General features: G+C 44.1%; 1 protein-coding gene across 1 annotated transcript; it reads left to right on the forward strand.

Annotated features, from left to right (window-relative positions):
• Nucleotides 1-30,604: 30,604 nt before the first annotated feature.
• SLC30A8 (solute carrier family 30 member 8) lies at nucleotides 30,605-58,898 on the forward strand. The gene is made up of 8 exons (XM_084847982.1): nucleotides 30,605-30,687; nucleotides 34,738-34,922; nucleotides 39,852-39,998; nucleotides 46,178-46,331; nucleotides 50,671-50,863; nucleotides 57,110-57,220; nucleotides 58,084-58,207; nucleotides 58,753-58,898. The coding sequence occupies exons 1-8, from the start codon at nucleotides 30,608-30,610 to the stop codon at nucleotides 58,896-58,898; spliced, it is 1,140 nt and encodes a 379-aa protein (XP_084704108.1). The 5' UTR covers nucleotides 30,605-30,607.
• The last annotated feature ends 9,535 nt before the right edge of the window (nucleotides 58,899-68,433 follow it).

The raw sequence follows: 68,433 nt of genomic DNA on the forward strand, positions 1-68,433 counted from the left end.
AACTAGAGACCAAATTGCCAATATCCGCTGGATAATGGAGAAAGCCAGGGAGTTTCAGAAAAACATCTATTTCTGTTTTATTGACTATTCTAAAGCCTTTGACTATGTGGATCATCACAAATTGTGGCAAGTTCTTGGTGGGATGGGGATACCAAGTCATCTTGTCTGCCTCCTAAGGAATCTGTATAACGACCAAGTAGCAACGGTAAGAACAGACCACGGAACAACGGACTGGTTTAAGATTGGGAAAGGAGTTCGGCAGGGTTGTATACTCTCACCCTACCTATTCAACCTGTACGCAGAACACATCATGCAACGTGCTGGGCTTGATGAAGCCAAGGCTGGAGTTAAAATCACTGGAAGAAACATTAACTATCTCAGATATGCAGATGATACCACTTTGATGGCTGAAAACGAGGAGGAGCTGAGGAACCTCACGACGAAGGTGAAAGAAGAAAGTGCAAAAGCTGGGTTGCAGTTCAACCTCAAAAAAACCAAGATTATGGCAACCAGCTTGATTGATAACTGGCAAATAGAGGGAGAAAACATGGAGGCAGTGACAGACTTTGTCTTTCTAGGCGCAAAGATTACTGCAGACGCTGACTGCAGCCAGGAAATCAGAAGACGTTTACTTCTTGGGAGGACAGCAATGACAAATCTTGATAAAATAGTGAAGAGCAGAGACATCACACTGACAACAAAGGTCCGCATAGTGAAAGCAATGGTATTCCCCGTAGTAACCTATGGCTGTGAGAGCTGGACCATAAGGAAGGCTGAGTGAAGGAAGATAGATGCTTTTGAACTATGGTGCTGGAGGAAAATTCTGAGAGTGCCTCGGACTGCAAGAAGATCAAACCAGTCCATACTCCAGGAAATAAAGCCAGACTGCTCACTTGAGGGAATGATATTAAAGGCAAAACTGAAGTACTTTGGCCACATCATGAGAAGACAGGAGACCCTGGAGAAGATGCTGATGCTAGGGAAAGTGGAAGGCAAAAGGAAGAGAGGCCGACCAAGGGCAAGATGGATGGATGATATTCTGGAGGTGACAGACTCGACCTTGGGGGAGCTGGGGGTGGCGACGGCTGACAGGAAGCTCTGGAGTGGGCTGGTCCATGAAGTCACGAAGAGCCAGAAACGACTGACCAAATAAACAACAACAACAATAACATATGGTCTCATGAGTCATGAATGAAAAGTTGCTACTTTAATTCTGAAATTACATTTTCTACATTTCCCAGGGAAGTGGGGAGTTAGCCATGGGACTGTGTTTCCTTGGAGAGAGGTGGGAGCCACTGCTGCTGTCAACTAAACAGAAATCTAACCAAAAAGATATAAAATAGACATCAAGTTTTGCAGGGCTCTTCTTCAAGCTGGATGTTATGTAAATAAAAATAGCAAAAAGGGGAAGGGTGTTTGGGAGCATAGTAAAAAAGTTCCTGTGTGGGCCATGGTGTAAATAAAGAAATAAGAAGAGCCATGTTGCATCGGAACAAAGGCCTAACTAGTCCAGCATTCTGTTCACATAGTGGCCAACCAGATGCCTGTTGGAAGGCCACAAGTAGGATATGAGTGCAATGGCACCATCCCACTCATGTTCCCCAGCAACTGGTATACTGCTGATCCTGGAGGTAATATATAGCCTTCATGACTAGTAGCCACTGATAGCCTTATCCTCCATGAATTTGTTTAATCTCATTTTAAAGCTGTCCAGGTTGGTGGACATCACCACATCTGGTGGTAGAAACATTCCATAGTTTAACTATGTGCTGTGTAAAGAAGTACTTTTTAAAACCTGTCTTGAATCTCCCACCATTCAACTTCATTCAGTGTTCCAATCCACAGATTAGTCTGGCGGGGGGTGGGGTGGTTGCAGATTAGGTCAGTTGGCTTTGAAATGCAGACCAAACAAATATCTCAAGCATCCCTATTTGGAAATAAATCCCATTAAGTTCAGTTGGGCTTGGGTTCAATGGGGTCAGTGTGTATAGGATTGCAGCCTCAGATAATCATTTTGATTGACTGAGGAGCAAACAGAAGAGTGGACCAAATAAGACAGTAAATCTTGGGACAAGCCCCTGAAAGGGTACATTGTTATGAAGCGGGGGAAGAATCTGTCTGACAGCCAAAATGTGCTTGAATCATCTTGCAAAGGAAATGTTTGACATTTCAGAACTACGCATTTCTCAAGAGTCGTCTTGGTAGATTTCACCTGCTGAGAAAAAGGAAATGGCTGATCCATTCTCAAAAATAATTATATAAGCTTGTCAGGTCTAGGTGTAAGAGCCATGGAAGATTTCTTTGTTGTTGTTTTTGTTTTTTAAAATCCTCTTTAAAATAGATTTCACCTCTATTCCCATTTGCTGTTTCAGGGGGCTCATCTTGCTGACAGTTTGCAGAGATGTTATCTTGTCCTCCTGTTGTTGCATAGAATACATGTGTTTATTTATTCTGTTGCAGGACCAGAATATGACTCTTCTAAAAACTGATCTATGCATTACAGGGGTAGGGAACTTTTGTTTTTGTTTTTTGTGGTAAGTGGCACATTGCCATAGGGACTATCTATCATGGTGTAGGTTGGTGGCCAAAGCCAGCAGTTGGTGGGGCCAGACTAAAAAGTGGGCAGGGCCAGAACCAAAAGTGGGTGGGGCCACCCCTTCTCTCTCCCTCTCTCTCTCCCCGCCCCTTTCCCCACCCAGTGGGCTGCCAGGAGAGGGATAGGTCAGTCTTCACAGAGGTCTGATTGCTTGCAGAGGGCTTTTGAAATTAGGCTGCAGACCTCATGAAATCAGGCCAAGGGCCGCAATTTGCCCACCTTGTTGTATTTTACAGAATAATGAAAGAAAAAGAAAACCTCAGCAAATTGAGTATTATTTCTGAAAATGTATTTTCCTACTTGTGTAATTGCACTATTCTGCTATAGCACAACACCACCTACAGGTTATGTAGCAGAAAACTGGGAAAGGAAACGCTCTTTGTGTAGAACTCACTTCTGCAACGAAATCGAAAGTAGATACAGTGGATTAACAGCCTCGTGTAGAAAAAGTCAGTATACATACATGCCACTGTTTCAGTCACATCTATAATCTTCACTGAGAAAAGTTTAGAGATGATTAAACTTGCTTTAAATAACTGTACAACTGTTGAAGGGCTGCGGTAGCTTAGTGGTTAAGACGCTGAACTGCAGACTGGAAGGTCGGCAGGTCAGCAGTTCGAGACCCGAGTGCTGCGTGATGGAGTGAGCTCCCGTCTTCAGTCCCAGCTTCTGCCAACCTAGCAGTTCGAAAGCAAGAAATTGCAAGTAGATAAATAGGTACCGCCTCGGCGGGAAAGGTAACAGCATTCCGTGCATCTCGGTGTTCAGTCATGCCGGCCACATGACCACGGAAGCGTCTTCGGACAGCACTGGCTCTTCGGCTTAGAAATGGGGATGAGCACCGCACCCTAGAGTCGGACACGACTGGTTGGGGACACCTTTACCTTTACTTTTTACAACTGTTGAAAGACATCCCCGTCTTTAGCTTCTTTTTCATCCTAGTACAAGTCATCAGTTGAATCTGCATCTGGAAACAGGGGTAACATGGCATTTATTTCAACCATGGCATTTCTTAATATCTGCTTCTCCAACCTGGTGCCCTCCAAATATTTCTTACAGCTCCCATCATCCTCAGCAAGAAGGCACCAAGGTAGGGAAGGCTACCCTAATATTTAATAAGAGGCAGTTGTTACTTAGAAGATGTTTATTCTCTACCAATTTATGCCTTGTTTTTGGGAGGAATAAATGAAAACTAAGAACACATTATATTGCCACTTGGATTATGGCTGTAGTCGTATGAGCATTTACTAGGAAGTAAGACCCACTGCCCCTTCATAGATCACTGCCTTGTTGTGGTGAAGGGGCTTGTGTAACTCAGTGAAGCCATAAGCTATGCCGTGCAGGGCCACCCAAGACGGACAGGTCATGGCAGAGAGTTCTGACAAAATGTGGTCCACTGGAGAAGGAAATGGCAACCCACTCCAGTATTCTTGCCAAGAAAACCCCATGGAACGTATCCCAAGGCTAAAAGATAGGACGCCGGAAGATGAGCCCCTCAGGTCGGAAGGTGCCCAATATACTACTGGGGAAGAGCAGAGGGAATTTCCAAGTAGCGCCAGAAAGAGTGAAGCGGCTGGGCCAAACCTGAAAGGACACTCAGCTGTGGATGTGTCTGGTGGTGAAAAGAAAGTCCGATGCTGTAAAGAACAATATTGTTTAGGAACCTGGAATGTCAGATCAATGAATCAGGGTAAGCTGGAGGTAGTCAAACATGAGATGGCAAGATTGAACATCGACATCTTGGGAATCAGTGAACTAGAATGGACAGGCATGGACGAATTTAATTCAGGTGACCATCATATCTACTACTGTGGGCAAGAATCCCTTAGAAGAAATGGAGTAGCACTCATAGTCAACAAAAGGGTGGGAAAAGCAGTCCTGGGGTACAATCTTAGAATCATAGAATCATAGAATAGTAGGGTTGGAAGGGGCCTACAAGGCCATCGAGTCCAACCCCCTGCTCAATGCAGGAATCCAAGTCAGAGCATCCCTGACAAATGGCTGTCCAGCCTCATCTTGAAGGCCTCCAGTGTGGGAGAGCCCACCACCTCCCCAGGTAATTGGTTCCATTGTCGTATTGCTCTTACAGTCAGGAAGTTTTTCCTGATGTTCAGCCGGAATCTGGCTTCCTGTAACTTGAGCCCATTATTCCGTGTCCTGCACTCTGGGATGATCAAGAAGAGATCCTGGCCTACTTCTCTGTGACAACCTTTCAAATACTTGAAGAGTGCTATAATATCTCCCCTCAATCTTCTCTTCTCAAGGCTAAACATGCCCAGTTCTTTCAGTCTCTCTTCATAGGGCTTTGTTTCCAGTCCCCTGATCATCTTTGTTGCCCTCCTCTGAACCCTCTCCAATTTGTCTGCATCCTTCTTAAAGTGTGGTGCCCAGAACTGGACACAGTACTCCAGATGAGGCCTAACCAGTGCTGAGTAAAGGGGAACTAGTACTTCCCGGGATTTGGAAGCGATGCTTCTATGAATGCAGCCCAAAATAGCATTTGCCTTTTTTGCAGCCACATCACATTGTTGGCTCATATTCAGCTTGTGATCGACAACAATTCCAAGATCCTTCTCGCTTGTAGTGTGGTTGAGCCACGTATCCCCCATCTTGTAACTGTGCATTTGGTTTCTTTTTCCTTGGTGCAGAACTTGGCATTTGTCCCTATTAAATGTCATTCTGTTGTTTTCTGCCCAGCGCTCCAGTCTATCCAGATCACTTTGAATTTTGTTTCTGTCTTCCGCAGTATTAGCTATCCTGCCCAATTTTGTGTCATCTGCAAATTTGATCAGCATTCTCTGCACCTCCTCCTCCAAGTCATTAATAAAAATGTTGAAGAGCACTGGGCCCAGGACTGAGCCCTGCGGTACCCCACTCGTTACCTCTCCCCAGTTTGAGAAGGTCCCATTGAGAAGCACTCTTTGAGTCCGATTCTGTAGCCAACTGTGGATCCACCGGATCGTTGTTTCATCTAGCCCACTTTGAGCTAGTTTGCTCATCAGGATATCATGGGGCACTTTGTCGAAAGCTTTGCTGAAGTCGAGGTATATGATGTCTACAGCATTCCCACGGTCTACAAGGGAGGTTACTTGATCAAAAAATGAGATCAGATTTGTCTGGCAGGACTTGTTTTTGACAAATCCATGTTGGCTTCGAGTAATCACGGCATTGTTGTCAAGGTGCTTCCAGATGGATTGCTTTATGACCTGCTCCAGAATTTTCCCAGGGAAATCTTAAAAATGATAGAATGATCTCAGTATGAATCCAAGGCAAACCATTCAACATCACAGTAATTCAAGTCTATGCCCCAACCACTGAGGCCGAAGAAGCTGAGGTTGATCGGTTCTATGAAGACCTACAACACCTTCTAGAACTAACACCAAAAAAAGATGTCCTCTTCATCATAGGGGATTGGAATGCTAAAGTAGGAAGTCAAGAAATCACCGGGATAACAGGCAGGCATGGCCTTGGTGTACAAAATGAAGCAGGACAAAGGCTAACAGAGTTTTGCCAAGAGAACACGCTGATCATAGCAAACACTCTTTTCCAACAGCACAAGAGACGACTCTACACATGGACATCACCAGATGGTCAATATCGAAATCAGATTGATTATGTCCTTTGCAGTCAAAGATGGAGAAGCTCTATACAGTCAGTCAAAACAAGACCTGGAGCTGACTGTGGCTCAGATCATGAGCTGCTTCTTGCAAAATTTCGGCTTAAATTGAAGAACGTAGGGAAAACCACTAAACCATTCAGGTATGACCTCAATCATATCCCTGATGAATATACAGTGGAGGTGAGGAATAGATTTAAGGGATTAGACCTGATAGACAGAGTGCCTGAGGAACTATGGACAGAGGTCCGTAACATTGTTCAGGAGGCAGCAATGAAATCCATCCCAAAGAAAAAGAAATGCAAGAAAGCCAAGTGGCTGTCTGATGAGGCTTTACAAGTCACTGAGGAAAGAAGGGAAGCGAAAAGCAAGGGAGAAAGGGGAAGATATATCCAACTGAATGCAGAGTTCCAGAGAATAGCAAGGAGAGACAAGAAGGCCTTCTTAAATGAACAATGCAAAGAAATTGAGGAAAACAATAGAATGGGAAAGACTAGAGATCTCTTCAAGAAAATCGGAGATCTCAAGGGAACGTTTTGTGCAAAGACGGACATGATAAAGGACAAAGAAGGCAGGGACCTCACAGAAGCAGATGAGATTAAGAAGAGGTGGCAAGAATACACAGAAGAACTATACAGGAAAGATCTTAATGTCCCTGATAGCCATGATCGTGCAGTCACTGAACTTGAGCCGGACATCCTCGAAAGTGAAGTCAAGTGGGCCTTAGGAAGCATTACTAACAACAAAGCTAGTGGAGATGACAGTATTCCAGCTGAGCTATTTAAAATCCTAAAATATGATGCTGTTAAGGTGCTGCATTCAATATGCCAACAAATTTGGAACACTCAACAGTGGCGCAAGACTGGAAAAGGTCAGTTTACATTCCAATTCCAAAGAAGGGCAACGCCAAAGAGTGTTCAAACTACCGCACCATTGCGCTCATTTCACATGCCAGCAAGGTGATGCTCAAAATCCTACAAGCTAGGCTTCAGCAGTATGCGAACTGAGAACTACCGGAAGTACAAGCTGGGTTTCGAAGAGGCAGAGGAACTAGAGATCAAATCGCCAACATTCTCTGGATCCTGGAGAAAGCAAGAGAATTCCAGAAAAATGTCTATTTCTGCTTCATTGACTACGCTAAAGCCTTTGATTGTGTGGATCACAACAAACTGTGGCAAATTCTTAAAGTGATGGGAGTACCAGACCACCTTACCTGTCTCCTGAGAAACCTGTACGAAGGTCAAGAAGCAACAGTAAGAACCAGACATGGAACAACCGAGTGGTTCAAAATTGGGAAAGGAGTACGACAAGGCTGCATATTGTCACCCTGCTTATTTAACTTATATGCAGAGTACATCATGAGAAACGCCGGGTTGGATGAATCACAGGTCGGAATTAAGATTGCTGGGAGAATTATCAACAACCTCCGATATGCAGACGATACCACCCTAATGGCAGAAAGCAAAGAGGATCTAAAGAGCCTCTTGTTGAGGGTGAAAGAGGGGAGTGCAAAAGCTGGTTTGAAACTCAACATTAAAAAAACTAAGATCATGGCATCCGGCCCCATCACTTCCTGGCATATAGAAGGGGAAGAAATGGAAGCAGTGACAGATTTTACTTTCTTGGGCTCCAAGATCACCGCAGACGGTGACTGCAGCCATGAAATTAAAAGACGCTTGCTCCTTGGGAGGAAAGCTATGGCAAACGTAGATAGCATAGTAAGAAGCAGAGACATCACCTTGCCGACAAAGGTCCGTCTAATCAAAGCTATGGTTTTCCCAGTAGTAATGTATGGCTGTGAGAGCTGGACTATAAGGAAGGCTGAGCGCCGAAGAATTGATGCTTACGAACTGTGGTGCTGGAGAAGACTCTTACGAGTCCCCTGGACTGCAAGGAGGTCCAATCAGTCCATCCTAAAGGAAATCAACCCTGAGTGCTCATTGGAAGGACAGATACTGAAACTGAAGCTCAAATATTTTAGCCACCTAATGAGAAGAGAAAACTCCCTAGAAAAGATCCTGATGCTGGGAAAGATTGAAGGCAAAAGGAGAAGGGGACGGCAGAGGATGAAATGGCTAGATAGCATCACCGATGCAATGAATATGAACTTGAGCACACTCTGGGATAGAGCGCAGGACAGGAAGGCCTGGCGTGCTATGGTCCATGGGGTCACGAAGAGTCGGACACGACTGAACGACTGAACAACAACAACAAAGACCCACTGAAAAAAAGTGGGCATTACTTCTAAGAACACATGTAGGCTGAAATCCTAGGAACACTTACCTACTTACTTCTGAGTAGACATGTCTAGGAGTGTGTAGGGTGGCTACCAGGAAGAGGGCCTTTTCTGCTGTGGCACTCTGGCTGTGGAATGAGCTCCCAAGAAAGGTTCGCCTGGCACCTAAATTGTACTCCTTTCAGCACAAGGTGAAGACGTTTTTATTTTCCCAGCATTTTAGCACTCTAGTCTTTTAGCTCTGCTGTTTTAAATCTGTATTTTAAATCTCTACATTGCTGCTAGGTTTTATTCTGGCTGTACTTTTATATTGTAGTTTTAAGCTTTCATATTTTATATCATTTTATGTTGTACTTTATGGTTTTACTTTTTGTGAAATGCCCAGAGAGCTTTGGCTTTTGGGCGGTATAGAAATGAAATGAATAAATAAACAAATAATTTCTTGCAAGTCCAATGGGACATTTCCTCTCTCCCCTTTTTGTTCTTTATATGGTAAGGAACTATCACATAAGCAGCTCTGGTTTACTGGGAATTGGGCTGCCATGCTCAAATAATCAATCAATCAATCAATCAATCAGATTAATAAATTTTAAAAGCTTTTCCCATCAACTAAAAAGGTCCTCAATTAATCAGGCAGCAGATTTTTTAAAAGTGTGTGTGTGTGTGTGTGTGTATATATATATATATATATACGTTGTTAACTATATATATATATATATATATATATATGTATGTGTGTGTGTGTGTGTGTATATATATATATATATATATATTGTTAACAATATATATAATATTGTTAATTATTGTTAATATCATTAATAACACCATTAATATTGTTAATATATCAGATGGCAAACACTACCTTTAAAAATGCATTCCTCACTCCCATTTCCCTCTCAGGAGGGTATGCCTTTTCTAAGCTGATGTATGGATTATTCATTATTTAAGCACATATGAAGTCTGCTTACTTTTTCTTGCTTGCTTGCTTGCTTCAGAGCTATTATTGTTACTCATCTGCAAAATGTAGCCGATTAATTGATTAATTGACTACACCAACATGATTAATCCACTCAGATTTTTTCAGCCTTTCCCAACCTGGTGCCCTCCAGATCTGTTGGACTGCAACTCCCAGCCAGCCTGGCCATGCTGGCTGAGAATGATGGGAATTGCAGTCCAGTACAACTGGCAAGCACCAGGTTGGGGAAGGCTGATTTATTTAACTGGGTGGCAGCCCTTGTCAGCAAGCTTCGTAGATTAACCTCCATGCAGATTCCTCCATTGGCCAAAGCTGGGTAGGCTGGTGCACAGCTTGATTCCCTGCTTGATCTCCCTCAATATCAGGACCAGGTTCAATACCCAGCATCCTGGGGCAGCTGCCAGTGTCCCAGTGCCTGATGTCTGCCCTGCACCCCTCTTCACATTTTTTTTCAGGCCAGCATTCTGAGCAGCACCAGGCAGCTGCATTTGGCCACCATGTACATTTCCCACAATGTCCCTGCCATAGCATCACTCCAGAGTACCGCAGGAAAGCAAAATGGCATCTCCACCCAGCCTTCCAAGCACTGGTCAGATCACCACTGCTGCTGTCTTCCAGATAAACCCACCAGTGGAGGGAGGCCACCAGAGGTCACTCTGCCCAGAGCGCCTTCAAACCTAGGCTGGCCATGTGTCCTACTTTATAGAGGACAGTCCTCTATGTGTAGGGCTGTCAGAGGGCCGTCCTCTCTTTGAAGGTGTCCTCTGTTTGAAGGGCTGTCTGTCCACGTCCTGTTTAGAGAGAACGAATCATAAGATTAAGGGCCTTGAAGTTGTCCATCAACACGTATGAAGTGTTCTGACCATCACCTGACCGAGCAGCAGGGACACAGATCACCTGGTCACAGTCTTCCCCGCTATCATGAAACATATCTTGTTTCTATTTAAGTTATATTAATGCTTTCTTCGTTTGCATCTGTATGTATCAATTAGCACATGCACAAATCGATATTCTCTTTTGCCCTCTTTTTGTTGATGCATGTCCTCTCTTTTTTCAGAGATGTGTAAGTGGCCACCATACTCCTGAGGCTAGCCCTTCCTAAGGTCATCAGTTCAAGGCACACTGCAGGTGGAGATGGATGGTAGCTCAATAGTAGAACATATAATTTGCAAGCAGAAGATTCCAAATTCAGTCCCTGGCATCTCCAGTTACAAAGATCAGGTAGCAAATGACGTGAAAGACGTCTGCTTAAGACACCCTGCTCTGTCAGTCACAGTAGACTGTATTGTTGGTACCTGCATGGCAACTGCACACAGAGAAGGTTGTCAAGGTACCAACAGTCATCATTGGCAGCTAGCAAGATGGGCCAGCCCTACCATAAGGCAGAGTGAGGCAGCTGCCTCAGGCAGCAGATGCTAGGAGGCAAGATGTTGAACAGAGCTGTTTATACTATACAGCCTGCCCAGTGACCCCTTAAGCTAGCCTGTTGCCCTCAAGTATGTTGCCAGTCTGGTTGGCTTCTGTACATGGAATTGGAAGCGGGGAGGGGTGCCATTTGGTCATTTGCCTCAGGCAGCAAAATGTCTTTGTCTGACTCTGGCAAGATATAACAATATGGAGGGCTTTCCAATCACATCCAAGTATTTGTGAGCAAAGTCAGGACAGTGGAAAAACTTAGAAACCAGTTTAGATTTATAACGTTTGAACGCTAATGTGAAACAGCAGTTGAATAATCCTGTGTCTTTTTTATGGCATTGCATATATATTTGAAGCTATTTTATATATTTAAAAAAATATCTAGAGATTTTTAGTCCCCTCTTATTCCAGAACAGCATAAAGTAGGCCATTTCTACATCTCCTGGGGGGGAAATGTGTTCAGTTATTAAAAGAAATGGCAAATCTTTTCCACAGGCAAACAGGACTAAAAAGTTTCCTTGGATTAGTGATATAAATAGGATAAAGAGGGGAATGCGGGGATGAGAGAAGGCAACCAGACATAATGTTCTTTCCTGTACCAGTGTGTGTATGTATGTATGTATGTATGTATGTATTTATCATTTATTTTTATATCCTGCTTTGCAGCCACAAGGCCGTCAAAGCAGCCTACAATAAAAATATGGTACACATCATAGCCCCTTCATGGATCACTGCCTTGTTGTGGCGAAGGGGCTTGCGTAACTCAGTGAAGCCATAAGCTATGCCGTGCAGGGCCACCCAAGACGGACAGGTCATGGCAGAGAGTTCTGACAAAATGTGGTCCACTGGAGAAGGAAATGGCAACCCACTCCAGTATTCTTGCCAAGAAAACCCCATGGAACGTATCACAAGGCTAAAAGATATGACGCCGGAAGATGAGCCCCTCAGGTCGGAAGGTGTCCAATATGCTACTGGGGAAGAGCAGAGGGTATTTCCAAGTAGCGCCAGAAAGAGTGAAGCGGCTGGGCCAAAGCCGAAAGGACACTCAGCTGTGGATGTGTCTGGCGGTGAAAAGAAAATCCGATGCTGTAAAGAACAATATTGTTTAGGAACCTGGAATGTCAGATCAATGAATCAAGGTAAGCTGGAGGTGGTCAAACATGAGATGGCAAGATTGAACATCGACAACTTGGGAATCAGCGAACTCAAATGGACAGGCATGGGCGAATTTAATTCAGGTGACCATCATATCTACTATTGTGGGCAAGAATCCCTTAGAAGAAATGGAGTAGCACTCATAGTCAACAAAAGGGTGGGAAAAGCAGTACTGGGGTATAATCTTAAAAATGATAGAATGATCTCAGTACGAATCCAAGGCAAACCATTCAACATCACAGTAATTCAAGTCTATACCCCAACCACTGAGGCCGAAGAAGCTGAGGTTGATCGGTTCTATGAAGACCTACAACACGTTCTAGAACTAACACCAAAAAAAGATGTCCTCTTCATCATAGGGGATTGGAATGCTAAAGTAGGAAGTCAAGAAATCACCGGGATAACAGGCAGGCATGGCCTTGGTGTACAAAATGAAGCAGGGCAAAAGCTAATAGAGTTTTGCCAAGAGAACATGCTGATCATAGCAAACACTCTTTTCCAACAGCACAAGAGGCGACTCTACACATGGACGTCACCAGATGGTCAATATCGAAATCAGATTGATTATGTCCTTTGCAGCCAAAGATGGAGAAGCTCCATACAGTCAGTAAAAACAAGACCTGGAGCTGACTGTGGCTCAGATCATGAGCTGCTTCTTGCAAAATTTCGGCTTAAATTGAAGAACGTAGGGAAAGCCACTAAACCTTTCAGGTATGACCTAAATCATATCCCTGATGAATATACAGTGGAGGTGAGGAATAGATTTCAGGGATTAGACCTGATAGACAGAGTGCCTGAGGAACTATGGACGGAGGTCCGTAACATTGTTCAGGAGGCAGCAACGAAATCCGTCCCAAAGAAAAAGAAATGCAAGAAAGCCAAGTGGCTGTCTGATGAGGCTTTACAAGTAGCTCACGAAAGAAGGGAAGCGAAAAGCAAAGGAGAAAGGGGAAGATATACCCAACTGAATGCAGAGTTCCAGAGAATAGCAAGGAGAGACAAGAAGGCCTTCTTAAATGAACAATGCAAAGAAATCGAGGAAAACAACAGAATGGGAAAGACTAGAGATCTCTTCAAGAAAATTGGAGATCTCAAGGGAACGTTTTGTGCAAAGACGGGCATGATAAAGGACAAAGAAGGCAGGGACCTAACAGAAGCAGATGAGATTAAGAAGAGGTGGCAAGAATACACAGAAGAACTATACAGGAAAGATCTGAATGTCCCTGATAGCCATGATAATGCGGTCACTGAACTTGAGCCGGACATCCTAGAGAGTGAAGTCAAGTGGGCCTTAGGAAGCATTAGTAACAACAAAGCTAGCGGAGATGACAGTATTCCAGCCGAGCTATTTAAAATCCTAAAAGATGATGCTGTTAAAGTGCTGCATTCAATATGCCAACAAATCTGGAACACTCAACAGTGGCCACAAGACTGGAAAAGGTCAGTTTACATTCCAATTCCAAAGAAGGGCAACGCCAAAGAGTGTTCAAACTACCGCACCATTGCGCTCATTTCACATGCCAGCAAGGTGATGCTCAAAATCCTACAAGCTAGGCTTCAGCAGTATGCGAACCGAGAACTACCGGAAGTACAAGCTGGGTTTCGAAGAGGCAGAGGAACTAGAGATCAAATCGCCAACATTCGCTGCATCATGGAGAAAGCAAGAGAATTCCAGAAAAACGTCTATTTCTGCTTCATTGACTACGCTAAAACCTTTGATTGTGTGGATCACAACAAACTGTGGCAAATTCTGAAAGTGAAGGGAGTACCAGACCACCTTACCCGTCTCCTGAGAAACCTGTACGAGGGTCAAGAAGCAACAGTAAGAACCAGACATGGAACAACCGATTGGTTCAAAATTGGGAAAGGAGTACGACAAGGCTGCATATTGTCACCCTGGTTATTTAACTTATATGCAGAGTACATCATGAGAAATGCCGGGTTGGATGAATCAGAGGTCGGAATTAAGATTGCCGGGAGAATTATCAATAACCTCCGATATGCAGACGATACCACCCTAATGGCAGAAAGCGAAGAGGATCTCAAGAGCCTCTTGTTGAGGGTGAAAGAGGAGAGTGCAAAAGCTGGTTTGAAACTCAACATTAAAAAAACTAAGATCATGTCATCTGGCCCTATCACTTCCTGGCATATAGAAGGGGAAGAAATGGAAGCAGTGACAGATTTTACTTTCTTGGGCTCCAAGATCACCGCAGACGGTGACTGTAGCCATGAAATTAAAAGACGCTTGCTCCTTGGGAGGAAAGCTATGGCCAACCTAGACAGCATAGTAAGAAGCAGAGACATCACCTTGCCGACAAAGGTCCGTCTAATCAAAGCTATGGTTTTCCCAGTAGTAATGTATGGCTGTGAGAGCTGGACTATAAGGAAGGCTGAGCGCCGAAGAATTGATGCTTTCGAACTGTGGTGCTGGAGAAGACTCTTACGAGTCCCCTGGACTGCAAGGAGGTCAAATCAGTCCATCCTAAAGGAAATCAGCCCTGAGTGCTCATTGGAAGGACAGATAATGAAGCTGAAGCTCCAATATTTTGGCCACCTAATGCGAAGAGAAAACTCCCTGGAAAAGACCCTGATGCTGGGAAAGACTGAAGGCAAAAGGAGAAGGGGACGGCAGAGGATGAGATGGCTAGATAGCATCACGGATGCAATGAATATGAACTTGAGCACGCTCCGGGAGAGAGCGCAGGACAGGAAGGCCTGGCGTGCTATGGTCCATGGGGTCACGAAGAGTCGGACACGACTGAACGACTGAACAACAACAACAACACATCATAGACAGACATCATAAAACAAGTCTTCAAAAGGGTAAAATAAAAATAAAAATCCCTATATCTAAGTCGCAGTCTATTAGTTGTAATAAATTTATTGTTTATCTATAAGCCATAACAAAAACAGAAGGGACATTCAGAGTTGAGCAACAAATTTAGATCTCAATTTCCTGACTGCCAGTGCAAATACGAAAACATGAAAGGTAACATAATTTTCATTATCAAACAACAGAAAAGATACAAATTCTCCAGGTGTAACAAAATTCTTACTGAGCTTAAATTCATACAAATATTTTTCATGTGGGTGGATCCTTATAAAGAGGACATTGGGTAACATAATGGACAATATCTTCAGTAAGAGTTTTACAAAACATACAAGAATGCTGTTCCAATGGTAATTCCTTATAATAGCCTCCCCAGTCTATTACATATTAAATAGAAACAATCGCAGAAGCAAGATGTTTTTATTTCTCCCCAAAATCACAATGGACTGGACCTGAAGAAGCTCTCTAGGGAAAGAACAAGGATGAATGCTGCCACCATTTTAAAAAAATCTCTCAACACAAAATGGCAGTGCACTGCTTCTAGTCCAATCCATTCCTGCCCCAAATGCTTATCCAAATAAATACAACTAAATCCACTATTCTACTGAATATCGTTAAATTAAAAAAAAAAGAAAGTTGTTGCTATAATCAGTTTGCTAACACATCTGTCCATAGGATGGCCATGTGTCTTAATTTACAGAGGACAGTAAGCAGCTGGACAGCAGACTGACCAGGCACACAGGTCGCAGGACACAGGTCCTCACAGCCCTTCAGACAGAGGACTGTCCTCTGTAATGTGGGCAACATGGCCATTAGGAGTACATTTAGGACACGTTCTGATACATGCTAGGCAGAAAAAGTCCTACAACTCCCAACATCCTTGGGGCATGCTGGGAATTGTAGGGCTGTTTTGGTCTAAACATGTGCAGGAGTGCACCATTCAAAACAAATATCACCACACTGCCAAGCACATGGCTCTGAAACGAGAGGAACAAGACTTTGGCCTACTGGGCCCATTAGGTCACCAAGAGTTGCTTGCCCAGTAACTAAAAGTCTTTGTATTTTTCAGACAAAGTTAAATCAGTCACTTCATCATGCCCACAAGACAAGGTTGCTCCGGATGGCCTGGATTTAGTCAACTTGTTGCATTTCTTGTTGCATTTCTATTCTCTCTCTCTCTCTCTCTGGGCATCTCTACACCAGCCTAAAATCCTGCATTTCAAACGGGGCTTTCTGCTTCCCTTTTAATGCAAGATCACAATGACTCCCTTTTTCACTCGCTTCTCCCCCCCCCCATCCTCCCTGTATCTGAGTCTTCTGTTATCTTTCATTGATCTCTCTCCTCCTCTTGCTGCTTTTCCTCTTTTCACGAGGAAACTGAAGCGGAACACAACAGGGTAGTTTGATAGCTCATTATCTGCGATCCATTTAAAAATGGAACAAAGGGCATTTAGTGCAGGAGATGCCTTGAATGATCACGGCGTCATGTAAAGAGCCCGCAAACTTCCATGCAGGAGCAATCTCAATCGCAGGATAAAAGCTCAGTGTGAAGGAGCCCTCTCTCTCTCTCTCTCTCTCTCTCTCTGTGTATGTGTATGTGTATATATATATATATATATATATATATATATATATATATAATATGTATGTATATCTGTGTGTGTGTGTGGATATATATATATATATATATATATATGCATGCTTTGGTTGGGCACTGACAGGAGGAATGAATAGAAAATTTATTCACAAATCAAGCATTTAAATTTAGAGATTTAGAGAGGAATCCTATGGTCCCTGGGAGAGCATCCCACAGACCACAGGATGACTTGGAATAACCCTCCAAGGTTGGAGACAGTGCTCCAACCTTGGGGGGAGTCAGAAATCCAACACCAGACCCCTCCCCCTTGCATCCGGCCTGGAGAGAAAGCCCGTGTAGCACAAAACACCCAAGATGGAGGATGTGGAGGCAAAGATTGTCTCTGTCGCTCCTCCTGCCCTGCTGGCTTCAGTCCAGCAGAGCACAGGAAACTGATCAGCAGGAGCACACTGGAAAGGATTGCCCCCTTCATTGAGAAAGAACTGAGCAAGGGGAATGCTTTATATCAGGTCTGCACAATTTGTGGCTGATGGGCCATGAATGTCAGCCTACCAGATGTTTGGTAAACATCCTGCCTTTGTTGCCTGCCTGGAAATGTAAAAACAGGGGGTTGTCAAGGACTAGGCAGGTCACACAATACATGACTGATGGCTTGTGTTCAGCTTTGTAGGGCTACTATGGTGGATGGCACCTTACTGAAGAGGCTACCTCGTTAACTAGCAGCGGCATCTTATATCAGTGGAGGCTGGTGGCTCCGATTTCAGTAGAACTGTGAATCCATTCCAGGTTTCAGCCAGAACCAGCCAGAACTCTAAAGGAGCTATGCAAGGTGCTGAGCCCTATCCCCAAACTAGTTTCAGCACCTTGGACAGCTCCCTTAGAATTCTGGCTGGTTCTGATTGAAACCCTGAGCAGATTCACAACTCCACTGAAATCAGATCCACCAGCCTCCACTGCCTTTCATAACTTCACATAATTGGATATAGTTCCCAAATCAAAGGAGACTGCCAACAATGGGGATTTGAAACGAGTAAAGATGTCCGAGAGAGCTAACCCTGAAAACTGTCTGAACTTTACTGAGAGGTGCAAACAGCGTGAAACAGATGCTGCTTCAATGTTATCAGCAAGTGGGGAGAGGTAAGCAAATATTTTTTTGGCCAAGGAAAATAAACTGAAGCATGTGCTGTTGGTGTGGCTGGCTGACATGATTGCCTCAGCCTCTGATTCAGATGCACTTAGGGAGATGATGGGAAAACAAAACAAATGGAAAACACTGCTTCTGTATCATTGCTTCTTCTTGGAAGGTTAAGCCAGCCAGCAGGAACAATTAGGAAAGCATCAGAAAGGATATGGTGGGGACACAATGGATATATTATTATTATTATTATTATTACTACTACTACTACTACTACTACTAACTTTTCTATACAGTCCCACAGCTGAAGCTCTCTGGGAGGTTTACAGAAGATCACCCTATGCAAAGTAGACCCATTGAAATGAATGAAACTTAAGTTAGTCACAACTACCTTGTCCCATTCATTTCAGTGGTCTACTCTACATAGGACTAACATTGGATACTACCCAATGATGCAGCTCACACAGTTGCAGCATTAGCAGGCCACGGTGGCTTGTTAATCCCACTGGGGGTGACGGTTGCATGCCGGCTGGATTTCCCTAATTACCTTTGCTGGTACACCTTGCCGTCTCATCTGAACCCAAGCGGCATGGCTTGTTTAAGGGTTTCAAGGGTTTGTAAACCACTCCAGCCACCCACCCTCACCAGGTTCGGACAACACGACAACCCATGCCCTGTGAGGGTAATTTTGCTAATTAGGTGGCTCACGACCAGCATCCATGGGGAGGGGAAATAAGCCACGGTGGCTTATTTTCCCTCCATGATCATGCAAACCTGCCCATTCTGTCATGGACTGCCCCCTTCATGTACATACAGAATCCCACTATGCCCACCAAGAAAAAGGGGCTCAGTGTGGATCATAGGTTGTAAACCTGCAGGCGATAAAACCCAATACAGATATTGCCTAACCACAAATAAAGGGTTCTGTGTGGAAAAACCCTAAATGTTTGTAAAAGTTTTTAATATATTCCCCTTATATATATGTCATTTAAATCCCACCTTTCCTCCATGACATAACTCAAGGTGGCATACTTGGCATTCTCAAGTGATCTCCCATCCTGTCACTGACCAATGCAAACCTGCTTAAGAGTTTTTCTAGTCAAGGCTGTTAATCAGCTGTTAATCTGCTGTATCTCCTTTTGATTCTGTTGAAGAATCGAGACCCAAACACTACACAAAGAGCATTTTCTTTCCTGCTTTTCCACTACATAACCTCTATGCAGCACTGCGGAATGGTGAAATAGCGCAACTACACAACTAGTTACAGTGTTTTCTTTCGCTTTCACAATTCAATTTTCCCTGGCCTAAAAAACTCCCTGAAAGTGGTGATTCGACACAGAAGTAAAACTGGAGGGTCACAATGCCATCTAAAGAACTAATAAACAAGCATGAGTAGGGAATGATGAACACGTAATAAATGCCTCATGTAGAAAAGCCCCAGGGTTCAGAAAATTTGCGGTGTAATATACCTTCAAGCCAAACCCCTGTCATATAATTCTTAGGTGATGGATTATATTTCAACTTCTGGTAATATTATTAATGTTTAGATTGTGTTTTTTATCATTATGATGTTTTAAAATTATTTTTGCTGTAAGCTGTTCGTGGTTTTATAAGAAAAGCAGCATAGAAGTAGTAATCAATGCTAAATATTAAAAGGCACGTTTATTCTGCTATCAAGGAAGTGGATAGACTAGAGATTAACCTTTTGCCAGGATAGACTTCAAGCACAAAGGCTATTTTATTTTTCCATGCTTTTAAAATCGGATTTATTTTATTTCTGTGAATTGCTTTCACAATGTGTTGTGTTTGCTTGATTTCTGCTGATTGCTTTTATGGAGCCCTTTTCAACTGTAGTGTTTTAAAGTTTGTGTTTTAATCTTTTTTTACTGTAATTTTAATTTTCTGTGAGTGACTCTGGGAACTTGTTGAAGGACAGGGTATAAATTCCTAAAATAAATAGATGGATAGATAGATACATTCAGATTATGGATGTTCATGTATTTTGCTTCTCTCCAACGTATGCCATAACTGTCAGCACACCTAAAGAGCAAATGCTGCAAACTCATGGCCACTTACTTTAGAGTAACCCCACTGCAACTTCCTTCCAAGTAAACATGGTTATAGTACTATAAAGGGATAATGAAATTTATGGCAGGTGCAGCCACATTAATTACTGCTCTGACTTTGCCCTCACATTTGTGCATGAGATACTGACAGAAAGAGAGGAAGAGAGCATCATTTCCATGCAGTTGTTTTATCTTTGCTTACCTATGGTAGACAATGTATGACTGATCTGTGTGATACAGTCAGAGTGTCCTATGATAAAAAATGAGGTATTGATTCAGGGAGATTTTAATTTAGATTAGTTCGTGTAAATTGAGTAATAAATTGAAAAGGCCTTGGCATGGCTCACACTTGGAATGACTTATCATAGCACCAAAGTGAAAACCCCGGCAAGCAATGGTTCTGGCTGCAGCCTTGACCATCTTCCCATTTTAAATTATCAGATTTGTACAAATAATTTTGGACGTGCACAAGAGTAATAGTATATCTGTCAGTGACCAATTGGTACATGAGCTTTAGATGAAAGAGAAAAGGAATTGTGTGTGTATGGGTTGTTGTTGTTTTCTGCGGGGGTGGGGAGGATAAATCTACAGCCAAGGACAAATTAGGAGGGACACATTAGTAAGAAGGGTTTAATATATGCTGGGCTACCATGTACAAAATGCTTAATGGATCAATTAACTGATATACAGAATGCTCAGTAGCTGGGTTAAGTAATTTACTAATCACAGATCGTAAAATGTAGATTTTAATCAGATTGTAAACAGAGAGAGAGAGAGAGAGAGAGAGAGAGAGAGAGAGAGAGAGAGAGACCTAGCCAGCCTTGTGTCTTTTCCACAGGATATTGGACTTAGACCAGGAAAAAACCTATCCAGCTCTGACCAAGTTCACTGTATTGACGTGGATCAGTTCTACAATCTCATACTGGTTACTGTGAAGATAAAATGGGCAGGGGGAGGATGTACGCTACCCTGAGCTCCTTGGAAGAAGGGAAAAATAAAAACATGCTAAATAAAGAAATTAGATGCTGATTGCATTCTTAAAAGGACTCTGTGTTTTCGTTTTGTATTTCCCCACTCCAGCAGATGCTGGTGGCTCTCATTTTGGTGGGGCTGTGACTCCATTTTGGGTTTCAGTCAGAACCAGCCAGAACTCTAAAGGAGCTATTCAAGTGCTGGGCCTATTTTGGGGATAGGGTTCAGCACCTTGGATAGCTCCTTTAGAGTTCTGACCAGTTCTGACTGAAACACAGAGCAAATTCACCACCCCACTGACATTGGTGCCACCAGCCTCCTCCCACCTGAGCAATCTTGCTATCGCTGAGCAGAGAAGTAGTGGTTACTTATTAACACAGGCCGCCATTGCTTCCATTACTGCTTGGTCACTCCGCCACTCTAAGTTGCATGTGGCTTCTACAGAAGAAGAAGGTGCCGTGCATTGTAACCAAACAATGAGAGGGGAGCCTTTATATCAGACACCTTACTCATTTCCCATATAGGGTGTCCATTTATGCATTGCCCCCAAAGAGGAGATGCATCACTAAAAAAGAGAGGAGCAAAGATGACCCTGGTTTGCATACAATTTGCATATGCTAATTTATATGTGTAGACACAAATGTAGAAATAATTACTATCATTTAAATAGGAATACAACACATCTCACCATAGTGTGGAAGAATGTGACATGGGGCTCATGTACACCAGGCTTTTACTCCAGTTCTGCTCTGCCCCCAATTTGATCACATCAGATGATGCATGCCCCTCCCCATAGCTAATGCAGCATTTCTTGCCCTAAATCTGGGGTATTTTTTGAAACTCTGTTTGCGGTGGGTTTTCTAGTCACAACGGTTTCAGTGCAGCTTGGGTGTCCATGTGACCTCAGCTGGCTTCAGTGCGGGCTGGTGGAAGCAGCGCTGATTTGCGGAAGGGAAGAGTTGCATGGGATGGGGGCTTATGTCTACCGGGAAGTAACTCATTGCCTTGGGGATGAGAGTCAGCCCTGCTGCTTTGGCAGGATGCTGTTTTGACACTGCACTCAGTCACCGCCAGCCCCTTTAAATATTCACTGAGCACAAGGAGTGGGGAGCTGCTTTGCAAGGACGCTGTTTCGACCCTGCACTGCATCACTGCCGTCCCTTTAAATATTCACTGAGTGGTGAGGGGAGCATTACAAGGCTGTTATGTATGGAAATGCAAAGGTATGCAGAGCCTTACTAATTTTAAAAGCTTCACTAAGCATGGGGGGGGGGCGCGGAGAGCAAGCCTACTTGCTTCCCCACACCTACCCATTTGATGACATTCAGTTCTACTCATTTGCCCCATGCAAATGGATTTTTAAAATGTATACACTGCATGACTGGCTACCCTGACTTCATGAAAATCCATATTTAAATGGAACCACCTCAAAACCCGTTTCAATGTAGATTGGCTCCAGGTGACCTGTGTGCCTTGCTCAGGGCATCTCTACACCAGCCTAAAATCCTGCATTTAAAATGGGGCTTTCTGCTTCCGTTTTAAATGCAGGATCACAGTGACTCCCTTTTTCACTCGCTTCCTTTCCCCTCTCCCCTTTCCCCCTCCTTCTCCCCGTATCTGAGTCTTCCATTATCTTGTATTGATCTCGCTCCTCTTCTTGCCGCTTCAACTCCTTTCACAGAGGAAACTGAAGCAGGAACACAACAGGGTAATTTGATAGCTCATTATCTGTGATCTATTTAAAAATGGAACAAAGGGCATTTAGTGCAGGAGGCGCCTTAGAGGGCCATGGCATCATGTAAAGCACCCGCAAACTTCCATGAAGGAGCAATCTCAGCTGCAAGATCAAAGCTCCCTGTGAAGAAAGCCTCAGTCTGCTGTCCAGGTGCTGTTGATGGGCAGCTTCAAGGGCCAGCTGTTCCTCCTCATGGTTCTTTATCTTTAAACCAGAATTGGACTGGACAGCCCTTCAAACAGAGGACACCTTCAAAAAGAAGACAGATCTCTGACAGCCCTTCAAACAGAGGACTGTCCTCTGTGAATAGACATGTGGCCATCCTATTTCCATAAAAAATGGCTTTTACACAAGTATTGATCACTTGTTTGTAGACATTCACTACTTTTTACCAATTTCCCTCTTTAGTCTTGGATTTATTTTCTACATGTCTTAAATTAGGGGTACACATTTCTACAACAGATAATAGAATAGAACAATCCTTCTTCTACCATGATAATGGCTCACTGCTTAATCTCTTCCTTCAGATTTATTTATTTGTTTTCCTATGCTGCAACAGAGACTCTTAGTGAAAGGCTTAGCTAGCTAGATATCCTGGGGATAATTTGCGGCATATTAGCTTAAAGAGTTGTCTTCCTCTGCTCCCAAGTGAATACGTAGTGCTTATGCAAGGTAGCTTCTTAAGCCTCCAGATTAATCACATAAGGAAAATGTCCATTGAATGTAGACACCTGGGACCAGTTTTTCATAGTAAGCCATGCTTATGTTTGGCTTCTATGTACGGCAGAAAACATTTGGTTTTGTTTGTATTTTGTTACCCTGTAGTAAATATCATCAGGAAGAGAATGACATGAAAGTAAATGAGAGTTGCACCTGAGTTCAGATGCGCTCTTGCACGTCTCTCCTTTGTCTCAAGAGGCATTCATTGCAAAGCATGCTCCTGGTCCTTCCTCCATTCCCACTGATGCTAGATCAGGCTGGACACGCACAGCAATTTGAGCATCGCTAGCAAATGAGACAAATACAAGGAAACCTGTTCAGCCACTTAACATGCAAGCAGCACAGGCCGCCAAAGCGAAAATACTTGGTGCAGTTAAGTTACAAGGTTCACCTCCATAATTCATACACCAAGCAAGAAAAGTAGCAGCTGACTCTAAAAAATGGATAAGGTTTCTTTTTTCCAAAGGGAAGGACTGATTTAATGTAAAATAAAATAGGACTGTCATTATTGCCCCAACCACATAAATCTGAAATGCTTGCAGGAGCCTTCCTAATCTGTTGCCCTCCAAATGTTATGAACTACAACTCCCATCATTTCTGGCAATTCCCCATGTTGGCTGGAGCTTGTGGGGTTTGTATTCCAAAACATCAGGTTGGGGAAGGCAGACTTACAGGGTGTATATCAGGTGCTCCCAGGTCCAAGTGCTGGCCAGGATCCAAGGGTGGGCTGCAGGATCTGCTCGAAACTGTCCACAACTGCCCCATGTGGTGGACCACTGACCTACAGGTGGCAGCTTCTCTGTAAAGAGACTCCACCCACCCAGACTGGCCATTGGATCCTCCTGGGCAGGAAGGAGTATAAAAGGGATTCGTCTTCCAGATGGGCCTTGCTCAGGTGACAAGGTCTTCCTGAGCTCTGACTTCTGGCTTGCTCCTATGTATTTATTTCATTTCATTTCTATACCGCCCAATAGCCAAAGCTCCTCAACCAGAAGTGGAGGCTGGTGGGCTCCGATGTCGGTGGAGTAGTGAATCCGCTCCAGCTTTCAGTCAGAACTAGTCTGAACTCTAAAGGAGTTATCCACAGTCAGTACTCCTGACTGAAACCCGGAGCAGATTCACTGCCCCACTGACATCGGAGCCCCCAGCCTCCACTGTAGACCAGGGATGGGGACCCTCAAGCCTGGGGGCCAAATCCACCTTCCTAGGTTCCCAATCCAGCCCTCCTGGGTTCCCCATATGGCCATCCCCCCTTCCCATGGCCCAACCCCCTTTCTCCAAATCACTGATCATTTGGTATTTCCTGGCTTTTGCAGTGTTCCCCCCATTCTGAAAGGTTGACATGCCTCACCCAAAGCTTAGTAACTGGCAGGAAGGGCTCTAAGCTACAATTTGCTGGTATCTTTTGTGTCTTTCACCCTACCCACCGCTGGAATGTGACCCCTGAGAGCTTCTGAAACATTGAATTTGGCCCTTGGGCTGAAAAACACCTCCTAGTTTGTCCTTTGATTTGTCCTTTCTCTTCAGTCCTGACTACTGGTTTATCCCATGGCTTCTGGTTCTTAGCTCCTGGCTCACCTCAGGCCATGGCCCACAGTCCAGGCCTGACAGGTGGGCTGTGCCTCAGTGGTAGTACCAAGGGTGGCCCTAGACTAGCTGCCCACAACTGGCACCCCAGGCAAACCATGGAATTGGTGCCCACATCTCCACATCTGTGGAAGCAGGAATATTATCATTTATAATTACAGCTGTGCGCAAATGGCTTCTCAAAATTCTCCAGCCTATTTGTGGGCAGAGAAATGGGGGGCGGGTAATTTCACTAAATCTCTCCCAGGGGAGGAGAATTCTCCAACAGTTTCTCACTGATAGGGCTCACTATTGGCAGGGGTTGTAGCACAGGTTCTTTCTTTCTTCCTATGGGTTTTTGGTTTACTGCACTGCTTCTGTAGGTGGCAAAAGAATCAACTACGTGGAAGCTTCCACTTTTCTGAGGCAGAATTTTGAATTTCTTTTGGTGGTATTTTGAGCTTACCTAATCACTGCGAGATGGCTGAGGGTGCTGTGTGTGTTTTCTCTATTACACATCTGTCCATGGCCTCCCAGGCCACCTGCACTTCCTGAACCGAAAAAGCCCCATGGGAGGAATTGCCTCATGATGGCTTCCTTATGATGGCTTTCACTGAAGTGCGGGAAGCTGAGGAAGCTACAGGCTGCCAGAGAGATTATTGTATGATGACAGATAGGACACACATGCACACTCCTCAGCCACCTCCTAAGTAAGGTAAAAGCACAAGAACCCCAAACTCAATCCATGAGAATTTCTCTGAAATTTCTCCTCCTTTGAATTTCTTTTTGAAAGCAATTTCTTTTCTATCACAATGAATGAGAACGGTCGGAAAAAAAATATGGGAGAAATTTTTGGCACAGCACTATTTATAATCAAACTCATCCATAAGGGTGTGGTGTTCTTTTTATTTATTTTACTAAGCACTGCCTCAGCACAGAGGGTCTGATAAAAACAACAAAGGAGACCAGCACAGCCATCCAGTCTGTGGAGGAACAGAAGTCCCACCCACAACGCCGGAGGGAGGTCCATGGAAGAAGGGTCCCGGCTGCATCCTCAGGGCGACATGGCCTACAAGGCTCAGACCTCTGAGGGCAAAGGCAGCGGGAGCTCTTGATGGAGCATCTCACTCCTTGCCTCCAACTGGGAGCAGCAGTTGAGCAGGAGGATATCCCACGTTGCCTCGCTCACCCCCACAGCCTCGGTCATGTTCCCTCTGTAAGCGCATGTATTTTTTGCTATTTGTTTCCTCAGATTTGGTGCCCCACTTGCACCCTCGGTGGCTGCCTATACAATCATAGAATCATAAAATAGTAGGGTTGGAAGGGGCCTACAAGGCCATCGAGTCCAACCCCCTGCTCCTTGCAGGAATCCAAGTCAGAGCATCCCCGACAGATGGCTGTCCAGCCTCGTCTTGAATGCCTCCGGTGTGGGAGAGCCCACCACCTCCCTAGGGAACTGGTTCCATTGTCGTATTGCTCTAACAGTCAGGAAGTTTTTCCTGATGTTCAGCCGGAATCTGGCTTCCTGTCACTTGAGCCCATTATTCCGTGTCCTGCACTCTGGGATGATCAAGGAGAGATCCTGGCCTTCCTCTCTGTGACAACCTTTCAAGTAGTTGATGAGCGCTATCATATCTCCCCTCAGTCTTCTATTCTTAAGGCTAGTTCACCGTTATGGATGGGCTGCCCCTAGGTAGCACCCAAGACAATAAGGGAGCAATCCTATGTGGATCAACGGTCGCCTCCGACCCCAGGGGTGACCGCCTATTCAGTGCAGGGCAGAAAGAGTGGTGAGGAGAGGAACTCCTCCTCGCTCCCCCCACCCGGCGTTCGTGGCTAGACAGCTGATTTCGGCTGTCTAGCTGCGGGACTTTGGGGTGCAGGAAGTGGCAGCTGGATGACACATAGGATGTGATGTACTGGCATTTCCAACCTCCCTGCCCCATCCCGTCCCCAGGAACGCCCCATTTTCACTGCTTACGAGTGCGGATTGGCCTACAAGGTCGCATGGGAGGGGGTGGGGGTTGGTTCTCTGGGAACCGACCTCGGAGCATGGGCTCCCAGGTCAGTTCCCGGGAACTGACCTACCCTATGGACGTCTAGCCACTGACTAGTGGCTATAGGATTGCTCCCTAAAGCACATACCATACACAGGCTACAACTACTTGAGCCCTGACTATCACCCATAACTAACTGGCCTCTTGCCAATAGGACGTATGAGATGTTTGAAAGACAATGGGAACATAGCCTAGGAAAACAACCAGTGTGACATGTACAGACAGGTCCCAAATGGACATGGATTGAGTGTCAGCCTCAGCAGTGCTCCTGGTTGCCGGGCAGTCTCCAAGTGTGATGCTCCCTGCCTTCATTTTCACCAAGCTGCTTTCTCCTTTCCAAATCTGGATTACAGTTATGAGGATGATAAAATGTAAAATAAATATTTGTGCAACAGCTAGGAAAAGTCCATGTGCTTTGCAGTGGTTAAGCAATAATGCAAAGCTGGGTGTTTGTTTTTTTGTTAGTTTTAACAAGTTGACCCCCAGCACTTATTGAAAAAGGATAGAAGTGCTACCCAAAAGTAGGAAGAGGGTGACATGTCCCCTGGACAGTGTAATAGAAGAAATAATTCCATCAGTACTTTTCCAACAGTTTATTAGAAGCTGGAAATGAAACAAGGTCCCTCCCCAGCCATAATTTATCTACTAAAGATCATCGTTGTCTTTTTCCACTGCCAGAATGTGTGCATTTGTACTATCAAGCTCCAATCCCCAAAGAAATAGAAACTGCATCCAAGACATACTTGTTAGCAATGCAATTACAGACTTCAATCCTCAGCTGACTCTAGATACCAAAAAAACAAACAAAGCCCAAATGAGGGAAAATCTAATATAGCCGCAGTGCAAAATAAAAAGAGCAACTCAGTTTTAATTTTCTTGGGTAGGTTGTGTTGTTGTTGTTTTAATGGAGAACTGCTCTCTTTTTAGTAAGAGCATTTACAAAAGACTCTTCCCAGTATTAGTCACTAGAGCTGTGTCACAGATCAGTCTATTTCATTTGTATGTGGGGGAAATGGAGGACGTTTTCCCACCTCCTGCTCACTTTCCAATTGTTTCCAACCTTCTGCTCACTTTCACTGAGGTCTGTTTGCTGCTAAATCTACTGATGGGGGGCAGGGGTTGTTAAGCACCAGCACTTTGAATTGTACTTGGAAATGGACCAGAAGCCAGTGGAGCTCTTTAACTACTGAGAAGATGTATACCCAACTAATTCATAGTAACTGAAGTTTCCAGGCAGTCTTCAAAAGCAACCCCAGGTACAATGCATTGCAGTATATCCTGGAGGGTTCCACAATAGCTCACAGTAGCTATTCCAGGCTCTCTCCACCTGCAGTCTTAACTAGTGAAAGGCAGTCTGTGAAACTGAGGCCACTTGGGCACAGAAATGCCCAAGCACTCCAAGATGACCAACCTGATCCTTTAGCGGGGATGAAACTCCATCAAAAACATATTAGACACCACCTTCCTTGATGGGAGCAAAACTGGATGCCAGAGAGAAGGTTACTAGCTCACACTTGGGTGTGGGTGAAGTACCCCTTATGTTCTTATTTTAAAAAGAACAGAGGAGGGGACTTAGGGTGGCCATGTGTCCTCCATTACAGAGGACCATCCTCTATTTGAAGGGCTGCCAGAGAACTGTCCTCTGTTTTAAAGGCATCCTCTATTTGAAGGGCTGTCCAGTACAAGTCCAGTTTAAAGATGAAGCACCATCTCAAGGAAGAGCTGGGCCTTGAAGTTGCCCATCAACCACACCTGGACAGCAGACTGAGCAAGGCACACAGGCCATCTGCTCACAGTCTATCACACTGCATTTAGCTTAAACTAAGACCTTTACTGCCGCAAATGGCATAGTGGATGCCATTTGCATCCGCAGTCAATCCGCCCAGCCAGCAATATGGCAATGGCAGCTGTATCACTGGCGCTCCGGAGCTGGCTGGCGGGGAGGATCCAGCCAGCGAGGATTCCTCCTGGAGGTGGAGGTAAGTCTTCCAATCCTCCATGGACTCCAGGGGGGCAGATTCTTTTGAATCCGGCCTCACTGGGGTCCGTGGAGGATTTCTCTCCCATCCCTATGTTTAGCCTTGAGAAGAGAAGACTGAGGGGAGATATGATAGTGCTCTTCAAGTACCTGAAAGGTTGTAACAGAGGGGAAGGTGAGGATCTCTTCTCAATCATCCCAGAATGCAGGACATGGAATAATGGGCTCAAGTGACAGGAAGCCAGATTCCAGCTGATCATCAGGAAAAACTTCCTGACTGTTAAAGCAATACGACAATGGAACCAATTACCTAGGGAGGTGGTGGGCTCTCCCACACTGGAGGCATTCAAGATGAGGTTGGACAGCCATCTGTCGGGGATGCTCTGACTTGGATTCCTGCATGGAGCAGGGGGTTGGACTCGATGGTCTTGTGGGCCCCTTCCAACCTACTATTATATGATTCTAAGTCTAAAACATCTGGAGACACCAGGTTGAGGAAGGCTGAGATAGATCTTTGGTCTGATCTGGCAAGGCAGTTCTTGAGTTCTTTACCAAATGGATTCTGGTGATATTCACACAGGAGATGATCAGTTGACAGCTGGTTGGCCACTGTGTGAACAGAATGCTGGACTAAATGGACCCTTGGTCTGATCCAGCAGGGCTCTTCTTATGTTCTTATGTTCTGTGTTTTTTCAGGAAGAAATCAGCATGATGTTTGCTTTGCTTTTATTTCTTTTATTTATCACATTTCTATAGTGCCCAATAGCCAAAGTTCTCCAGGTGGTTCACAACAATTAAAGCCATAAAATACTAGACAATAAAATAACATATAAAAGTTTAAAACTGCAGTATAAAATAACAACAATCAAATAGAACCTAGCAGTAGTGTCAAGTATCAGATTATCAGATTTAAAACAGAAATTGAAAAACTAAAATGCCTAGGAAAATAGAAAGGTCTTCACCTGGCACCAAAAAGAGCACAATGTGGGTGCCAGGTGAGCCTCTCTGGGAAGCTCATCCCACAACCAGGTTGCCACAGCAGAAAAGGCCCTCTTCTTAGTAGCCTCTCATCTCACTTCCTTTGGCAGGGTCTCCTGGAGAAGGAGCACTGAAGACAATCTCAGGATTGGGGCAGTTCAGTGGAGGCCAGTGGCTCTGATATCAGTGGGGCAGTAAATCCACTCCGGCTATCAGTTAGCACCAATCAGAACTGTAAAGGAGCTATCCAAGGTGCGGAGCTATCCAAGGTGGACCAGCTGAAGTTTCCAGACCATTTTCAAAGGCAGCCCCACATATAACACATTGCAGTATTCCAGACGAAAGGTTATCACTTGTCTGTAGTTACCAAGAAGATCCATTTTAACACACACACTCCTTTTTGTTCCCCAAATGATTAGAGGAATTAAACACACAGAGCTCTTAACTGGAAATAACAAAGGCCTCTTTGTTATTTCCAGGAAAAACCCAAAAGTGAGAGAGAAATCTGTTAAGAAGCCTCACTTTGGATTAAACACTTTTGCATCCCTTCAGGTTGAAGAACTGGGGCTATGCTAAAGCTGCTGAGAGGTGAACAGTAGTTTAGTTGTTTCAAAGAAATCAGGGTTGTTCTCTAACCACCTGTTGCATTCGTGTGAGCATGTCTGAGAGTCTGAGTCAGCAAATCGTGCACAAAGATTTTGCTGCGGACTCCTCCCATGTTCTGTGAGAAAAATCTCCCATTGTGTCACTTGGGGGCTGACAGAAGGAGGAATCCATTAAGCTTCCAGCAGATCATATTCAACCTCTGTGTGAGTTAGAAATGCCCTCAGCAATTGCACTGGTATTGGGTCTCTTGAGAAGATTTGGGACAGACTTTACCTCGGAAATGTGGGCAGTGGTTTCTCTTTAATTAAAAGAGCAATTTTAATTCTTCATCAGCATCTGTCGACTGACATATTTGGGAGAAGCGTGACCATCATGGCAACCACGAAAGGCCTTGAAAAGGCTTGCCTTGTGAATGGCAGAGATGCCAAGACGTACTCCTTGACTCTCAGCAGGTAATAACACTGTACCTATTTTGTGCTATTGCTTTATGTTTGGAAGAATAATGAAACAAGCAAGTTCCAAAGACTTCATGATTATTATTTTTTAAAGCCCAAACCATTCTTGTTTCTAGGATTGCTGCAAACTGCAATGTTACTTACTTCAAGTTCAGAACAGTCTCATTAACAATGGATAAATAAATAATGGATTACATCTTAAATGCTTTCAATATATTTTCCCATCCTATTTTATTTTAAGCCACTTTATTTATCCTATGGAAAAGTGAGGTATAAATATTAAACTTATGGATTTAAAAGTTTAGCTCCCATTTACTTAAACTTGGTTCCCAGTTCCCACTCCCTTTTTCTATGATAGGTTTCCTTCCAAACATTTCTAAGGGCATAATCCTATTCATGCTTAGAGAGTTAGAGAGAGTAAGAAAAATCTTACAACTCCCAGCATTCCACAGTTAGCGTAATAATTTGGGACTTATTGTACTTGGAACAAAACGGGAGTTATTTCTGAATAAGAACATGCATTAGATCAGGCTGCTCTTACTCTCTTACCTGGAAGTAAGTCCCACTGAAATCAATGGTGTTACTTCCAAACAAACACTGTTATTCTTGCCCTTCACTTCTAAGCAGAGAGAAGCTCCAGGTGTGTGGACAACCCAACCCAAGCTTGGTTTCCTTTGGGAGGAGGTCGTTGAAGCCTTATTGCCATTTTGTAATGTTTGCATTTACATTGCATGCACCTAGGAACATAGGTGGAGGCACAGCTTCAACATTTCAGCAGACAGCCCAATCCACTGTCCCACACCAGATCCTCAAAGAGAGGCACCCTTACATCCCCTGATGCTGATAGCTTACAGCACCCTATAATCACTACTGGGTTGCTCTCAGAAAAAAATGTAGTTTCTCTCCTTTGTTTCCTCTCTCTCTCTCTCTCTCTCTCTCTCTCTCTCTCTCACACACACACACACACACACACAGTGAGAACTAAATTACATCATACTTATCTGAAGAAGGGGACTTATGCCCCCAACCCCTTCTCTTATCCTTTTTTTAAAATTCAGATTTCAGAATGGTCCTGTATCAAGAAGCAATTGTCTGACATTAGCTCCCATGGAAACATGTTGCCTGAATATCCTGGGGTATCAATACTCCTTTCATAAGTCAAGGATTCTAGCCAGGTGTTGCCTTAAGGCAAACCCAGAATGATAGATCTATTCACAGAAATCTGATAGCAAACCCACCACAGCATCGAAACATACAGGTGTTTTCACAAATAACTAATGCTGAGCCAAAAATGATCAGAAGGCATTTTTTTCACCCTCCTTAGAAAGGAAGGCCACTTGGCAATATGTGTTATACGGTGGGTGAAAATGTACTACACCCGCACCACGCACAGGGTTCGGATGACACAGTAATGCACGACGCGGCGTGGGTAATTAGGATAATCCCGGTCCAGCGCGCGTGGGGAAGGGGAAACAACCGACCCTGTGTGGTTTCCCCCACTGATCATCTGAATAACTCCTATGACTAGGTGACCTGTTTGGTTACTCAAGTCAGCTGTTGTCCAGGTGCTAACTGTTGATGGAAAAAATAAAGCCACAATTTGGGAAAGGATCAGAGTGGGCCACAACTGAGGTAACGACATGCAAAAAAAGGCACAAAGTATCATTCATAAATGTATCTATACAAGTCTATACATTTGTGAATATATACATTTATCCCCACATTTATAATCATCGTAATCATTTTTGTTGTTTATCACAGTCACGTCAAAGCAATATTGATACACACTCATCCACGTCTCACTTCAGATTGATGCATTTTATGTACCTTCGCCTGAGTCACATTGGCTCATTGACCCCAGTCAAGGGAAGACAGAAACAGCTCTATCCTTGGCAGATTTATTGTAGCACAGGAAGCCCAATTAACTGTAAAGGGGTTTTTGGAGAGCATTACTGGCAGGTAATTGATTCAAGGTCCCACTGAAAATAAATAATAAAATAAAATAAGCAGGCCAATAAATTAATGAAATAGAACTACACATGCAGTGTTTGGACATATCTACACCACAGACTCAAGTGTTTTTAATAAGTGCTTTTTCTCTCCAAGGAAACCTGGGAATTGTAGTTTTGTGAAAAGGGAATGGAGCCTCTAACAGAGAATTCTCTGTACCCATACCAAACTACAACACCCAGGATTCTTTGGAGGAAGCCATGATTATTAAACAAGTATAAAATCTATAGATGATAGACGGATGGATGGATAGAGTAGAAATGTCCTCAGAGGGTCATTCTCCAAATCTGTGTTACTCAGATTATGCTGATTCACTATTTGTTTTGTGCATAGCAATATCCTCCACATTTCTGTGTGTTTGCCTGTAAAATAATAGAATTGGAAGGGATTTTGGAGGGCATTTACTCCAACTCCCTGCTCAATACAGGAATCCTACAACAACAGCATCCCAAGCAGATGGCCATTCAGTCTCTTCTTAAATAGCTCTGGGGAAGGAGTCCTCCTAGGATTGGAAGCTCTTGGCTTCGATGTCCATGGGGCAGTGAATCCGCTCTGGGTTTCAGCCAGAACCAGTCAGAACTCTAAAGGAGCTTTCCAAGATGCTGAACCCTAACCCCAAAATATGTTTGGCACCTTGGATAGCAATTCTGGAGTTCTGACAGAGCAGATTCACCGCCCCACTGACATCGGAGCCACCAGCTTCCACTGCCTGCTACCTCCTGAGGCAGTCTGTTCCACTGTTGAACCTCTCTTACCATTATGAAGTTTCTCCTTATCTTTAACCGAAATCTGCCATTTCTACCCTTTAGTTCTAGTCCTGCTTTCTGGGGAAAGTCTGCTCCATCTTCTACATGACAGGCCTTCAGATATTTGAAGGCTACAGCAACCCTGTTTCTTCTTAATCTTCTCTTCACCAGGCTAAACAAGAAATAGCATGTCATATTTCTCACAACAGGATCGTGCTATCTCTGGGCCTCCCATGTTATCCCATAGGACAATAACAGTAACTGCCCATGTTATCGACTTTTCCTGGCACGTACAAAATGTTAGGGGTCAAATCCAGACGAAGTTAGTTGCACTTCGGTGCTATTAAAATCAACAGGGCTTGAGTTAAGTCATGACTAACGTTTGCCTTGATTTCAGTGAGACCAAGCGCAACTAACTTCATCTGGATCCAACCCTATCTGAGTCACTTGTAAACATACAACAAACATCTGTCTTCTGCCACAAAAAAATGTGTTAAGGAACAAAGGACAGAACAAAGGAACAAAGAACAAAGGCTCCATGATGTCTTTGGATTGGTAGCATGAAGAGCCCTCAGTCTGGAAGCACACTGGGTGTATTTCGCAATTCCACAATCACGCTACAAAAACATAGAATTTGGCATCTGATCCAGATGAAAGAAACAGAAACAGAATTTTAAACATATTTAAAATTTGGCAACATTTTCAGAATTCACCTTTCTGAATTATGAGCATTTTCAAATCTCATGTGTGAAAATCATTTTTCGAAAAATCTAATTGATGGATTTTAAAGGCAATATTGTTAAGCATCAGGTCGCTAACTTCAACTCCAACATCTAACAAAACCCATAGCTGGGAACTTAAAGCAGCAACAACAAACAATTGAGGAGATAATGGATTTAAACTTTTGCAAGTGAATCTGAGTATGGATAATTTGTTTGATTTTTACATAAATATAAGTTCATTTCCACTTTGACAGATAACCTGTATCTTAAGGATGTCAGATGTCTTTGCTTTGTTTAAAAGAAACAAGGTTCTAGTCCTTGTGGCTGCCCAGATGAGCATGAACATATGTGGTCAATGTCTGATAAAATCTTAGATGCCAGAGGTAGGCAGGCAGAGCTCGGGGCAGGGTGGGGTGAGGGGAGGCTTATAACTTATTCATCTTACACTGTAAGACTTACAGAATGTGGCTCTCCACAGAATTGGGGAGGAGGAGCTAATATAGAGAATACACAGCCCTACCTACAAATAATGGGTAAATTTAAGCTTTCTTTTCCTCTACCTCACATAGCAGTGATCTGCTGCAGAATAATTCAGACAAAGCAAATCACCACGAGGAACCAGAAGATTCAATGTGTCACTGCCATAACTACTCAAAGGCCTATGAGAGCAGAAAGAGAGAGCAATACAAGCCCAGGCGGAAGCTTTATGCAGCATCAGTTATCTGCCTCATCTTCATGATTGCTGAAATCATAGGTGAAAGCTTACTCTGTGTGTGTGTGTGTGTGTGTGTGTGTGTGTGTGTGTCTATTTATCTGCAGGTTGTTGAGCCACTGAAGCAATCGTAATCAATTCATTTTATCAGTGATTGGCTGCAATCCCAGACACATTTAGATGGGAATATATCCCATTGGACATAATGGGACTTTCTTCCAAGTAAAACACGCATAAGATTGTATTGTTACTGTACACATGTATAGGATTGCAGCCTTATTCAACTTCTTTTTGAATTCTTTTTTAACAAGCAGAAGTAGCTCTGTTGACAATAAGGAAAACTCCAAAATCCATGTTGCTGGAATACCTTTATTAGGCAACCAGAAAATCACCCCACTCCCCAAATGGTGCACAGTCTTTTGGGTGATCTTTGTGTTGGCCTAATAAAGGTATTACAGCAACATGGAAGCCTTATCCAATTCACAGTGCAATCCAATGGCCGCTGGCAGGGGGTCACAGAGATTATGGGAAATATTGGCTCTTCCCAGCTGTGGCCAGAATGAGAGCCATCATAGTGTCACTTTTTCAAGCTGCCGTGCTCTGTCGGTGGAATTGCCAGGGATAAGCTGCCACTGTGGGGCAATCTACATTACAACTTTAAACTGGTTTCAAACCGGTTTATCTAAAGGGATCCTGCAGTTTCATGAGGGTACTGAGAATTCTTTGCTAGAGAAATGCAAACACACACAGGCAAAACACTCGCCCACACCACACACCAAAAAGGCAAAACACACCTGGCACCTGGCACCTGGCCAAGCGGCCCCTCTTCCTAGAGCTACAATTCCCAGAATTCCTGTATCTGGTAGCCGTAATCGCTAAAAACAGGTTTGAAACCAGTTTGAAGTTGTAATGTAGATTGCCCTGTAACTGGATGTGCTGGGCCCCACATTATTATTTATTTCTGAAATAAATTTATTCATTGCCTAGCTCTTCAATGGCCAATTGGCATTTCCCGGGCCCTTGAAATCATGACCTGGCGCAGGAAAGGTTTATAATCCCCCTCCTCACTGTTAGGGATCTGTGCAGTGGAGGCCAGTGGCTTTGAGGTCAGTGGGGTGGTGAATCCGCTCTGGGTTTCACTCCGAACCAGTCAGGACTCTAAAGGAGCTATCCAAGGTGCTGAAGCACCTTGGATAGCTCCTTTAGAGTACTGACTGGTTCTGAGTGAAACCCAGAGCGGATTCACCGTCCCACTGACTTCAGAGCCACCGGCCTCCACCGGATCCATTGTTCCTTCCCCACAGACTGACAGTTGTTACATTTGCCTGAAGATAAAGGGTTGACAATTAACAGCACAATCTTATACACGTAGATTTGGAAGTAGGCCCAATCAAGTTCAGTGTGGTGTCATCTTGGATAAGTGTGCATAGGAGTGGGGTCTCGAACATGGTGCCCATGGGCACCAGTGTGCCTGCAGATGCATCCCTCGGTGCCCAATAGGCTCCCTGTTCCTCCGGATTATTAGTTTTTTACATGTTGCAAAGCAAAGTGTTGGCTTCCAGCATCGTCTTTATTTCCAAGATTGCTACAAGAATGGCCCCAGAGACAGTCTTTGAAAATAAAAATGGTGGGTGGCTTCAGTGTTCCCAGTAGCCCCTAAAAGTCCAGCGTTCCCAGTAGCCCCTAAAAGAAAAAGGGAAAGGTAAGCTGGAAGATGGTACAGAGCAATGGGGGATGGGGAAGCTAGAGATGGTGTTTCGTCTGTTCTGTGTGTGTTTTGCCTTTTTGGTGTGTGGTGTGGGCGAGTGTTTTGCCTGTGTGTGTTTGCATTTCTCTGAGCACCTGCAGTTTGACTTCTGTGAAATGGGTCCTGTGGTGTGCTTTGTGGGGGGAAAATATGTGATTTGGCCTTTGGGGCTCAGACCCTGCCTCTACCTTGCACATGGTTTCTTGGCCATGTTACTTGTTACCATGTTACCATGTCTGAGCCTCATCAGTTTGCCTTCCGTGCAATGTGTGTTGGAGTAGAAACCTGTGGGTTCCAATGAGTTCTGCACCTCAGAGAGCACCTCTGCCTTGACCTCAGGTTCTTGGCCAAGTTGCTTTTCTTTTAGTCTCACCAGTTTGCCTTCTGGGAAATGGGTGTTTTTTGACCAGCATGCCCACCATGGAAGCCATTTTGTGAATGGGCAAGCCACACACCCCATGGCAGCCATTTTGTGAGAGCAGCCACAATGCTCTCTCAAAATTCCAGATTTGCCCATCGGACAAAAATGTTTTGGGACCCCTGGCAAAGGATGTCATCTTCAACTAATTCAGGCCATGATTAGAATCACAAGAGGGGAGGAATGTGACCCTGCAATTTCATCACCATTGGAGAGCAAAGGTTTTCAGCAGGGAGCTGTTGTACATACATAGGCTCCACTTCTGATTTAGAACCCCGCACAATCAGGCTCTAAATCATGCAGATCCTACGTGCACGCAGCAAGCTACCTGCTGCAGAGCTTTTCCCTCTGACAGGTGGAGGGTGGTGATGAGGATGCGACATAGGGGCTATGCCCAAACCAACAGGATTATTTGGTATTGATGCTTCCTGTTAGAAAGGCAATTTAGCAGAGAAAAACACAAAGGCAAAATAGAATGAATGTTTTACCAGTCCCACATCCACATAAGACTATCTTTGTAAAAAGATAGTAATAAATCAATCAATAAAAAAGGAGACCACACTCTTCTTTAATGAAGAAAAGTAAAATGGTTTACTCATAGTTTCTTGCATAAAAATGCAGGTACAGTGCATACTTTCAGACAAAGTTGTTCGGACCATTTTTTTTTTAGTTCTGCAACACTGGCAGAGCAAGAGTGAGAGCAAGAACATGTGCTCGCAGCAATGGAGGAGGTCAAAGAGATAGGGGAGGTGGGAAGGAAGGGGAGGAGCAGGAAACCACACTGTGACCTATAGAGATCCCAAGGCTAGCTGTGCCCGGAATTCCCATGCATCAGCTAGCTAACTGCAACACTGCCCCCTTCCTGTAATGTGCAGATGAGGTTGCAATATTCCCAACACAAACATCCCCCACCCCTCTCCACTCTCCTCCTCACATTACTCCAATCGTGCGTCACTGAACATCTGCACAGGGCTGTAGTTTAAGCCTGTTGCACATATGTGCATGTCTGTCATTCATTTGGCTCCGGGTGACTATCCTTTCTGGATATTGCTGTGTGCTTCTTAACTCCAGGCAGTCATTTTTCGAAGCTGCGCAAGGTTAACAACCTCACATAAACACCAGCCATAAGTCTAGTGAATCCGTCAGCCCTGGAAGGTGTTTGGCCAGATGATTTGCTAACAACAGAAGGCTTTCTTTTTTCTTTCATACAGCATTTCAATTCTTGCTGTGACAACCTAAGTAGCAAATTGGAGGGCTGTTTTGCTGCAGACCTTTAAGCCCTGTTAAACCAGTCATTACAGGCTGGTACAGACAGCAGTCTCTGGGAAACACTGCAATTAATGAGCCATATTTTAATTTTTTAAAAAAATCAGTCTAGGCAGTGCTTGCTGGATGATTGACCACGGACCGACTGACAATTCTCATTGCTGTGTTAGTGTACAAAGCAATAAACAGTCACCATGAGTATCTCTCAATCACAAAAAGCCATTTGCTAGGAGCATCTTTACAAAACAAGGAAAGAAGTTACTATTCTGCAAGAGGCATTTGTCTTTAAAGTAAGGAGATAAAAGGTTGTCTTTCCATTCTTAAGAGCAAATGCAACCAAAACAGTGCAATGCAGTATCTAAGGTCTAGGGATGTGTGAATCCCCCGACGTCCAGTTGGGGGAGGGGGGCTGCCTCAGGGAAGTCTGGGCCGCTTGGGGCTCACTGGATTTCCCTGGAGCCCTGGCATGTCCTCCAGATTTCATGGGGTGTTTTTCCAGCTTTAAAAAACACAAGATACGCTAACGGTGGCTGCCATTAATGTATCTTGGGACAATTACATCTGTAATTTCTGCATTTTACATCATTTGCAGCTGTAAAGCACTTACTTCTAGGTAAACTGTGGCCATAAAGCTTTATAGCCACAAATGGTGTAGAACACATGGCTGTGATTTTCCCAAGATATGCTAATGGCAGCCACCATTAGCATATCTCACCTTTTTTAAAGCTGGAAAACCACCTTGCATGAAATCCGGAGGACATGCCGATAAGGGGAGCCAATCTGCTGAAGACTCTGCAGGTTGGATTCTTGGGAATCCAGCCTCTTTGGAGTCTGCAACACATTTTTCCAGCATCCCTACCTACTAAAGTCTCCTTCTCACATTACATTGGTGGCAAGGGAAGAAGACACGCTGTGGGCTCCTCCTACGTGTTCTTTACCTTCTTATGTTATCCTAGGGCTTTTCTAAATGATGCTGTTAATCAGCTGTATCCACTTATGGTTTCAAAGCAGAATTGAGATCCAAGCAAAACACGAAGAGTGTTTCCTTTCCTGCTTTTCTGCCACGTAGCCTCTAGGTGGCACTGTGGTATAGCAGAATAGCATAAATACACACATGGAAAAAATGTTTTCTTCCACTTTCACAAATAATACCACATTTTCCCTGCTCCAAAAAAACTGAAAAAGAATATTCATATGTGAGAGCAAAAGCCCAAGTGAAAGCATCATATCTGGGAGAGCCAGCAGCTACTGTAACATTCCTGAAGGCAGGCATGCTACTGGAGTCAGTTATCACCCCAGGAGAAACATATGTCAGCCTTCCCCAATCTGGTGCCCTCCAGATGTGTTGTACTATGATTTCTATCATTCCCAGCCAGCATGGCCAAAGCCCAGCATGTCTGGAGGGCACCAGGTTGGGGACAGCTGACATATAGTTTCAGGTGATGGAAAATCTACCAACCCTTTATGTCCTTTGTGTGATTCTTTAAAAGCCAACTTTGTTTCCTTGGGCTCAATGACTAACATGGTTGCTTTGACTCAGGAGGCCACATCGCAGGGAGCCTTGCTGTGGTCATGCATGCGGCCCACATTTCGGTTGACTTGATGACCTTCCTGCTCGGCATCTTTTCTCTATGGCTGTCATCTAAACCTCCCAGTAAGAGATTAACATATGGATGGCACAGAGCAGGTAGGTACTAAACATGATGAAGTATGAACATGCAATGCAGGAAAAGTTCCTCCTATTGCCAGTGAATGGGATGTGGAGATCAATATCAACCGTTGGTCAGCATCTAGTTTTCCTGGTGAGCCACACTGAGAAGAGGGGGAAAAAAGATGTGATGGACTACTACCTTGGCCACCATCTGCTGGGCAACCTGTCGTCTGGGTTACAAGTCCTCTTACTACAGATGCCACTTTGCTAACATCTCTTTTGCCTCTAGGTTGCCAACTTGGGGCGGGGGCAGGCAGTGAGCTGGATTTGACCTCGGGGCCTCTGGGCAGTTGACTGCTAGTAAAGACCGTGGAGAAATATATGTGATTAATATTTGGGGACACACTTATGAAGTAATTTCATTTTCCAAGGGACATCCCCCCCCCCAATAATTGTTATGAGCATCCCAATACTCCCATCAATGAGAAGTTTCAGGGACTCCAGTAGTTTCCCAGGTACGGTTTTCTTTGGAATGACGTCACTGGTGTTCTGTAATATTTGTGTTTCTTTATAAATATACAGGCTGGGCATAAGTGGTGGCACAGATTAAACACTCCAACAGCTTCCCCATCAAATTTTTAAAGGGGAAGGCAGCACATTTAGATACTTTCAGAGAGCAACTCAGCCCTCTGGGTTCGCACAATACGCTAACCCACACTCAGTGGTTGAGTGTGGGTTGTTGTTGAACCATGGGTTGTTTGTTGAACCATAGCTTAGCGTGTTGTCTGAACCCAGGCAGGGTTGCTTTTTAACCATGCAGTTGGCTTACTTTTCTCAAACAGGCCACCTTGAGAACCCATGGTTTGTTGCTGGGTTGTTCAGGGTGGATAACAAGCCACCCTGTGGAAAATGTCCTGGACAACACGCTAACCCATGGTTCAACAAACAACCCAAGGTTCAACAACAACAACACACACTCAACCACTGAGTATTGGTTAGCATGTTGTTTGAACCCAGCCTCTTGAGTCTCTTTCAGTATGGTCCCAGTTTGCCTGCATCTCCTAAACCACAAGCACTTGAATTACAACATTCATTAGGTGAGGAGATGGGACAGACATCCAGCCCAGATATTTGCTGTTCATTAAGGACCATCAGCCTAAGTTCCCATGGCAACCTATCACCTTAGTTTACTGAACAATAAAAGGTGCCTGGCTAGATGATGTGCCTGGGCCAAACCAGCCTGACAGGGTTCAGGACCACCCTCTCTTTTAGAATGAAGAACCACCAAGTTGGAAAGGATCCTGAGAGATCATTCAGCCCAACCCCCACTGCCATAACAATGATATGTCACCTTTCTGGAAAACGTAGGAACACGATAGGAAGGTACTGAGTCAAATTGTTGGTCCATCCTGCCCAGCATTGTTGACACTGACTGGCTGCGGTTGTCCGGGGTTTCAGGCAGGATTTTTTCCTCACCCTACTTGGAGATGCTGGGGATCGAACCTGCAACCTTCTGCATGCAAAGCAGGTGCTCTATCACACTGAGCTATGGCCTCTCCCACAGCCTTTCTCTGACTTGGAGAGGGTGGGCAGTCCTGGGAGAAAGCTGTGGAAATTATCATCTTCTAGGCCTCACTTCCACCTGACGTCTCTTGAAGATCCAGAATTTTATTGGGGTAAGTGGGCTGTAAGCCCTTCTAGCACAAGCAGCTATGAGGAATGTGAATCCCCTATAAGGTTGAGGAGCTGCTATACAAAAACATGTGACACTGTTTGTAGAGCTACAGTACAAACTTATGCCAAAATAGGGCAGCAAGATTACTAACTGTGACTAGTCATTCTGATCATATCAGGCCAGCGTGTTTGTATCATCACTGGCTGCCCGGTCTGTTTCCAGGTCCAATTGAAAGTGCTGGTTTTAACCTTTAGAGCCCTAAATGGCTTGAGACTAGGGCTTTCTTCACATGGAGCTTTTATCCTGCGATTGAGATTGCTCCTTCATGGAAGACTGCGGGCTCCTTACCTGACGTGATCATTCAAGCCGTCTCCTGCACTAAATGCCCTTTGTTCCATTTTTAAATAGATCACAGATAATGAGCTATCTAATTACCCCGTGGCTCTGCTTGAGTTCCCTCTGTGAAAAGATCAAAAGCGGCAAGAAGAGGAATGAGGTCAATGAAAGATAGTGGAAGGCTCAGATATGGGAAGAAGGAGGGGGAAAGGGGAGGGGGAGTCTTTGTGATCCTGCATTTAAAATGGAAGCAGAAAGCCCCGCTTTAAATGCCAGATTTTAGCCTGATGTAGAGATGCCCCAGGTTACCAGCTCCTCCCATACATATGTTGTTGTTGTTGTTGTTCAGTCGTTCAGTCGTGTCCGACTCTTCGTGACCCCATGGACCATAGCACGCCAGGCCTTCCTGTCCTGCACTCTCTCCCGGAGCGTGCTCAAGTTCATATTCATTGCATCCGTGATGCTATCTAGCCATCTCATCCTCTGCCGTCCCCTTCTCCTTTTGCCTTCAGTCTTTCCCAGCATCAGGGTCTTTTCCAGGGAGTTTTCTCTTCGCATTAGGTGGCCAAAATATTGGAGCTTTAGCTTCATTATCTGTCCTTCCAATGAGCACTCAGGGTTGATTTCCTTTAGGATGGACTGATTTGACCTCCTTGCAGTCCAGGGGACTCATAAGAGTCTTCTCCAGCACCACAGTTCGAAAGCATCAATTCTTCGGCGCTCAGCCTCCCTTATAGTCCAGCTCTCACAGCCATACATTACTACTGGGAAAACCATAGCTTTGATTAGACGGACCTTTGTCGGCAAGGTGATGTCTCTGCTTCTTACTATGCTGTCTAGGTTGGCCATAGCTTTCCTCCCAAGGAGCAAGCGTCTTTTAATTTCATGGCTACAGTCACCATCTGCGGTGATCTTGGAGCCCAAGAAAGTAAAATCTGTCACTGCTTCCATTTCTTCCCCTTCTGTATGCCAGGAAGTGATGGGGCCAGATGCCATGATCTTCGTTTTTTTAATGTTGAGTTTCAAACCAGCTTTTAAACTCTCCTCTTTCACCCTCAACAAGAGGCTCTTTAGATCCTCTTCGCTTTCTGCCATTAGGGTGGTATCGTCTGCATATCGGAGGTTATTGATAATTCTCCCAGCAATCTTAATTCCGACCTCTGATTCATCCAACCCGGCATTTCTCATGATGTACTCTGCATATAAGTTAAATAAGCAGGGTGACAATATGCAGCCTTGTCGTACTCCTTTCCCAATTTGGAACCAATCGGTTGTTCCATGTCTGGTTCTTACTGTTGCTTCTTGACCCTCGTACAGGTTTCTCAGGAGACAGGTAAGGTGGTCTGGTACTCCCATCACTTTAAGAATTTGCCACAGTTTGTTGTGATCCACACAATCAAAGGCTTTAGCGTAGTCAATGAAGCAGAAATAGACGTTTTTCTGGAATTCTCTTGCTTTCTCCATGATGCAGCGAATGTTGGCGATTTGATCTCTAGTTCCTCTGCCTCTTCTAAACCCCGCTTGTACTTCCGGTAGTTCTCGGTTCGCATACTGCTGAAGCCTAGCTTGTAGGATTTTGAGCATCACCTTGCTGGCATGTGAAATGAGCGCAATTGTGCGGTAGTTTGAACACTCTTTGGAGTTGCCCTTCTTTGGAATTGGAATGTAAACTGACCTTTTCCAGTCTTGTGGCCACTGTTGAGTGTTCCAGATTTGTTGGCATATTGAATGCAGCACTTTAACAGCATCATCTTTTAGGATTTTAAATAGCTCGGCTGGAATACTGTCATCTCCGCTAGCTTTGTTGTTACTAATGCTTCCTAAGGCCCACTTGACTTCATTCTCGAGGATGTCCGGCTCAAGTTCAGTGACCGCACTATCATGGCTATCAGGGACATTCAGATCTTTCCTGTATAGTTCTTCTGTGTATTCTTGCCACCTCTTCTTCATCTCATCTGCTTCTGTTAGGTCCCTGCCTTCTTTGTCCTTTATCATGCCCGTCTTTGCACAAAACGTTCCCTTGAGATCTCCAATTTTCTTGAAGAGATCTCTAGTCTTTCCCATTCTGTTGTTTTCCTCGATTTCTTTGCATTGTTCATTTAAGGAGGCCTTCTTGTCTCTCCTTGCTATTCTCTGGAACTCTGCATTCAGTTGGGTATATCTTCCCCTTTCTCCCTTGCTTTTCGCTTCCCTTCTTTCGTGAGCTACTTGTAAAGCCTCATCAGACAGCCACTTGGCTTTCTTGCATTTCTTTTTCTTTGGGACAGATTTCGTTGCTGCCTCCTGAACAATGTTACGGACCTCCGTCCATAGTTCCTCAGGCACTCTGTCTATCAGGTCTAATCCCTGAAATCTATTCCTCACCTCCACTGTATATTCATCAGGGATATGATTTAGGTCATACCTGAATGGTTTAGTGGTTTTCCCGACGTTCTTCAATTGAAGCCGAAATTTTGCAAGAAGCAGCTCATGATCTGAGCCACAGTCAGCTCCAGGTCTTGTTTTTACTGACTGTATGGAGCTTCTCCATCTTTGGCTGCAAAGGACATAATCAATCTGATTTCGATATTGACCATCTGGTGACGTCCATGTGTAGAGTCGCCTCTTGTGCTGTTGGAAAAGAGTGTTTGCTATGATCAGCATGTACTCTTGGCAAAACTCTATTAGCTTTTGTCCTGCTTCATTTTGTACACCAAGGCCATGCCTGCCTGTTATCCCGGTGATTTCTTGACTTCCTACTTTAGCATTCCAATCCCCTATGATGAAGAGGACATCTTTTTTTGGTGTTAGTTCTAGAAGGTGTTGTAGGTCTTCATAGAACCGATCAACCTCAGCTTTACTGTGATGTTGAATGGTTTGCCTTGGATTCGTACTGAGATCATTCTATCATTTTTAAGATTGTACGCCAGTACTGCTTTTCCCACCCTTTTGCTGACTATGAGTGCTACTCCATTTCTTCTAAGGGATTCTTGCCCACAATAGTAGATATGATGGTCACCTGAATTAAATTCGCCCATGCCTGTCCATTTTAGTTCGCTGATTCCCAAGATGTCGATGTTCAATCTTGCCATCTCATGTTTGACCACCTCCAGCTTACCTTGATTCATTGATCTGACATTCCAGGTTCCTAAACAATATTGTTCTTTACAGCATCGGATTTTCTTTTCACCACCAGACACATCCACAGCTGAGTGTCCTTTCAGGTTTGGCCCAGCCGCTTCACTCTTTCTGGCGCTACTTGGAAATACCCTCTGCTCTTCCCCAGTAGCATATTGGACACCTTCCGACCTGAGGGGCTCATCTTCCGTTGTCATATCTTTTAGCCTTGTGATACGTTCCATGGGGTTTTCCTGGCAAGAATACTGGAGTGGGTTGCCATTTCCTTCTCCAGTGGACCACATTTTGTCAGAACTCTCTGCCATGACCTGTCCGTCTTGGGTGGCCCTGCACAGCATAGCTTATGGCTTCACTGAGTTACGCAAGCCCCTTCGCCACAACAAGGCAGTGATCCATGAAGGGGCCCATACATATGTACCCAGCCCTAATTTCATCTTCAGAGGACTTTCTCAGATGTCTCTGCCCAATGAGGTATGGTGCATACCTACCACAGAAAGGGCCTTTTTCATGGTGGTGCCCCAAATGTCAAATGCCCTCCCCAGAGAGGATCACCTGGTGCCTACGTTGCAGATGGATGGATGGATGGATGGATGGATGGATAGATATTTTCAGTGCCAGGTGAAGACCTTTTTATTTCCCAGGTGTTTTAAGATCATTTAAGATCTTTTGTGTTTTTAGCTCTGCTGTGTTAATGTAACATTTTGCTGTTGCCGGTTTTATATAGTTTTGTACTGTGGTTATTGCTGGTTTTTTTCCATTTGGTTTTCTTGTTAATTGTTCTTATGGTTTTTATCTTTTATTGTTAACCGCCCAGAGGGTATTCTTAATAGGGTGGCATACAAGTGATGTAAATAAATCAATGTGTTATGCAACTTTAACTGTCATGGCTTCCCTAAAGGAATTCTGGGAACATGGAGTTTGGTGAGAAAGCTGAGAATTGAGATTCCTGCCCACTTAACAGTACTACAGTTCTCATGTTCCCTGGAGCAATGGAATGGGCATCAAAACAATTTAATAGTAACAGCTTTTAATTAACTTGGCCACATATTTTAAGGAAATTATTCATAGCAGTTATTTGAATCACTAGAAATTCTTGGAGCTTTCCTGTCAATGATCGTCATTTGGGGGGTGACTGGCGTGCTGACATATTTAGCCATCCTGAGGCTACTACACCCAAATTATGAAATTGAAGCTACAGTGATGTTCATTACGTCTGGCTGTGCCATATTAGCCAACATAATGTAAGTTGTGCTTAGTTTAATTTTTTTTTAAATAGCACCATGTCAATAAAATGTGATTTCATAATAAACAACCATCTTTTATAATAATTTGTCTTATGAGGCTGTGCATTTGTACCTTGGCACTTGAGGGCAATTCCTTAAGAAACTGGAATCAGACAGGTGAATGTTTTGTAAACTTTGCATAGTTACTCAGGGCCAATTCACATGATGCAAAACCAGTGTGTTCTGAAATGACTTATTAATGAGTACAACTGACCTCCTGCTAAAACAGTCATATGTACGCCCTAATTTGTAGCTTATCGTACATGCATGGCAAGGTTAACGGACAATGTTCTGAAACCGATCTGGCCATGAGATGAAGCAATCAGATTGACTGAGTTTGCACAACACACTAACCCACACTGAGTGGTTGAGTGGTGGTTGTTGTTGAACCATGGGTTGTTTGCTGAATCATGAGTTATCATGTTGTCTGAACCCAGGACATTTTCTGCAGGTTGGCTTGTTACCATGTAATGTGGCTTATTTTTCTTGAACATGCCATCTTGAGAACCCATGGTTTGTTATTGGGTTGTTCAGGGTGGTTAACAAGCTAAACTGCATGGTTAACAAGCCACTCTGTGGAAGGTGTCCTGGGTTCAGACAACATACTAACCCATAGATCAACAAAGAAGCCACAGTTCAACAACAACCCACACGCAATGACTGAGTGTGTGTTAGTATGTTGTGTGAAGAGCCCGACCATGCCTATGTCACATGGCGACCTGGGGACAACATGCTTTGTAATCAATACTTGTGTAGGCCCAGCTTTGGATATGTGAACCTGCTTACTTCAGCGGAAAAGAAACAAGGCTGCTCAGAGGTGACAGGTTGAAAACGCAGAGCTTGGGAATGGGGGTGAAGAGGGTGCTTATGAAAAACCTGCTTAAGGGTTGTCAGATTTGCACAAAGCCAAGTCATTTTCAAAAATAGGGGTAGGCAACCTGGTGCCCTCCGGATATTTTTGACTACAACTGCCATAATTCCTGAACATTGGCCATGTGGGCTGGGACTTTTGGGAGTTGTAGTCCACAGAGCTGGCCCAAGCCATTTTTCTGCCTGAGGTGATGAACAAGATGGCGCTCCCTCCCATTCCATGTACAAAAGCCAACTGGACTGGCAGTTTAATTTTTCTTCAGCGCTGACAGTGGGACTGCATCCTCCACCACACCTGAAAGCAGCAGGTTAGCTTAGTGAATGCAACGTAGGCCATGTGGCACACAATTCTCTCCTCCAACACCTTTTTGCTTTCTCCCTGCATTTGCCACCTGCGGCAACTGCCTCACATTGCCTAATGACAGGGCTGGCTCTGGTAGTCTAAAACATCCAGAGGGCACTAGTTTGCCTTTTTGTTGTTCAGTCGTTCAGTCATGTCCGACTCTTTGTGACCCCATGGACCATAGCACGCCAGGCCTTCCTGTCCTGCGCTCTCTCCCGGAGTGTGCTCAAGTTCATATTCATTGCATCGGTGATGTTATCCAGCCATCTCATCCTCTGCCGTCCCCTTCTCCTTTCGCCTTCAGTCTTTCCCAGCCTCAGGGTCTTTTCCAGAGAGTTTTCTCTTCGCATTAGGTGGCCAAAATATTTGAGCTTCAGCTTCAGGATCTGTCCTTCCAATGAGTAGTCAGGGTTGATTTCCTTTAGGATTGACTGATTTGACCTCCTTGCAGTCCAGGGGACTCGTAAGAGTCTTCTCCAGCACCACAGTTTGGGACATTAAGATCTTTCCTGTATAGTTCTTCTGTGTATTCTTTCCACCTCTTCTTAATCTCATCTGCTTCTGTTAGGTCCCTGCCTTCTTTGTCCTTTATCATGCCCGTCTTTGCACAAAAGGTTCCCTTGAGATCTCCAATTTTCTTGAAAAGATCTCTAGTCTTTCCCATTCTATTGTTTTCCTCGATTTCTTTGCATTGTTCATTTAAGAAGGCCTTCTTGTCTCTCCTTGCTATTCTCTGGAAATCTGCATTCAGTTGGGTATATCTTCTCCTTTCTCCCTTGCTTTTCACTTCCCTTCTTTCCTCAGCTACTTGTAAAGCCTCCTCAGACAGCCACTTTGCTTTCTTGCATTTCGTTGGGATGGATTTAGTTGCTGCCTCCTGAAGAATGTTACAGACCTCCGTCCATAATTCCTCAGGCACTCTGTCTATCAGGTCTAATCCCTTAAATCTATTCATCACCTCCACTGTATATTTATAAGGGATATGATTTAGGTCATACCTGAATGGTTTAGTGGTTTTCCCAATGTTCTTCAATTTCAGCCGAAATTTTGCAATAAGAAGCTCATGATCTGAGCCACAGTCAGCTCCAGGTCTTGTTTTTACTGACTGTATAGAGCTTCTCCATCTTTGGCTGCAAAGGACATAATCAATCTGATTTCGATATTGACCATCTGGTGATGTCCACGTGTAGAGTCACCTCTTGTGCTGTTGGAAAAGAGTGTTTGCTATGATCAGCATGTTCTCTTGGCAAAACTCTATTAGCCTTTGTCCTGCTTCATTTTGTACACCAAGGCCATGCCTGCCTGTTATCCCTGGTATTTCTTGACTTCCTACTTTAGCGTTCCAATCCCTATGATGAAAAGGACATCTTTTTTTGGTGTTAGTTCTAGGAGGTGTTGTAGGTCTTCATAGAACCGATCAACCTCAGCTTCTTCGGCCTCAGTGGTTGGGGCATAGACTTGAATTACTGTGGTGTTGAATGGTTTGCCTTGGATTCATACTGAGATCATTCTGTCGTTTTTGAGATTGTACCCCAGTACTGCTTTTCCCACACTTTTATTGACTATGAGTGCTACTCCATTTCTTCTAAGGGATTCTTGCCCACAGCAGTAGATATAATGGTCACCTGAATTAAATTCGCCCATGCTTGTCCATTTTAGTTCGCTGATTCCCAAGAAGTTGATGTTTCTTCTTGCCATCTCATGCTTGACCACCTCCAGCTTACCTTGATTCATTGATCTTACATTCCAGGTTCCTAAACAGTATTGTTCTTTACAGCATCTGACTTTCTTTTCACCACCTGACACATCCACAGCTGAGTGTCCTTTTGGCTTTGGCCCAACCGCTTCACTCTTTCTGGCGCTACTTGGAAATTCCCTCTGCTCTTCCCCAGTAGTATATTGGACACCTTCTGACCTGAGGGTCTCACCTTCCGGCATCATCTCTTTTAGCCTTGTGATACGTTCCATGGGGTTTTCTTGGAAGAATACTGGAGTGGGTTGCCATTTCCTTCTCCAGTGGACCACATTTTGTCAGAACTCTCCACCATGACCTGTCCGTCTTGGGTGGCCCTGCATGGCATAGCTTATGGCTTCACTGAGTTACACAAGCCCCTTCGTCACAACAAGGCAGTGATCCATGAAGGGGACTAGTTTGCCTACCCCTCATTTAAATATTATTGTAATTATTGGGAACAGTAGTGGTATGTAGACAGGGCTTTAGGAAGAAAGGAAGGAAGGAAGGACAGTAAATTAGACTGTAAGCTCTTTGTGACTAGTAAATGTTTACAATTGGGAAGACAATAGGAGATGAGAAGAGAGGAAGAAGAAAGAAATGTAGCAAGATAGGAATGCTTTATACATACCTAAGCATCATTGCAGCTGGAGATGATGATCAGGGGCGTAAGCCCAAAGTTTCATGGAAAAAAATGAGTTTTGAAGAGTGATCTGAAGGAGGAGTTGGGGCACAAGATATAAGTCATCTTACAGTCATCAGTCCAGTGGAAGAGGGAAAGAGAAATTGCCCTGTCTGCCAAAGCATTTTCCCCCTAACCTTCTAACCAGGATGTGTAAACACCGCCTGTGATTACTGCTGACCTGTGCAAAAGCTGTAAAGCTGTTAAATTACTGGTTTGCCTTACAATCTGTTGGGTCATTTGCTTGCTCGATATGCTCAAAAAATAATCACAGACATAGCGTTTGCTTTTAAATGAATCACGTTACAGTACACAGAAATTGTATGTTTTATGCTTATCTTAAGGGTTTATTTTTATGTGTGTGTGTGCAGCTGTATGCTGTGTGTTTGACAAAGAAAGCATAGTGTCTTTCTGGTGATTTGGATTGACCTACAAAACTTATACAACGGTTTTCTAACAAATAAATAAATCCAAAGCTGTCTACACAATCAAAGGACAGATTAAAACAGTACATAAAAACAGCGCAGCAGCACCTTCACCCGCGCAAATAAATAAATGAGAGCAGCAAAAAAGATTAAGCACGTGAGCAACCTGATTTTGACAGCTTTGTCAATGACTTGTTGTAAAGGCAAAGGGAACAAAATATGAACAATCTCACTGATTCTTGCAGATTGAGTCTGACGCTGCACCAGACGGGACACGGAAATCTTCACAATGCCTATCAGACCAGGGACCACAGATCAAACCCTGAACAAACGTTGGCTTCAGCCAATGCCAGTGTGCAAGCTGCTTTTGTTCATGCCATTGGAGATCTGTTTCAGAGCATTAGCGTGCTAATTAGCGCACTCATAATCTTCTTTAAGGTCAGTTTTATTGAGTTTCCTCACCTTCATTGCAATTAAGGATGTAGCTATTTTCATTACAGAGTAACCATTAGATGTAGAGTCTCTGCCTTCAGGACACATGTTGCAATTTTTAGGTGATGACAGCTCCGCTCATTTCTAGAAATAGAAGTGGCTGCTGAAAGCACAACAGATTTTTCATGTCAGCATTAACTTTGTAAGAAAGATAGTGTCTCTCTCTCTTCACTCTTCCTTTCCTCACGTTGTCTTTTATTGTTCTCTTTCTTTCTCTTCTTTAATTGTAGCAGCTTAAGGCCTCTACACTAGGGCTGGCCCAATGAATAATTTGGAAATGTTTCACAAACTTTTATCTTTTTTGTTTGCATTCTCCTTTTCCTCTGGGAGAGGTGTGTGTGTGTGCAAATTTATTTTAGGAGAGTGGAATTGGAGCTCCAACACAATACATGGCCACCATTTCCCCCCCCCCCACTGAATGCTCAGTTTTGAGGTACAATTTGGGAAAATCAAAATGGCTGCCATAATCAAAAAGGCTGACTTCTTTTGCCACTCCGAAGGGTGGGGCACCATTATATTGGACAGCAGTTGAATCACAAACTTGCCCAGCAATGTTTGGCATGCAAAACATTGCATTTTACACAAAATCTTGAGAATCCTCTCCCCTGACTTTTCAAATTATACAATCTTCACGTTATTTAGGAATCAGGTTACGCATCTGAGAAACAATAACAACAAACTCTCGGATTGTGGGCTGGTGTGAGAAGATCTGCTTTCTTAAGTCATTCCTTCATGCTTGGATGTATGCCTGACAGATTTTGCTTCATGGCAAGTTGTTGGGTGATCCCCTTCATGGATCACTGCCTTGTTGTGGCGAAGGGGCTTGCGTAACTCAGTGAAGCCATAAGCTATGCCGTGCAGGGCCACCCAAGACGGACAGGTCATGGCAGAGAGTTCTGACAAAATGTGGTCCACTGGAGAAGGAAATGGCAACTCACTCCAGTATTCTTGCCAAGAAAACCCCATGGAACGTATCACAAGGCTAAAAGATATGACGTCGGAAGATGAGACCCTCAGGTCGGAAGGTGTCCAATATACTACTGGGGAAGAGCAGAGGGTATTTCCAAGTAACCCCAGAAAGAATGAAGCGGCTGGGCCAAAGCCAAAAGGACACTCAGCTGTGGATGTGTCTGGTGGTGAAAAGAAAGTCCGATGCTGTAAAGAACAATATTGTTTAGGAACCTGGAATGTAAGATCAATGAATCAAGGTAAGCTAGAGGTGGTCAAACATGAGATGGCAAGATTGAACATCAACATCTTGGGAATCAGTGAACTAAAATGGACAAGCATGGGCGAATTTAATTCAGGTGACCATCATATCTACGACTGTGGGCAAGAATCCCTTAGAAGAAATGGAGTAGCACTCATAGTCAACAAAAGGGTGGGAAAAGCAGTACTGGGGTACAATCTTAAAAACAATAGAATGACCTCAGTACGAATCCAAGGCAAACCATTCAACATCACAGTAATTCAAGTCTATACCCCAACCACTGATGCCGAAGAAGCTGAGGTTGATCGGTTCTATGAAGACCTACAACACCTTCTAGAACTAACACCAAAAAAAGATGTCCTCTTCATCATAGGGGATTGGAATGCTAAAGGAGGAAGTCAAGAAATCACCGGGATAACAGGCAGGCATGGCCTTGGTGTACAAAATGAAGCAGGACAAAAGCTAATAGAGTTTTGCCAAGAGAACACGCTGATCATAGCAAACACTCTTTTCCAACAGTACAAGAGGCGACTCTACACATGGACATCACCAGATGGTCAATATCGAAATCAGATTGATTATGTCCTTTGCAGTCAAAGATGGAGAAGCTCTATACAGTCCGTAAAAACAAGACCTGGAGCTGACTGTGGCTAAGATCATGAGCTTCTTGATGCAAAATTTTGGCTTAAATTGAAGAACGTAGGGAAAACCACTAAACCATTCAGGTATGACCTAAATCATATCCCTTATGAATATACAGTGGAGGTGAGGAATAGATTTAAGGGATTAGACCTGATAGACAGAGTGCCTGAGGTCCGTAACATTGTTCAGGAGGCAGCAACGAAATCCATCCCAAAGAAAAAGAAATGCAAGAAAGCCAAGTGGCTGTCTGAGGAGGCTTTACAAGTAGCTGAGGAAAGAAGGGAAGCGAAAAGCAAGGGAGAAAGGGGAAGATATATCCCACTGAATGCAGAGATCCAGAGAATAGCAAGAAGAGACAAGAAGGCCTTCTTAAATGAACAATGCAAAGAAATCGAGGAAAACAACAGAATGGGAAAGACTAGAGATCTCTTCAAGAAAATTGGAGATCTCAAGGGAACATTTTGTGCAAAGACGGGCATGATAATGGACAAAGAAGGCAGGGACCTCACAGAAGCAGATGAGATTAAGAAGAGGTGGAAAGAATACACAGAAGAACTATACAGGAAAGATCTTAACGTCCTTGATAGCCATGACAGTAATGTCCTTGATAGCCATGATAGTGCGGTCACTGAACTTGAGCCGGACATCCTCGAGAGTGAAGTCAAGTGGGCCTTAGGAAGCATTAGTAACAACAAAGCTAGCAGAGATGACAGTATTCCAGCTGAGCTATTTAAAATCCTAAAAGATGATGCTGTTAAAGTGCTGCATTCAATATGCCAACAAATTTGGAACACTCAGCAATGGCCGCAAGACTGGAAAAGGTCAGTTTACATTCCAATTCCAAAGAAGGGCAACGCCAAAGAGTGTTCAAACTACCGCACAATTGCGCTCATTTCACATGCCAGCAAGGTGATGCTCAAAATCCTACAAGCTAGGCTTCAGCAGTATGCGAACCGAGAACTACCGGAAGTACAAGCTGGGTTTCGAAGAGGCAGAGGAACTGGAGATCAAATCGCCAATGTTCGCTGGATCATGGAGAAAGCAAGAGAATTCCAGAAAAACGTCTATTTCTGCTTCATTGACTACGCTAAAGCCTTTGATTGTGTGGATCACAACAAACTGTGGCAAATTCTTAAAGTGATGGGAGTACCAGACCACCTTACCTGTCTCCTGAGAAACCTGTACGAGGGTCAAGAAGCAACCGTAAGAACCAGACATGGAACAACCGAGTGGTTCAAAATTGGGAAAGGAGTACGACAAGGCTGCATATTGTCACCCGGCTTATTTAACTTATATGCAGAGTACATCATGAGAAACGCCGGGTTGGATGAATCACAGGTCGGAATTAAGATTGCCGGGAGAATTATCAACAACCTCCGATATGCAGACGATACCACCCTAATGGCAGAAAGCAGAGGATCTCAAGAGCCTCTTGTTGAGGGTGAAAGAGGAGAGTTTAAAAGTTGGTTTGAAATGCAACATTAAAAAAACGAAGATCATGGCATCTGGCCCCATCACTTCCTGGCATATAGAAGGGGAAGAAATGGAAGCAGTGACAGATTTTACTTTCTTGGGCTCCAAGATCACCGCAGACGGTGACTATAGCCATGAAATTAAAAGACGCTTGCTCCTTGGGAGGAAAGCTATGGCAAACCTAGACAGCATAGTAAGAAGCAGAGACATCACCTTGCCGACAAATGTCCATCTAATCAAAGCTATGGTTTTCCCAGTAGTAATGTATGGCTGTGAAAGCTGGACTATAAGGAAGGCTGAGCGCCGAAGAATTTATGCTTTCGAGCTGGAGAAGACTCTTACAAATCCCCTGGACTGCAAGGAGGTCCGATCAGTCAATCCTAAAGGAAATCAACCCTGAGTGCTCATTGGAAGGACAGATACTGAAGCTGAAGCTCAAATATTTTGGCCACCTAATGCGAAGAGAAAACTCTCTGGAAAAGACCCTGATGCTGGGAAAGACTGAAGGCAAAAGGATAAGGGGACAACAGAGGATGAGATGGCTAGATAGCATCACCGATGCAATGAATATGAACCTGAGCACACTCCGGGAGAGAGCGCAGGACAGGAAGGCCTGGCGTGCTATGGTCCATGGGGTCATGAAGAGTCGGACATGACTGAACGACTGAACAACAACAAAGTTGTTGGGACTTTCTGGGGCTAAAACTAGGAACCTTCAGTTCTGTCTGCTGGTGCCCCATGCTATATGGGACCACATCCTGGAGCATATTCCTGGCTGAGAAGTCTCCCTTAGGCCCTGGTCTGGCTCACTCAAGATGGCCATTGGACCCTCCAGGGCAGGAGGGACTATAAAAGGGCTTTGTCTATGAGTTAGGCCTTGCCAGAGCAACAATATCTTCTTTTCTCAGATGTGCATTCTTTGCCTTGCTCTTTGGTCCTGATGCCTGATTCCTGGATCATTCCAGACAGCTAACTAAGGACATCTCTGCACCAGCCTAAAATCCTGCATTTAAAATGGGACTTTCTGCTTCCGATTTAAATGCAGGATCACAGTGACTCCCTTTTTCACATGCTTTCTTTTTCCCCACCCCCTTCCCCCTCCTCCCCATATCTGAGTCTCCCATTATCTTTCATTGGTCTCGCTCCTCTTCTTGCCGCTTTTACTCTTTTCACAGAGGAAACTGAAGTGGAACACAGTGGGGTAACTTGATCCCTCATTATCTGCAATCTATTTAAAAATGGAACAAAGTGTAGCATAGGACACGCCTTGAAAGGACAAGGCGTGTCCTACATTTAGTGTAGGACACGCCTTGAAAGATCACGGCATCATGTAAAGAGCCCGCAAACTTCTGTAAAGGAGCAATCTCAATCACAGGATAAAAGCTCAGTGTGGAGGAGCCCTAAAGCTCAGCTCTGACATTTTCTCCTCTTTTATATCCCATCTTATAAATGATCTGGAATTAGGAGTAAGCAGTGAGGTGGCCAAGTTTGTTGATGACCCTAAATTTTTTAGAGTGGTTAAAACAAAAAGGGATTGTGAACAGCTCCAAAAGGTTTTCTCCAAACTGGGAGAATGGGCAGCAAAGTGGCAAATGTGATTCAATGTAAGCAAACATAAAGTGATGCACACTGGGGGGGGGGGAAATGTCACCTTCACCTATAAGCTGATGAGATCTGGGCTAGCGGTGACTGATCAACAAAGGGATCTTGGGGTTGTGGTGGACAGCTCAATGAAAATGTCAACCCGGTGTGAAAAAGGCAAATTCCAGACATAGTTAGGAAAGGAATAAAAAATAAAACTGCCATTATCATACTCCCCTCATATAAGCCTATGGTGCAACAATACCAGTTCTGGTCACTGCACCTAAAAGGGGGGGGGGGTATTGTAGAGCTGGAAAAAGTGCAGAAAAGAGCAACTAAAATGATCAAGAGGCTGGAGCAACTCCCCTATAAGGAAAGGTTACAACATCTGGGACTGTTTGGTTTAGAGAAAAGGTGAGTGAGGGGGAACATGATAGAGGTGTACAAAAATATGCATGGTGTAGAGAAAGTGAATACTTTCTCTGTCATAATACCAGAACCTGAGATCATCCCATGAAGCTGTTTGGTAGGAGATTCAGGACAGATAAAAGGAAGTACTTTTCCACACAGCACATAGTTAAACTATGGAATTTGCTTCCACAAGATGTAGTGATGGCCACCAGTTTTGATGGCTTTAAAAGGCAATTGGACAGATTCATGGAGGAGAAGGTTATCGATGGCTGTTAGTTCGAAGGGCTATATGCTACGCCCAGTATCAGAAGCAGGATGCCCATGTACACCAGTTGTTGGGAAACACAAGCGGGAGGGTGCTGTTGCACTCATGTCCTACTTGTGGGTTTCTCACAGGCATCTGGTTGGCCACTATGTGAACACAATGTTGGACTAGATGGACTTTGGTCTGACCCAGCATGGTTCTTCTTATGTTCTTTTCTGCAACAAGTTCAAGGTGACAGACATTGTCCTCCCCCATTTTATCCTCATAACAACCCTATGAGGTAATTTATACTGAGAAATAATTACTCGGTGGACTCCGTGGCTGAGAGGAGACTTGAACCTGGCTCTCCCCAGACCTAGTCCAACACTCTAATTATGCCTTCACACTCACTCATAAGTCCTGCCTTGACATTATTCAACTCATGGACTAACCCTGCTAAGGGGGGGGAGGGAGAAACTCTAGACGATGTATTAACTCTCAATAATGTTGGCTCAATGTATTTACCAACCTGTGTTGACAACCATTTGGGGTTAGCACAAACCATTTTAATAAATAGAACTGATAACAGAAAGTGGTTTATTCACCGAATAATGTTTATCTTTCTTTCTAGCCAGAATATAAAATGGCTGATCCAATCTGCACATTTGTATTTTCCATATTTATTTTGGGAACCACCATCACTACTTTACGGGACATGTTGCTTGTGTTGATGGAAGGTAAGGTTTTTTGTGCACAGAGAAAATATTTTCCTACAGAGTCAAATTTCACAGAATCAAATTTCTTTTTCTCCCCCCCCCTATTTTTGTATGATGAATTTCAAGGTGGTGTGTGAAATTCCACCATGTTGCTGAATCTCCACCCATATGGAATGTCCAAGGAAGCTTATACAGTATCAAAGAAAAAACCAACATAAATAAGTACAGAATACAACAACAATAAAACACATAATAAAAGTGATTGTATCCACAATTCCAAAACATCTGATCATGAATGCTTGCCTAATAAGATTCTGAGGTTCTTGCATGAACATACAACACTAGTCACACCTGGTGGAGGCTGGTGGCTCTCATTTTGGTGGGGCCATGAATCCATTCTGGGTTTCAACAAGAACTCTGTTACCAAAATAGGCTCAGCACCTTGGATAGAGTTCTGGCTGGTTCTGACCGAAACCCAAAACAGATTCACAGCCCCACTGACATTGGAGCCCCAAGCCTCGACTTGTAACATGTGAGCTTCATGTGTGTCTACATGTAACGTAGAAGTCCATATTTGCAGAGCTCTGAGCTGCACAAACTTTCCCTGAATTTTGAAGGCAACGGCAGTTGCGGGGAGAATAATGTGAATGGGGTCTTTCTACATACAGATAGCATAATGTACCCATTGGATGAGGGTGCAAGCACCTCTTCTTCCACTAGGGGCACCTCTTCTTCCACTAGGGGAAGACAATAGTTTGGCCCAGTGCTCAGAGATGAAGACCATGCGTTAATATAGTTTCAGAGACGCCTTTAACAAGAGGAAACTAATGGTTATTTTTGGAAAGGAAGAAAAAAAATCATTTACCCCCTGTTCTACAGGACACCAAAGGGACTTAGCTATGATGCAGTGAAAGAGAGAATTCTAGCGATGGACAAAGTGGAGTCTGTTCACAGTTTTCATCCTTGGTCTCTGACGATGAACCAGACAGTCCTATCGGCTCACATTGTCACAGGTCAGTACATTGCTGAAGAAAAGAGGATTTCTTGTGAAGCTAGTTTATGCAGATGTGACGACACAATTTATCTGTGCCCATGGCTTGTTTATTTTAGAAAGGTACAAAGGAAAATAATCTTTATGGATCTTAAAAGCTGCAGCCTAAAACATTTTTTACTGGAAGTACATCCCAGTGAACGCCAAGGGAGTGACTTCTGAGACCTAGTGTGATGTAATAGCAAGTGTGGGTTGTGAGCTGCGAGTTCAAGTCTCAGCTGCAAGATGGCCTTGCTAGGGACTCTGTTAGGGGTCAGGGTCATTGTTCTCTGAACCTCTGCCTCCTCCACCCCCTCAGTCTGCAGTATGAGGAAGATAACAATACTGGACTGGAAAAGGGAATGGAAACATTGAGTTTAAGGGATCAGTTATTCTTGAAGTCATTCATCTTTGAAAATAAAGGTGTGTGTGTTTCATTTTTCAGCAAGCTATAATTCCATGGGAAATCTGTTTGTCTTAGAATGGTAGAATGCGCACTTCATACATTTTTGTGTCTGTCTCTTACAGTGGATGTCGCAGACAGACAGCAGATTTTGAGTGAAGTTACTGACGTCCTATTTGGCTTTTATAATTTTCACACAGTCACTCTTCAAATTGAACCCAAAGCACACCAGAAACCGGATTGTATCTCCTGTCAAGACCCAAGCGACTGAGGTTATCCTTGGATGGGATAGTTGCTCCTAAGTCTGCTGGATGACTAGAGAATGCTGAGCCCACATGGAAAGCCAGGAAGCCGTATATAGACTGTAGTATGATGATTATATTTGTTTGATGGTGACACTATAGTTGGGGATGAGAAAATCAGTCTATTTCCAAACTTTGTCACACTTTCACTTGTTTTCACCCATTTGTCCATTACATTCTGTTCTCACATTAATCAGATTTTTTAAAAAGAAGTCAGCTTGAAAATTCAGATTTCAATACGTATTTTAAATACATGTATTAAAATTATTCTCTCTCAAAATATGCATTTTAAATATGTTTAGATCCTGGTTTTTTACTTGAGCCAAGAATTGCATCGGAACATTTAGGAAAAGTGAAAGCCAGCGAATAACTTAGTTCCAATCCACACATTACTTTGGTAGGTGCCAATCAGGTCCGTTCATGCCATACTTTGCAAAAATCAAACTCCTCAAACATCCTTAGGTAGAATGAAGGGAAGGAGAGGATACAACAGTTAGGCACCCTTCAACAGGTAGCAACGTTGTGAGTGCAGAGCCGACTTGTTCTAGCCCAGGGGTGGGCAATGCGGAGCCCATGAGCATCCGCTGTGCCTGCAGGTTCCAAAGCGAAGCCGCCTGCCATCTTTATGCTTCTGAATCCCACGTGGACTCAAGAGACATTCTTAAGAAGTAAAGATGGTGGGTGGCTGGATGCCAGCATTTCACTCTGATGCCCACTTTTCTGGCTGCCAAGAAGGAAAAAAGGAAAGGAAGAGACAGACCCTATTACTGCTGCTTGATAAGGGGTTGGGACTGGGGGTGGGAACAGCAGAGGAACCAGAGAGGTGACCCCTTGGGCATGACCCAAGGGAAAATTTGGGGGGTGACCCAATGGAGGGGGCGGAGGAAGCAGGGAGATGCGGGTTGGATAGGGTGACCATTTATGCATCGCCAAAAAAGAGGAAATACATCACCTAAAAAGAGGACTCGGGAGAACACAGATTTGCACACAATTTGCATAAAATTTGCAACATTTGCTAATTTATATGTATAGATGAAAATTTTAAAATGTTTACTATTATTTCAATTGCAATACAATACATCTCAGCCTGTGTCAAGGTTGCTTTTATGACCTGGTCCCCCTGAGCAACTTCTTGAGGATCTCTTGCTTCCTTAAGAGTCCCACCTTCCTTCTTTTAAAATTCCGCTTCCCAGTAACGTGGGGTTTAGGCTGTAGATATGGGGTGACTGACACTCTAGACATAGGGTTTAACCACAACAATTTACTGGTAAATTAAAGCAAGCAATCACAACTAAAGGTATTTACATGATAGAGCTGAGTGATACAAAAGTCATTGAAAGAAAATGAAAGTTGCAAAACGCAAGTTCCTTTGCCCTAGCTGTACTTCACTTTTGTAGGCTGCTTCTTCCTATTCAGACTCTGCTCTCGCTTCAGGCTCTAGCTGTCTCTGCTCTTGCGGGCTCTCTTGCTCTCTTTATATACCCTCCTCCCTCACAACGAAAAGTACTGCTTCATGCTCCTCTCAGGATTACTTCCTTGTAACAGAAAACTCCAGGTCTCTATGCCTGACCATTTTTCCCTTTGCCTCTGTAGGCCTCAAACCTTCACACCCTGTGACCAGGTGACCTGTGTGCCTGCTAAGTCAGCTGGCCAGGGGCCATCTGTTGATGGGCAACTTCAAGATCCCTGCTTTCCCTTCTGATGCTGTGTTACATTTGCACTGAACAAGATAGCACTTCAGACAGAGGGTGCTTTCAAACAGAAGACTGTCCTCTTTAAAGCAGGACACATGGCCATCCTAGGGCTGGGGGGAAGGCCTGCATAGAGCAACAGGAGGGGCTAGGGAGCCCTGTGAGGTGACCCAAGCGGTGACCTATTTATTTATTTCAATTGGCATCTTTGTTTTTAATGTTGAAATGGTTTTTGTGTTTTGTTACATTCCCAAGTGACATGGAGTTAGCAGCATTATCTAAATTAATAAATACATTTTTAATACATGTAAACGAAAGGGCTGAAGTCTCATTTTGTGAACGCTGTTGTACGTCTAAAGTATAAGCCTTGGTTTTGTGCCTTGGTTTTGCACCATGGTTTTGAATAGATTTGTCAACTTTCCTGTCATCTCCTCCTCCTGTGCCTTTAGCATAAGATTAATCGGTTCCTCGGCTCTTTGGTGATTGAGCTATGGGGTTCTGCAAGGTACTATCTTGTCCCCAATGTTGTTTAACATCTATATGAAGCCACTGGGATTTGTAGCCAAGTGCCACCACTATGCTGAGGACACACAGCTCTATCTCCCTGCAACATCTGGATCCGGTGAGGTTGTGCAAGGCATGGATCAGTGCCTGGACTCCGCGATGAGCTGGATGAAGCTGAATCCTGGCAAAATGGAAGCCCTGTGGGGGGTGAGGAGTACTGAGTCCAGGAGACAGGCATATTGCTTGTTGTGAAAATGTCTCATTTTTTTTCTTTTTCAAACCCCCTCCTCCTGTGGTGGTGGGGGTATTTTTGCATGAAAACAGGAGGGGGGAAAGCTTAAAGCCAGAATTGCCATGGTCCCAAATTGGGGCCAAGCCAGCTGATCTAGAGGTAAGTCAATCACGCATTGACACATGGCTGTTCTAGGAAGAGGAAAGTCGCTCGTCCCTCCTGAAAGGAGCAGCCAAGGAGGCTTTTTTAAGTGTTAAAGAAAGAAAACAAAGCAAACCATCAGCCATGTCATTCAAAAAAGTAAGGTTAAGCCACACACACCCCGCCCCACTCCACTGCAAAGATATGACACATATATGTCACTGCAGATGCTTTGGAAAGCGAGAAAGGAGTGGGTGGTAATCTCATCTCAGCAGGAATACAGAGGAGTTGTGCTTCAAAGGCCCTTGGGATATGTACTGGGAGTGGATGGGAAGATGAAGGGGGAAACAAAGCATGGAAAGCTAGCGAGCACCTGATCCGCTTAGCTAAGCAGCGTGGCTTAGTGAGTGATTACCCGACCAACCATGGCTTGTTTTCAGTGTGGCTTATTGCGATGTGTGAACCGGCCCACTGTTTCTGGCCTGAGGTTTGTTTGGAAAGCAGAGTCCATGTGATGTATGTATGTGTGTATTTATTTCATTTTTATACCGGCCAATAGCCGAAGCTCTCTGGGGGTTCACAAAATTAAAACCACAAAAATACAACAGAAAATACAATATAAAATGTAATCAATTAAAACTACGGGATAAAAATGAAACCAGAGTAAAACCTAGCAGCAGTGCAGATATTTAAAATGCAATAGCAGATTTAAAACAGCAGAGCTAAAAAACTGGAATGTTAAAAATGCCTGGGAAAATAAAAAGGTCTTCACCTGGCACCGGAAAGAGTACAAAGTAGGCACCAGGTGTTTTCTCCAAGGAATTCATTCTACAACTGGGGTGCCACAGCAGAAAATGCCTTTTTCCTGGTAGCCACCTGCCTTACCTCTTTTGGCAGGGGCTCCTGGAGAAGGACCTATAAGCTAAGTCCTTCTATAAACTACAATCCACAAACCTTGAAACACTCTCCCACCTTCTCAGTATATAAATTAAAAAGTCCTCTTAAAGCCCATGCAGCCAAATAGCACACAAAAGACTCTAATTTACAATACCAATTCAATTTCAATAAGTAATAAAATATTGAACACAGTGTTTAAAAAGAAGTCAGTGGACTCATTAACTACTGAAATTGAGCAAAACAACATGTCTTTAATTGCCTCCCACCCCCCATGCCCCATCCCCAAACACAAACAAACCCAATTTATGGAATGAGACGCTACTGTGAGACAAGAAAATAATCAATGCTGAGTGGTTGTTCTAGTGAGCTATGCAACAATTTAATGGCAAAAGAGAGTAAGGAGCCTGGAAAAGCCAATGCAGCCTTAAATTAGGGTAGCAGAATTCTCCTCACCTGACTACCACCCCCCAAAAGGCTAGTCATTGGAGGAACACAAACCAGGGAAGTGTCAAGTTAGTAAATGCACAATAACACTACTGTCATGGATGTAGCTATTCATTTGAGGATGTCTTATGGGATAGAATAACTCATACCCAGGTTGTGGCCTACAAATACCAGGGCCAGCCCTACCGTTAGGTGGAGTGAGCCAGCCACCTCAGGAGGCAGATGCAAGAGCGAATAAGAGCTAACCTGTCATGTCAACAAGCGTTATTGGCACTGTGCTAGAGCTTGTTTATGTGAGCGCAATTTACATTAGCAGTAGTCGCACTTGGATACTGCCCAGAATGTCAAGCAACAACTGCTAGCAATGAACCACATTAAAAGACATTGCTAAAAATACAAATCCACAAAACATTTTTTTTTTAATGTTCTAGACTGTGCCTTGGCAGAAAGGGACAAAGTTTGGAGATGACTGAATGGAGCAGATCAGACTTGCCTCCAAGGGAATACTCAGAAGGGAGTTCTTGCGACAGAGTGGCAGCATGGCTTCTGCTTTGAGGGAGGGCCATTTTAGCAGTTTTAAGCACACTTTCCTATGCATGTGTATAGGAAAAGGTTAACTTCAATGTTATTTATTTATTACGTTTATATCCCGCCTTTTTTCCTCCTTAAGGAACCCAAGGTGGTTCCTTGGGTGGTTCCTTGGCATAATCCTCCTCCTCTCCATTTTATCCTCACAACGACAACAACTCTGTGATGTGGGTTGGGCTGAGAGTCGCGGACTAGAGCAAAGTCACCCAGTGAGCTTCATGGCTAAGTGGGGACTAGAACCCGGATCTCCAGACTCCCAGTCCAACACTCTAGCCGCTACACCACATTGGCTCAAAATGGCTCCTAACACTGAGAAAGCAGAAGAATTGCTGTACACAATCAGGAAACTTAATTTTGAACAAAGGAAGTCTTTGGCCTCTCCGAGGAATCTTCTCTGCCAAAGCAACTGACCTGTTTAATGTAGAGTTCATGATAAAAATGAGATTTAGTGTAGGGCAGGGAGGTGTAATTCTTCTAGAGTCCTGCCAGTGAGGCAATGGGAGTCATGGTGTGTAATCATTTCTATGTTACTAGCGGCTTGGCATTTTCAAATTGAACTCCAGATCCAATTGGGTTGGATAAAGATTCATAAAGGAAGAGAGAGTGCTCAGAGCTGTCCAAGGAGCACTTGCCTAGTATAGCACACTTTAGGGGGAAAGCCATAAAAATATATACTTAAGGCAGAAGGAAGGAGAATCACTGCAAAGATTCTGAAACAAGCTAACAGCCTGATCGTATAGCCACCTGCTGCATCAGAGCCAGCGTAAGGGGTGAGTATCACTGGGCACCTGCTTATGATCACCTCCTAGAGAGGCTGTGCCAAAGGAGGAGATGGAGGGCATGAGCCTGAGGCCTTTTCTGGATGAAGGTTTTACAGTGACTTCTGCTCCCAGATTCTTTGTGGGATTAAGATCAGATCTTCTCCACACATTTTTGTCAGGATTTTTTTCCCTCTCTGCTTTTCAATATGTTCCGCTCCATAACCTCTAGATGGTGCTATGGCACAGTGGACTTGTGCAACTGCACTAGCATATCATTCTGCCATTGCCCCAAATCCAGACTTTCCCCACTCAAAAAAGCCCTGCGAAAATGCTTGGAAAGCACCGGAGAGGCCCTGGAGGATGGCGCTGTTGTCTAAAACACCTGCAAACTACCATGAGTGAGGAATCATGAGCGCACAATGAATGCCTCATGTAGAAAAGCTCTGAAGCTTGTGCATGGAATACTAAACTATGGTTTAGCTTTACCTGCAAACCAGATCAGAGAAGTGAGAGAAGAAACAGCAGTGAGACAGAGGCAAGGAGTGGTAGTGCAGAACACCCCCCCCCCCCGGGATCTGATGTGAAGTGGTGGATCTGCTGCCTTGTAGGAGTGACAGCTGCTTTCCTCCTTTATTTGTATATCTATAATAATAAAAGAGGATGTGTGTCTGTCTGTCCATGCCATATCGCCAGGACTATGAAATCTAGACAACTTGGCATGCATACTAAGAGGACCCTAGGGGTGTGGACTCCAGGGTTATTTTTTTAACATCAGTCTGGGAACTTCTTTCAGGTAAGGTTTGTAGCTCAGTGGCAAAGCACATATTTTGCATGCAAAAAGTCCCAGGTTCAGTCCTCCGCATCTCCCGGTAGGGCTGAGAAAGCTCCTGGTCTATAATGCTCAGTATCAACCAGCCTTCCCCAACCTGGTGCCCTCCAGTTGTGTTGGACTACAGCTCACATCATCCCCAGGCAGCATAGCCACAGCTATGGAGGGTACCAGATTAGGGATGGCTGGTGTAGACAACACTGAGCTAGATGGCCAATGGTCTTACTCGGTGTAAGGCAGCTTCCTATGTTGAGAATGCGGCAGCCAGAATGTACCTGGCACAGCGGGATACCTGGCCGTGCATACATTACACCGGTGTAGCAACTGCCCAGGCTGCCTATGAGCCACTGAGCCAGGTCCAAGGTCTTGTTGTTGGCATACAAACCTCTGAACAACATGGGTCATAGCAACATAGGAAGCTGCCTTATACTGAGTCAGACCCTAGGTCCATCTAGCCCAGTATTGTTGACACTGACTGGCAGCAGCTCTCCAGGGGTTCAGGCAGGGGTTTCTTAGCCCTACCTGGAGATGTTGGGGATCGAACCTGGGACCCTCTGCATACAGAGCAGGTGCTTTGCCACTGAGCTATGGCCCCCTCCCTCAGCTGTGGCTCCCTCCGACCAGGTTACCTGGTGGATCTCTTTTCCCGATATGGACCCAATCGATTGCTTAAATGAACAGAGGATGAGGCCTTGCTGGTTGTACTGTAACCTGCAGATTGCCATCTGGCAGCAACCCAGAAGTGGGCTTTCTCCATGGTGGCACCCAATGTCCTTCCCCTTGATATGTGGGAGGTGCCAGCTGTGGCATGTTATAGACACCAGTCAAAGACCAAACTTTTCATGTGGACCTTCCCTGACTGATTGTACTGCCTAGTTTGTTGAGAGGTATCTGATTTGGGGCTTTTCTACATGAGGCATTTATCATATGCTCATCATTCCCTACTCACAGTTGTTTACGGGTTCTTTAGATGACATTGTCACCATTCAGTTACACTTCTGCATCTAACCAGCACTTTTGGCAAGTTTTTTTAGTGTAGGGGAAATGTGACATTTAATTGTGGAAACAAAAGAAAGCACCATTTCCTCTTGTGTATTTGCGCTATTCTGCTATACCACAGTGCCACCTAAAGGTTATGTAGTGGAAAAGCAGAAAAGAAAGCACTCCTCGTGTTGTGCTTGGATCTCAATTCTGTGACAAAACCAAAAGTAGATACAGCCTCGTATAACCGCTCTTTGAATGGTTTAATTGAGGGTGGTTCTCTTTGGATTTTAAATGGCTTTAACCAAGACATTTTGTATTTTCTGTTTTTAAATGTTATCACTGTGGAGGTTTGGGATTTAAATTTTTTAGGTTGTAAACCATTTCAAGGTTGTAAACCACTCTATATATTAATTAAATAAATATATAAATATGTGGGAAGCATGCAACAGTATATTTTCGTGATGATATATAGCACATAATTTTAAAATACCGAACATAATTAAAAAGATTATGGCTCAAAGGAAGGACATCTATTGCAAGAGGGTTGACTTGACGACCATTTTCCATCTACTGTTTTGCCAAACTGCCCTTCTTTGTACTTTCTTTCTTTTTCCATATCCCTGGGCACCTTTTATACCACTCACACACCCAGCATCTGGAAATTAAATAGCGCGCTCCACAACAACCCCTTTGTGATTAGGCCCTAGTAATGTAAATTTATCCAATGAGTTTGGTTCTTTTTAAATATAACTTCCAAATATCACTAAATTAGATGGAGACCCTAAATGCTGATTTCAGTAGATGAGATTTCCAGATTGCTCCCAGGTCAGCCATTGCTATTCATAATAATTTATTCTAACCTGGTCATGATGACTATAGTTGGGTCCCTAAGCACTCAGATCATATCATGGAGAGCACAGAATGGCTAAAATCCTCTGCTTAGCTGAAAGCTGGAAAGTTCTGAAGCTAGAAGGAAAGACAGTGGGGATAAGATGCAGACTGATTTCAGCTGCTAGCCCTGGGGTCCCTATTGTGGCTCCTGTGGGCATCAATTTGCCCATGGGCATCTCTCTTGGTGCCCGCCACTCTCACTGCTCCTCCTGATTTTTATTTATTTATTCCTTAAGGGCACAGTCCTATGCATGTTTAGACAGAGAAAACATGCATAGGATTGTACCCTGAGAGTTTTGAAATTACAGCTATTTTTTAACTGGAAACCGGCATGCTGCAAAGCAAAGTGCTGCCCTCCAGCACCATCTTTAATTAGGTTCAAAAGAGAGATTTTGTATTTTGGAGCTCAGACCCCACCTCCTCCTTGTTCTTGGGAAAGTTACTTTTCTTTTACCTTTACCAGTTTGGCTTCTGGGAAAAGTATGTTCTGTGACTAGCCATGCCCACCATGGCAGCCATTTTATGAATGGGAAAGGTGCCCCATGGCAGTCATTTTGGGACATTCTCCCAAAAATCCAAATGCACTCACTGACCCAAAAAAGGTTGGGAACCCTGAGCAATTTCTATTCTTTCTGCTGCACCTTCACATGGCCAGGCCAGACCCCTTTCAAGGCATTCTTAAAAAGGCCCACACCTTTCCCGGGGGGAAGCTACCATGCGCATTTCTACATGAGGTTCTTATTACATGCTTCTGATTGGTCATTCATGGAAGTTTGTGGGGGTTTTACATGATGTCATCACCCTCCAGAACATCTCGCGTGCTTTTTGAGTTTTATCCCGCTTTTTAACAGATCAGAGATAATCCGATAAGAAACGTTAATGCGAGATATTGGCAGTTTGTGATGATGGTGTTGCACTATAATACAGCCACTAGATGGTGCTATATAATGAAACATATAGAACATTGCCAAGAGAGGAAGTTTTCAGATCAAATCATGTGAACCCTGTGTAAAGGAGCCCATTGCCATCCGGCTAGGGATGTCAGAGAACTCCGCGATGGATCTCAGTGAGGCCGAATGCCAATGCATTCGGCCCCCCAAAATCCATCGCGGAATGGCCTGCCATCCCCCCCGGCCCCTGCGGATCCCCCCCGGGATGAGACTTTCCTGGGGCGGATGTTCCGGATGGCGGCGGCTCCAGTGGCAGCTTCGGCAGTGGCAGCGGCTGGTCTTCCGACCGGCTGCCGCCTGTCAAGGGCTCCTTGGAGGCCTCTCTCAGTCTAATCCAGTAGCCAAGTCCAGACACAGACAAAGGGATTCTTTTCAAAGCTTTATTCTTCTTTTACAACTTAACAACTATACCGTTTGCAACTAGATCTGAGCAGCACCGAACCTATGCCCTAAGTTGGAACAGTTGGTCCCCGTTTGAAAGGGAATTACTGGCAGACCCCTGAACTTAAGGACTAGGGAGCGTCCCTCCCCTTTTCCCTTGGATCCTCTGGGCGCAGCCGTTGTTTGCGCACCAACCTGGCACTCTGCCTCC

This window comes from Heloderma suspectum, chromosome 4, assembly GCF_057233095.1.
Source record: "Heloderma suspectum isolate Gila_16-S chromosome 4, 16-S_ref, whole genome shotgun sequence".
Taxonomy (NCBI): domain Eukaryota; kingdom Metazoa; phylum Chordata; class Lepidosauria; order Squamata; family Helodermatidae; genus Heloderma; species Heloderma suspectum.

Coding starts and splice junctions, on each gene's coding strand:
- SLC30A8 (XM_084847982.1), top strand. CDS start 30,608: ATGGCAACCACGAAAGGCCTTGAAAAGGCTTGCCTTGTGAATGGCAGA. Junction 30,688..34,737: donor TACTCCTTGACTCTCAGCAG/GTAATAACACTG, acceptor TACCTCACATAG/CAGTGATCTGCTGCAGAATA. Junction 39,999..46,177: donor ATATGGATGGCACAGAGCAG/GTAGGTACTAAA, acceptor TTGAATCACTAG/AAATTCTTGGAGCTTTCCTG.